The 72,089-nt window shown below is 35.1% G+C and overlaps 1 long non-coding RNA gene across 2 annotated transcripts; it reads right to left on the bottom strand.

The window, feature by feature from the left end:
• Window positions 1–34,311: 34,311 nt before the first annotated feature.
• On the bottom strand, window positions 34,312–36,293 carry LOC107877774. 2 transcript variants are annotated; one of them, XR_007042616.1, is made up of 5 exons: window positions 35,326–36,293; window positions 35,125–35,225; window positions 34,908–35,007; window positions 34,692–34,824; window positions 34,312–34,630 (listed from the first exon to the last, which is right to left on the bottom strand). It is a non-coding gene; the product is annotated as an uncharacterized LOC107877774 (long non-coding RNA). The 2 variants fall into 2 exon arrangements; XR_007042615.1 differs by having other exon boundaries at window positions 34,312–34,618.
• Window positions 36,294–72,089: the final 35,796 nt, after the last annotated feature.

Genomic DNA, 72,089 nt, shown 5'->3' with positions numbered 1-72,089 from the left:
TAATTTATTATTCAAACCCCTCAAGTCTCATCAATCAGAACCACATCATCTGCAAACAACATACACCAAGGAACCTTTTACTGGATACGCCGTGTTAGCACATACATCACCAAAGCAAAAAAAAATAGAATAAGAGTGGATCCCTGATGCAACCCTATCAAGACAGGGAAATGTTTTGAATCGCCTCCCGTCATCCTCACCTGGGTCTTAGCTCCATCATACATGTCCTTGATTGCTCTAATATAAGCCATCGGGACCCTACTCACCTCTAAGAATCTCTAAAGAACTTTCCTAGGGACTTTGTCGTATGCATTCTCCAAGTCGATAAACATTATGTGCAGGTCCTTCTTTCTTTCCCTGTACTATTCCACCAATCCTCGCACCAGGTGAATTGCCTTCTTCATCGAGCGCCCGGTCATAAATCCAAACTGGTTCTCCAAAATAGACACTATCCTTCTCAACCTCAACTCGACCACTCTCTCCCAAATCTTCATAGTGCGACTCAATAATTTAATACCCCTGTAGTTGTTGCAACTCTGAATGTCACCCTTATTTTTATAAGAGGGATCATAGTAATCCATCTCCAGGCCTCGGGCATTTTCACCGACTTAAAAATGTCGTTAAATAAATCAGTCAACCACCTTAAACCAGCCTCGCCAGAAAAGTTCCAAAAATCTATGAGAATCTCATCAGGCCCCGTTGCCCTACCCCTTCGTATCCTGCGAACGGCCTCTCTGACCTCCTCCACCTTAAAACATCTATTATAACTAAAATCATGACACTTCTCTGAGTGCTCCATCTCCCCTAACATAATAACTCTATCCCCTTATCATTTAAGAGCCTATGAAAATACGCCTGCCATCTTTTCTTAATGTGACTATCCTCTACCAATACTCTACTATCCTCTCCCTTAATGCGCTTCACCTAGTTGAGGTCACGCTCTTTTATCTCCCTAGCCTTAGCCAACCTAAACAACCTCTTCTCCCCTTTTTTTCTCTAGCCCTATATACAAGCTCTCAAATGTTGCCGTCTTAGCAGCTGTAACTGCTAGCATAGCCTCTTTCCTCACTAAGTTGTACTCCTCCCTATTTACCCACTTCTCTTCTTCATCCTTACTCTCAACCAACTTAGTATACGCCTCTTTATTAGTTTTCATTTTCTTCTTAACCTCCTTATTCCACCATTAATCTCTTCGATGGTGATTGGACCAACCCCTGGACATACCTAATACCTCACTTGCAGTCTCCTTGATGCACCTAGCTACCCTATCCCACATACCATCCACGTCTACCCGACACTTCCATACCTCTAAATCTGCCATCTCCCCATCTCTCGCGTACTCACTGACATTAAGCTGCCCTACTTGATTCTTGGTCTACCCTCCACACCCCTGTTCTTCTTATCCTTTATTATACCCAAGTCCATCACTAAGAGCCTATGCTGGGTCAAAAGATTCTCACTCGAAATGACCTTACAGTCCTTACATAACATATCCCCTTTCCTAAGCAGCAAAAAGTCAATTTGGGTCTTGGCTATCGCACTTTGGAAAGTGATCAGGTGATCGTTCTTCTTTGGAAAGCTTGAATTCACCACCACCAGCCTAAAGGACCTCGGAAAGTCCAACAGAGTAGCTCCCTCTTTATTTATCTCCCCAAAACCAAACCCACCATGCACATCACCAAATTCTCCCGATAACGCACCAATGTGCCCATTGAAATCCCCTGGTACAATAATCTTCTCAGAGCTAGGCACGCCTCTCACCACCTCATCCAAGTCCTCCCAAATACATAAATACATCAAACAATAATATATACTCTTGCTTAGGTAGATACATTCGTCCATTAGTTTCATCATGATATTGTCTTCTAAGAAAGTAAATGGTTTTTTTCCCACCAAAATCGACTTCATATACTGGGAACTGAATGCAACTGTTAGATATGAACACATCAATAGAATTGGTGATTTTCACTACATAGATATCAACGATATGAATACACCAACACTACATTAATTATTTCACTGCATTGAATATTAATGATACTAAACCAAATCATACCATTTATCATCCTGAGGTACCGTACGCCAAGCCTCGAACACTATTTAAGAATTTCTGAAGATATCTCCTAAAAGAGGAACAATTGCAACCTTTTCCACAACGTTCACGACAGTCGATAGTTGTTAATGTTTATCTTGAGCTATACACTTATCAAAGTTGCCCATATATTTATTTAATGGTGTAACTCTTCCATACGACATTAATTGTCGCTATCAATCGAGTGTAGATTTGATTTCTTGCCAAGTACTTATAGCATTATGAGTTGAAGTCAAGCTATTTGGGAACCATTTAATACAAGTTATGCTAGTTGAACACTCACCTTAAACTTAAAGTTTTCCTTGGCACCAACCTGCATTGGACATTCAACAGTTACAATAAGAAAATAAAGAAGAGCTTTACTGAGCATCTAAAATAGGACACAATGCAAGTGATAACCTACAAGGACTATCAAAATAGATGACCTATTTTGATAGCATAAGGACCATTAAATATCTGTTATGACTTTCATGAGTACCAGATGACTAAGCAAGGGAAAAAATTAAAAAGAGTTATTTTCACTAATAGAATAAGTACAACAATATTTAGAATTTCAGGATTCTAAAGAAATACTCGAAAGTATCTTACAAAAATAGATTATCTTCAGCCTAGAGAGAGACAAAGAATCGGGTTAGCTTCAAATCATATGTAGGAACTTCAAGTTACATCAAGTGACTGATATTCTATGCTTGTTAAATTTGTAAAATTTTAGTCATATATTACACAACAAAGTTTTGATCTTAAATTGCAGGACTTGTACATCCATATATTGTTAGCCACTCATTTTTGAAAGCTAAATTTATTGTTATAGGATTCGTGACCCATCTTTACACTTCTGTTGTACTACTAAACTCATTAACATCATAAAATAATGTAATATGCAAGAACTATGATCATTTTGGAACCTGATGATCAGACCTTAAAAACTAGACGAATTAAATACTTCAGATTTTACAGAACCTTAAGGAGTTGTAACAAAGCGAAGAACATCACAAAAAATTAGGGTATATACTTATCATGAACCTAGTTATCTATTTTCAAACATGCAAGTAAAATCTTATAACTAACAAGAAATAATCATAAATTAATAAACCTACAGGTACTACTTCTCATTATCAACAACAGGGAATGAAGAAATAATGAATTTTTTTTTTATCAAAACTAAAAATAAGCCACATATAATTTATAAATTGGAATCAAGATAGAGAAACAACAAATTAGAGAGAATGGGAGCGAGAAAAATAGCTCTATAACTTAATGTATTGCAATATCACAAAAGACCCATCTCTAAACTTTCAGGAAGTAGGTCAATTTTTGATCTTTTTTTGTCAGCAAATTAATAATTCATTCATGACATGAAGATAAATAAGTTTTTATTTTCATTACCATTGTTCCATAAAAGCCAAAAGTATTGCAAAATAGACTTCATTAACATGAAAATATTTTTACCAAAAGGTAAAATACAAGACCTGATTTCTGAGATTTTTCTTAGGACCTTCTCCTTTATTTTCTTGAATGCCTACAGCGGTGCAATAGAAGGTCTTTATAGTAGTATTAAACAATAAGTGTATAGTTTGTGTAAGAAGTATTAAAAAATTATTAGGATAGAATGGAGAATCAAGAAACATGATACCTCTTTGCAAAGTATCCCATTTAGTGAACCTTAAAATCAATTGAAAGAGACATCAATCAATTAAAAAAAACCCTAAAACTAAAACTCAGTGGAAACAAACTAACAAAAAAAATTGAAAGAAGATTATTCCTTATGAAATGAAAGCTTGGAGTTATACTGATTATGGAAGTGTTAATGTTTTGAAGTTTGAGTCTAATGTTTCAGTTCCAGAAATTAAGGAAGATCAAGTCTTGATTAAGGTTGTTGCTTCTTCTCCTAACCCTGTTGATTTTAAATGCCGTCTCAAAAAATTCAAGGTCACTGATTCTCCACTCCCTGTAAGCTTTGGCATTCTATTGAGTTTGGTTTGAATTGTAGATTTACATTTCTCATCACTTGTCTTATAATGTTAAAGTAATTTTTCTCCTTAGATTTCAGCACAGGTAAGGTTCAATTGTTTTTTGTGCACATTGCACTTCATGACTATAGTGTTCACTACTTGTGTTCAGATTTCCATGACAGTCCTAATATTCCACCTTTGAATTATTGTAGGTCAGAAAAAAGTTAGAGACTATCTGCACTATAGTGTGTTTAGCTATGTGACTTCTATCTAAAAGTTTTTTGAGAGAGCACACATTTATTTACTTATTTATTACCTCAAGACACCCCTTGTGTGCGGGTGAGTCAAATATATGGAATTTTTTTCTAATAATGAGTGGCGATGAGATTGAAAGTCGAGATATTTCTATGGTCTGATACCATGTTGTAGTTTGTGATTCCTCATCTAAAAGCTTAAGCTGCTAGAAAGAGCACACATTTATTTAATTAATTATATCTTAACGTCCTGCAACCGTTGAAGGTATAAATGATTAAATAAAAATTCTGGGTTTCCTAACATTTTGAGCTTTTGGATGAGATGGCCACAGAATTTAATATATGGTCAGAGCAAGCACAAATTATGGGTTTAAGTCTATCTGGGTCTATTATAAAGTTGAATTTTCATGTGTGCTGGACCCACAGAAAAGAATCAGACTTGTAAGAAAGAGGCCTTCTTGATGTTATAATTAAGTAAATAGAAGTGTACCCTCTATGACAGTTTAATCTTTTAACAAGAAATGATGGACAAAATCACTTAACTTATATATATATATATATATTTGTTCTGTGTAGACTGTGCCAGGTTATGATGTTGCCGGTGTGGTAGTGAAAGTTGGCAGTCAAGTACAGGAGTTAAAAAAAGGAGATGAAGTGTACGGAGATATACACGAGAAAGCATTAGATGGACCAAAGCAATAGTGTTATTGAAGCTAAACAAGCAAATGGCAATCATCCTATTCCAAACCTAGAGTTTCAATAAATAGTTATTTATAGAGCCAAGTTAGACCTGTAACAGAGACATGCTACCAATCCATTCAGAAGCTGTCAAATGTCTTGGATAAAAATGAGGTTTATGCTTAATTCATAGATACACTTGGAGACTGAATACTTACCAGAGATAGGCTAAAGTGTTTTAAAGGATACAAGCTCAGCAAGAGGTGAAATGAAGCTGTTGTCACAATCCAGAACATTGTATTCTCAAACCATCTCAAAGTGTTCGCATTTAAGTTTGCAATAAATCTTCATAAGGAGCCTGAAGAAATATATGCTAATTAACTGCAATGCTTCCCGAAGACGATAGACGACACACAGAGAGAGAAGAGGAGGGAGAAAGGAGAATCTTCAACTTTATTTCGAAGCAATTCAAATTATAGGGAGCTTCTTTTACCTCCAACACTTTGGAACTTAGCTCTATATTACTGTGTGAAATGTTGTCCAGTAATGGTATAACCACACCTGCCAAGTATGGTTCTACCTAGAAATTATGTCAAAGTGAAGATCTTCCTGGATACTCGTATTGTGAGCATAAGAGTGTTCATAGTGCTTAAGTCAATACTCATGGCAAATGATTGCTACAAGAAACCTGAAGTAGATTCTATACTACTTATAATTTCCTATGCCATTAAATAACTTACTCGGTTGGAGTAACATCTATTATTTATAAAAGCGCAAAGTGAATATTCCTCTTTTCCAATTAGTAAGCTGAACATTGATAGGGAAAATTAGTCGTACCTCACTCCATACCCAACTTTTGACATCTCTTGACTCTTAGTACCTTTGTTCATCAAACATTGGTTGAAAGATTTTCTTCCCATCAATCTCCAATTTCTCATCCTTTACAACATAGTGAAGATCTCAATTATTGTGAGTTCTATTTGATAATGTTTCAAAAAAACAAAGCAAGTAAACTCACTTTCTCTGTTGCAACCAAGCAAAAGTATCTGGAAGCAAAAGATGCTTCTCTTGATGTATCGTTAATGGCTATAGGATCTAGCAGAAAGTGCACAAAGAACTACTTCTTCTTAAAAAGAGACTGGAAAAATGAGCAGGAGAAACTAACTGTGGTTAAGGTAGAATGTTTTGATAGTCACTACTCATAAAAAAGACAATGTTTGTGAGGATATTCGATTTATTTGATACTCTTCTCAAATTTCCAACAATATTTATTTCACATATTGCACCAATAACTCTCTCATGCAAAGATAATTGCATGGATCTAACATAGGTGGGATCCAGCACATTATGCAGGTGATCAAATAGTAAGAAAATTGTTTGTATAGTAATTATTAAAACAGAAAGATCACAACTATTTTTTTTCTTCTAATTATTATCTGGATATATAGTTACACGGCTAGTAGAAATGAGCTATTCGGGTATATTCACAAATTAATTTCAGGGTTATAGAATGTTAAGTTGGAAATTACTAAGTCATTATCCTTAGCTTTTTCATTGATTCGATCATCACAAATAAAGATGAAAAAGTTTATATGTTGTACCTGTTGTAATAGTGCCAAGTATTTTGCTTTATACGAATGTAGTATCTTTTTCTCTGAATGGACTAAAGCCTGCAAGCATAACAAAGGTCTTTAGCTTTATCTTGGAAACAACCTCAAACTTTACCCAAAAAATGCAAAATCTGAGTACACTCTCAATTTTACTTGAAGAAAATGATAAGCTTAGTAAACGAAGAAACACCCAAAAAAATGAAAGAACAGGAAGCGAGAAAATGAAACAATGAAGTAAGTAGGTTCACCTGGTCAATAGGAAAACGAAGAAGTAGAAGCTCTGAGGAGGAATCACAAGTCAAAAATGTCACCGTTTTCTATCCAACTGACAATTTTTGTAAGCAGAATGACAATAAGAGATGCTAAAGGTGAAGGGAAACAATTGTATTTTACTTGTGCTAAGAGAGGGTTCAAATGTTGATGACTAAGGAATAGATAAGCTGACATACATTATGACTATCTCTCTATTCCACTGTCTTCAAAATTAAGCATCAAGAACTGTTATACCTTGAGTCCAACTAATCAAAATTGCCCATGGTGTAAATCTTCCATACAATATCAATTATCACTGTCAGTCGAGTCTAGATTTAATTTCCTAGCAAGTACTTATAGCATCATGTGTTTCAATTGAGCTATTTGGAATCCATTTAATCCAAGTTACGCTAGTTGAACACACAACTTAAACTTAATGTTTTCCTTGGTACCAACCTACTGTCAAGCCCCATTTCAAACTGGTCGAAACAGCACACAATGTAGGGTGGCATCATTCGTGACTTTTGGGTTAAAATTATTTTCTAGAGTCCCCACCTAACTTTTCAAGAAAATTAGGAAAAACTATTTTTTGTGTGTAAAAAATCTATTTTAGATTATCGAAAACATTTTGAAATTTTGAGTAAGGGTTTTGGTTACTCGAGGGGAAGGTGTTAGGAACCCCTCAGAGCCTATCCGAAGATATTCCATATACTTAGTTTAGGAAAATATTAGGAAAAACTTTTAATTCATTATTTGCTTCAGACGGTGATAAGAAAACTTTTATTATTCTTTTATTATTATTTAGAAGAAAATTTAAGGTACCATAAACATGACGCTACCATGTATGGGAAGGTAATGTAATTTGGGGTGTTCATGAGTCGGTTTGGATTGGTTAGTGGTTAAAACCATAACCAAAATCAATTTAGTCAATTTTTTAATTTATAAAACCAAACCAAACCATAAAAACAAAATAACCGTCGGTTTGGTTTGGTTTGGTTCGATTTTTTGGATTTTTTTGGTTATTGACTAGCCTACTCCAACCATCTCTAGAATAAACTCTTTCTTTTAACCCATTGAAAAGACTATCACATTGAACAATTTCTCATGAAATATTTGTACAGTGATGGACAAATGACACTATAAACTCTTAAAATTTTAGAACAAACACATTAAACACAACAAACATTGAGATGAAAAGCACTAGCTTTGTATTGTAGGCACTAAGATTATCCAACAACATATAAACACATACATGTACATTGTAAAACAGAGCTTTGTATTCTGTTGCAGTGTACTGCAAGAAGAGACAGAGTTGGGCAAATTTGAGTAATCTGTTTACTTTATAGACTAGTTAGGTGAGCTAATCATATAGGGAAAAGATTGAATAAACAAGGAGACATAAAACTACCATTTGAACCAGGGACCATGGTAACTCGTTTGAAAGATTCTTTATTTATGTAACCTAAGATGAAGCAGGATATGAATTACAGTTTCAGTCATCATTCATGCCATCTCTCTTGGATTATTCACAAACCATACAACAATAAAGAATCAGTAACATTTAATAAACCCCCTCTACACCATTGCCTGGCTAAAGATACATCCCATAAAACTTTGGGATTTTAATATAGAATAGAATCAGATTTAATCACCGAAAATATTCCACAAAAAGTAAAGAGAAGACTAAATTACGAAAGAGAGCGTAAAAGAGATATAGGGGGTTAAGAAACTAAACAAGAAAATATTGCAATATCAGAGCAAGCCGACACTCCTTTCAATGCGGCGCTGCCTTTCAATGAAGAATAAAAGAAGCAGCAATTGATGTGCTACTTATTGTGAAAGCTGTAGTAGAAAAAGTGAGGTAGAGACCTTAGGGCTAACTTATTAGTAATAGTATGTAGAGTTGGGCTTGGGTTTGGGGCTTTGAGCAATTGGGTTAAAGTATTGATTGGGCTAGACATTGATTAAATTTAGTTTAAAATTCAATTTAATAAAATATTTATATTTTATTTAAAAATTATATATAAATAATTATAATATATATATGTATATATATATAAAAAAAATTTATCGGTTCGGTTTGGTTATTTTCACAATTTTTTTTAAGTAAAACAATAACCAAACCAAATAGCATCGGTTTTTTAAAATTCAAAACCAAACTTAACTAAACCTACCAAACGTCGGTTTTTTAATCGGTTTGGTTCGGTTCACGGTTCGGTTTGGTTTTTAACCAATCCCATGAACACCCTTAAATGTAATTATTATGAAAAATATGCATGCCTATGATAATAATTTCTATATATTAAAGTCTTATAGTTCTATGAGAGAATTTGAATAGACATGTGAATTTAAATATTTAATTTTAATTATTTATAAAATAAATAAGATATCTTAAAGAATAGAACTTATTAACGAAATGTACTTTTTAAGAGTGCAAAAATATGTGTCGTATTATGAACATGTCGGAATTATGTAAAATAATGAGAATGACAACAATAGTGATAATGATAATAATAATAATAATCATTAAAATAATAATAATAATAATAATAATAATAATAATAATAATAAAGATGATAATAATAATAATAATAACAACTAATAATACTAAATCATAATAATAATAATCAAAATAGTAGTAATAAAATATTGCCGATGTTTCAAAGTAATGATAAGTATGATGTGAATAATAAAATAATAACATAACAATAATAATGCCGAAAATAGTTTTATAATAACATTGAAAATAGTGTACCTTGGACATGGTAGGGGATGAATACATATACCTCACATTTCTATTCCCTTGGAGGTTTGAAAACTGTGATAGCTTTTGTAAAATATTGCATACATGTTAGCATTATTCAATTAACAAGTTAAATCGATGGTTCAAATCTAAAATTGGAGACTTACCTTCTTACTAATCTAATTTTGAAAATTTATTTTTTATTCTAAAAATAAGGATAAGAATCACTACATCTATTATTTTCTAGTTTTTTAAAAGCGAGATGACTTGACTAAACAATTGACAAAATTTAAGGTTCACCGATCTTTATTTAAAAAATCACTTCTATAAATTAGTTAGGTGTTTAATTCCAACCATATGACAATAATATCTCATTTAAAAAGATCGGCACATAATAAAGAGATTGTAAAAAAATCAACCAATAAAATTATCTTAACAAAGCAATAATGAACATGAATTTAGCTGCAAAAAAAAATATATAATACGAATAATTTAACGAAGAACAAACTAAAGAGGGGGCACTAGACTCCGTTTTGGAGTTTGAGTTTCCAAGTAATGCGATCCCGAAACTCTGCGATCCTAATAGCGATTAGCCCGATTAGTTGGCTTAAAACGAGTTCCGTTGTGGAACTCCAATTCCCGAGTTTACATGAAAAAATAAAAATAAAAGTAAGAATTAGTAACTAACAGACCAACCAAAAATTTTAAGAATGGGAAAGCAAAAACATGCTAGTACAAGCATGATCCAAATAACCATAATCAAGAGCTCAAATTATTCGTCTGCATGTATAAACTTTGTCCTAAATGATACTTAGGCAAGGCTTAGACAAATGATAAAAAGTTAAGAAAAAGAATTTGCTAACTAACAATCTATTCATATATCGTGCAAGTTGGGATATATATTTTTTTCTCGCTATCATATGCTGATAACTAATTAACAAAAAACAATTAAATGATTGAGAATTAGGTAGTAAAGAGAAATGAGCCTTATTTTGATTAAAGTTCACCCATCATCCTATTGATCCTAGTGTAGAAAACATTTATATTTACATGCTTGAAAAAAAAAAAAGAGCTAACCAATCAGTAGAATGAGCTATTAATTTTTCAATGGATAAAATAGGCATATGAACCTTTAGGCGCATAGGCAAAAATGCAATCGCAACATTAACTTAATACTTTATATCACAATATAAAAAAAATAAAATGGGACCAAGGACAAGAATAAATTATCGAGTTGTGCAAACAGTCAACAATTGAAATAAATCGATGAAAGACCATATTTTATGTTGGATTCTAGGAGAGCAGACCACAATATTTCTACTTGTTCACGCCAAAAATCAGATTTATGTTGACAAACTTGTGGACAATTTTTTTTTTTCAGAATCAAATTCATTTTTACCCATGGGTCTAAAATCGAGATAAACTTAAATTCATGAAAAGGTCATTTATCTCATGCCTTAAGTACTTCGATATTAACAAAACTTCAACATTTGGGACCAAATCACATTAGTTACACATCAAAATAAGATAAATGAAAGGTAGATGGAGGTTAACAAGAGATAGTAAATTCACACTTAAAAACTTCACAATTTCAAACTTATTCGCATAAATGAATCCCAAAACTCAAAAGGGACGAATCCTCACTTTTTACTCAATTTCACAGAGAAGAAACATCTTGCATATACTGAACACTGGACATCAATACTTGAAAGAAAAGAAGATTAAGATGAAGCCAAGTATATGAATTCCATCAGCAAGTAATTAGCACAACATAATTGAAATATCAACATGCATTTTTTTATCCACAGAATCAAAGAAAAAAAATCAAAGAGGTGAACTTGAAATCGACAGAAAATCATATGCTCTCAAAAAAATTGAAACAAGTGAGGGAAAGGAAACATGAAAGCGAGACGGAGAATGGGTTCGCACCTTTTCTGGTGCAGCAAACCTGGGCTCGATGTCAAGGGTTCCCGACCACTAATTCGAACTTCAAAACCTCAAATTGGGGCCAAAATCAGAAAAGAAGGTTGCCAATTTTGAAATCCCTCTTTTTTTTTTTGGTTTGTTTTCTCACAGATTTTTTTCTTACAAGATCCAAAATTTCTATCATAATTTTATGCTTTTCTTTCCAATTTTTCACTCGTTTCCTTTTCCAGATCTTGAACCATATTTCTCTACTTTTTTTATTTTGCTTTGAAAATTCATCCTATTTTTGTCAATTTTCGACCTTCTATTTATAGGTGCGGATCGGGATTTTAAAATCCAGATTCAAAACCAATATCTCAATGAAAACCATCGTTGGATAAAGATGAAGAAATTAGATTCAAACCTTTGAAAGGGACGATTCATCTCTTCATTTGGGCGAATCACAGGTCTTTAAAACAGATTTGAAACTTATTTTTGCTGTTATATAGATTTGGGGACTGATTTTCCATTCTTGAAAAGATTTATGGGCTAGAGGGGCTGATTTGGGGGGATTCTCGTACAGGTGTAGTAGCTATACTGTGGTGTCTATGGCTGCTAAGCCATTCTCTTTTGGTGAGGGTGGAAAGGAGGAATAAGAAGAGAGATGGAGGTTTGGTTTGATTTTTGTGTTTTTGGGGTAAATGGAGATGGTGACTTCATGCCTTTTCTTCTAAAGAGATACTCACGCGGATGGTTTTATGAAACGAGGGAAAAAGCTGTATAAAAAAGTGTGCATTTATTGCATCGTTTGACTAATTTTGATCTGTTCAATCTCTTGATCGAACAGTTCTGAATAAAAAATAAATAAATAAAGAAATATATATATATATATATATATATATATATATATTAAGATAAATATAAGCCGTTTAAAAATTGATTATTTTTTATCCGTCTAGTCACTTAATCGGATGGTTTGAAATTTAATTTAAAGAGAAGAGAAAAAGAAAATAAATAAATAGATAATTAAATAAATAAAATAATTATATATGTGTACATATATATAAAAATGACGAAAAATTTTGGGATCCTTCAGTTTTAAATAAAATCAATGTATCTGATTAAATTATATCTGTTGAGGTAGAATGGCAAAGAAGACATAGGATTTATACTAAGTTTCGGGCTAGTTTTTGGGATCTTGACTGAAATTCATAAAATAAGAGTTAGGTTTGGGTGAATTAAAAAATGAAATCAGATTATTGTTAGCCCGAATGCTCTTTTTCTGCTGAATCTAAATTTATCGATGCTTCCTGATATCGAATTATTTTTAGTTTAACGTATATAAATTACAAATATAATTTTTTAAAACGTCCAATTTTAATATCTTTTGCGATTTAATATTAACAAAAATATATGCGTATACATGTGTGTGAAAAAATAAAAATATAATATATAAAAACAAGAATATGAGAAAGTATATGTACATCTTATAAAATATATATTTTATGTAACAAGAATATACATATACATAAGGTCATAATATCGGCCTAAAATAAAAGATTTGAAAGAATATGAATGTGATCGTCAAAAGATATTTTACTTTATGTGTGCGATTTTGATTTTAATATATTTAATTAAAATATTTTATAATATGATAGAAAAATGGATTCCCTTTTATTATTTAAAAATTTGTCAAAATAGAGGTAAAAATACGAATCTTATTTTCTATTTAATTTTCAAAAATTATTTAGGGCCAAGAAGGATCGGAAAATAAATTGAAGGAAAAAAGGGCGAGCCAAAATTGGGTGTCAACAGTTGCCCCTGAGTGATCGAATATTTGTGTGAAAATCTTTGGGCACTCACGTTGACGTAACCAATTTTGTCTCGGGCAAAACAGAATGTTTGAAAGATTATGGTCGAAATCCGATTTTCGAGCTGCTTACATATCTCGAACTTCATGAGAAATTGGGCCATTGATAGTTCAAATTGTAGCAAAGTTTGATGATCCTCGAAATTTGCCCTAGTATAGATTTATGGTGTCACTAGATCCCTTCGAGAAGGATAATAAAGATTTCAGCACAAATGAAAAAGAATATAGGTGCAAGTCCCGAAATTGATTGTTCTGAATAGTTGGGGATGAGGAGACATTGGATAAAATATCTGTTGAGGATTTTGACAGAGAAGGAGATTGCGGATTTTCAAAAATTATCCTGTGTCGGATTAAGACGGTGCTGGGTAATGGCACTAAAAAAATTTTTAAAAATAAAAACTTCGAGTCGAGTTGAGTTTCTTGGTCAGAATCCTTGACGTAGCTAGGGATGCTTGATAGTCCACTAGCTTGCCCAAGTTTGCTGCTAAGAGGGTGGTTCCATGTTGTACTGCATGTTCCTGCTAAATAGGTAAAAGGGGTGAAAAATACATGTTGTTCAAAAAATTATAAATTAAAATTGTAATATAAAGGGTAGAGTTTAGATATTCAAACTAGTATTGTCTCCATTTGTGAAGGCCTCCGACTGACGGGAAAATAACTTAAATGTAAATAGCCTCCGTCGGCTGAACAATTGAGAAGTAAGCGCCATCTGACTGGCGACCAATGTTTGAAAAGTAAAGCCTCTAACGGCGGGACATTTGCCCACAAATAAACTGCCTTGTATTGGCAAGACGACCATTATTCTGATCTAGATGATGGTATTGCTGCTGGAACTTGATATTGCCGTTATAGTGGTTTTCTTGCACGCTTTCTATGGTGTGGGCCTCTGATTGGCAGAATGTGCTCTGTTTGTTGAAATGCGATTCTCCAATATGGTAGAGTGTTGCTTTGATTATGCATATTCTTTGATTTGCGGCAGGGCGTCCCCCTTGCTGGTGCACAACTCCCGATATGGTGGAGAGTCATATTTATCATTCGTATCCTTCGATATGGTAGAGGATCGTGTTTCTTGCTTATGTTCAATCTTCAGAATTTGGAACTCAACTTTGTTTGCTTATATACAGTCCTTGAAATGAGGAAGCCCGACTTATTTGCTTATATACAGTCCTTGGCTTGAAGAATCTTGACTTTGTTAAAGTCAGACGACACTCTCCGATTTGCGGAGTTTATTGAGAGAAGTAAATATCCTAATCTTCCTGTGAGGATCCTCTTTCCTTAGTTTTTGACCCGGGTCTTTAGAATGTACCTGCGAAAGAATTTGAATAAAACTCTTAGAGCTTATGAGGATTAGTATAAATATATGTAAAGAGAATAAAGTAAAAGAAGAATATTCAGCTCATGTCGTGGAGGTAATCCGCATGATGCCCCTGATCCTATCCCAAAGCTTGACTTGATGTTGTCTTTCAATTCCTATTTTCCTGCGCCCAAAGAAAAATTCTTAGATGGGAGAGGGTGTTGATTTGTATCGACTTGGGGATCCTGGTTTTGTTTATGGAATTCTCCAACACTCTCTCAGTTGCTCGATCACTCCCAAATCTAGAGTCTCAATAGGTGGAAAAGTTGGAAAGTATAGTTAAATATATATATATATATATATGTTTTTGCAAATATTTTACGTATATATTAAGTATATATAGTAATCCTTTATCATTTTTAGATTATGACATGTTTCAAAATCCGGTAGCCTCAGCTCATCGTTGTGATTCTCGCAACTTTATCCTTCTAATAGAACTCCTCTGACTTTGTTGATGCTATGAAGACTATGGCGGTGAGATCGCTTATATTCTGGGGCTATACTTAGAGCGACGGGGGATTTTCCTAAAGGTAAGATTAAACCTTTCAGGTTGCCTACGTATCCTTAAAAAGAATCAGATCTATATGTAGTTTAGGGGGTACAGAGGGAAAAATGAAATACAGCGAGCAAGTCTGATTCAGAATGCCTACATATCCAAGTGGAATTAGGTCATGACGTTGTTTAATTACGATGGAAAAAGTGAAAATATGGAGTGCAGTGACCGAGCCTGACTAAGGCTACCTACATATTCTAAGAATATGAATTAGGTCATAACGTAGTTTGATACAAAAGACAGTAAAATAATGTAATGACCGGGCTTGACTCAGAATACCTACGTATCCAAGTGGAATCAGGTCAGGCCGTAGTTCAGTACAATGAAAAGGTAAACATATGAAAGGGACCGAATCTTATGTGGATTTCCTACGTAACGCACCTTGGGAAGTCAGGTTGAGTGTAGTTCTAAGTACATGAAAGGATGATATTTTGGGTTTTCTAAGGGAAACCAAACCCTATGTGGGCTTCCTACGTATCTCGCCGTGGGAATTCAGGCTAATACGTAGTTCTGTTATATTAGAGAAAAAGGTAAAAAGTACAAAGAAACAATTAGTCCTAATGTCTTCAAATATAGTAGTTGTTGATGGAGTCTGAATTGGTCGGCTTCGTGCTTACTGTGCCGTCCATTTCTGCAAGAATTACTACTCGTCCTAAGAGTACTCGGTGGACTATGTAAGGACCTTGCCGATTTGGCGCAAATTTCCCTTTGGATTCATCCTGGTAAGAGAATATCTTCTTTAATACTAATTGTCCCGGTTTGAATCAACGAGTCTTGACTGTTTTGTTGAATGCTTGATAATCGTATTTTGATAGAGTTGAGCATGACAGACTGCATCCAATCTCTTCTCATCAATGAGCATTAACTGCTCGATCCTGCTATGAATCCATTCAGCATCTTTTAGACTAATTTCCTGGAAGATTCTTAATGAAGATATTTCAACTTCTGCAGGTATCATTGTTTCCGACCCATAAACCAACATGTAGGGATTTTCCCCAGTAGAAGTTCTGATTGTGGCGCGATATCTAAGTAAAGCATATGGCAAATTTTCATGCCATTCCCTATTACCGTCCACTATCTTCCTTAAGATCTTCTTGATATTCTTTTTTGCAGCTTCAACTGCTCCATTCATTTATGGTCGATATTTCGTGAAATTTCTATGAGAGATTTTAAATCTTTCAGAAATCTCTCTCATTAGGTCACTATTAAGATTGGCCCGATTATCTGTTATGATTTGACTCTGGAATTCCAAACCGACAAACTAAGTTATTGTGGATGAAATTTTCTATGACTTTTTTGGTTACAGCCTTATGTGTTGAGGCTTCAACCCACTTCGTGAAGTAGTCGATAGCTACCAAGATAAACCGGTGTCCATTGGACACAGGAGGCTCTATGGTCCAAATAACATCCATGCCCCAGCGGCAAACGGCCAAGGAGAACCCATCACATTGAGTTCATTTGGCGGAACTCGTATAAAGTCTCTATGAAATTAACATTGGTGACACTTCTGTATGTATCGAGTGTTATCCCTCTCCATGGTCATCCAAAAGTATCCATCTCTCAAAATCTTCTTCGCAAGCATGAAACTGTTCATGTGGGGTCCACAAGTTCCTACATGTATATCTTTAAACAACCTTGTGGCTTCTAAGGCGTCGACGCATCATCGCAATCCCAAGTTTGGAATCCTCTTATATAGGATTTCTTTATTGAGAAAGAAGTGATTGGCCATCCTTCTTAAAGTTCTCTTGTGCTTGCCGGTAGCACTTTCTGGATATTCTTCTGCTTCGAGCAGCCTCTTGGTGTCGTAGTACCACAGTTTTCCATCTGGCTCTTCATCTACATAGAAACAATATACTTATTGGCCGTGTATCTCCACCTTGATGGGATCAATGTAATTCTTATCCGGATGCTGAATCATTGAGGATATTGTTGCCAAGGCATCGACAAACTCATTTTGAATTTGAGGGACATGCTTGAATTAAATCTCCGTAAACCTTTTACTCAGCTCCTTGACACATTGTACATAAAGAAGGATTTTGACATTCTTGGTGGTCTATTCTCCTTGCACCTGATGGATCAACAAATCTGAATCCCCTATTACCAATAGCTCTTTGATGTCCATGTCTACTACCATCCTAAGCCCGAGATTGGAAACCTCATATTCTGCTGTGTTGTTCGTGCAAGAAAACCTAATCTTCGCCAAGATCGGGTAATGTTGACCTATTTCTGAAACTAGAACTGCTTCAATTTTGACAACTTTAAAGTTCGTTGCTTCATCAAAGAACATTCTCCATCCATCATATTTATTTGAGATGTCTTCTCCTACAAACAATACTTCTTTATCAGGAAAGTAGGTATTGAGCAGCACGAAATCTTCATCCACAAGATTTTCTGTGAGGTGATCAGCTAAAACTTGTCCTTTAACGGCCTTTTGTGTCACATACACAATATCAAACTCGCACAACAAAATCTACCATTTTGCCAATTTTCCAGTAGGCATTGGCTTCTGAAAGATGTACTTTAGTGGATCCATCCTTGAAATCAAGTACGTGGTATACGCGGATAAGTAGTGCCTTAACTTTTGCATGACCAAAGTCAATGCGCAACAAGTCCGCTCCAACAATATATACCTTGCTCCATACGGTGTGAAATTCAAACTCAGGTAGTAAATGGCTCGCTCTTTCCTCTCTGTATCGTCGTGCTGCCCTATCACACATCTAAATGCATTATCCAGAACAGGTAGATATAGCAGCGAAGGCTTTCCCAGTTCTGGTGGAACCAGTACTTATGGGTTAGACAAATACTCCTTGATTTTGTCAAAAGTCTTCTGACATTCTTCAGTCCATTCGGTGGCGGCATCCTTTTTCAACAACTTGAATATTGGTTCAGCAATTATTAGGGACTGGGCTATGAACCGACTGATGTAATTGAGTCTTCCCAAGAAACTCATTATGTCCTTTTTGGTCTTAGGAGGTGGTAGGTCTTGAATTGCCTTTATCTTGGACGGATCCAACTGTATACCTCTCCTACTAACAATGAATCCTAATAACATTCCTGTGGGAACTCCAAAAGTGTATTTAGCTGGATTCAACTTTAGGTCGTACCTTCGCTTCGTAAGTTATCCAGGTGATCCGAACTCCTTTTGGAATTGATAACAACGTCATCCACATACACCTCAATCTCTTTGTGGATCATATCATGAAAAAGGGTGGTCATGGCCCTCATATAAGCCGGACCGACATTCTTGAGTCCAAACGGCAGTACCCTATAGCAGTACACTCCCCTCAGAGTGATGAAGGCTATTTTTTCTACATTATTCTCGTCTATCAAGATTTGATGATATCCCGTAAAACAATCAACAAATGATTGTAACTCATGTTTTGCGCAATTATCAATGAGAATGTGAATGTTCGATAGGGAAAAATCATCCTTTGGGCTAGCCTTGTTGAGATTTCGATAATCCAGACATATTCTTATCTTTCCATCCTTCTTCGGTACTGGAACGATGTTGGCCAACAAGGTGGGATAAGTTGCAACCCGCACGACGTTGAGTTCTATTTGTTTGGTCACTTCCTTCTTTATTCTCAAACTCAAGTCGGGTTTGAATTTCCTTATCATTCTTCTTCACAAGCGGACATGCGGGGTTAATCGGCAGTCTATACGAGACTATATTAGTGATCAAACCAGGCATGTCATCGTAAGACCAAGCAAATACATCGATGTATTACTTGAGCAGTCATATCAATTCCTGCTTCTTTTCAGCCTCTAAGTGTATGCTGACTCTGTTTCCTTTGTTGTTTTTTAATCGTCCAAATTAACGACTTCAATTTTATTTATATTAGGCTTCTTCTGACCCTCAAGTTGCTCGATCTCCTGCGGCAGGTTTTCAGGTATCATGCTTTCATTATACTCCTCGTAATCTTTCTTATTGCTTGCACTTTGCTCAATGGACTCATTACATGTCATAATCGTGGAAAGCTGATTTTTATTAATATTTGCGCTGAAAAGTATAACAAAATGAGTAAGGTAAATATATATTGAAAATAGGAAAAACAAGCTTTGAAAATAAGGACTTTTATTAATAACGCACTAGGCTTTGGTAAGAGGTGAGTAGCAAAAAGAGTTTCGGCATGATTCAAGCCTCAATTGATCATGCAAATAGAATAATTTTTAAAAACAACAACAATCCCACACTACCAAGACTCCTGTCAGAATAGGGATGGGCTAATGGTCCAGTTCTGCAAGACTTCTCTTGGTTTAGCATCACGGATGGTATGTCTTTTGAAATCTATCTCCGGTTCTCCTTCGATCATGGCCACAAATAGATTTCCTATTCCTTCTATGATATCTTCATCAATTGTTTGCCCTAGAACTAGGACTTAGGCTAGCACGAATACCATTACTCCAAATTCTTCACTATAGGCTCTTCCAAAAATGGGCTCATATCCAAGACCTGTAGTACCTCTCTGATTCTTAAGCTTGATTGGATCGACTATACCATCGGCTCTTGGTCCTATCCTTGTCTTGGGATGATACCTATATTTCAATATCTCTGATGCAACTATCTTTTCAATACTCGACATTTTCCCTTCAACTGGTTCTATCTTCTCATCGGTCCTGGTAGCTTGCATGATCTCCAGGATATGGAAAGTGGCTCCATCTAACTCCTCTGTGATTGGGACTAAATTGACAAAATAAATAGGATGGCTGAGCTCTCCATAGACAGTGAATTCTATTTGACTCCATTCAAATTTCATGAACTGATAGAGAGTGGAAGGAACAGCTCTCGCCATATGGACCCATAGCCTTCCTAGAGGCATGTTGTAGCTATACGACACATCCATGACCTAAAATAGGATAGGAAATTCCACTGGTCCTATCTGTAGTGTCAAGTAAATTTCACCGACGACACTCTTTTACGACCCATCAAAGGCTCTGACCTTCACCTGACTCTCCCTTATAACTTTTATATTCACACCTAAATCCCTTAGAGTGGAGAACAAAAAAATATTGCAGCCTGAACCACCATCGATCAAGACCCTGTTCACAATCTTGCCATGATATCTGACTACAATATGGAGCACTTTATTGTGTGCCGCCCCTTCTGACGGTAACTCATCATCATGGAAAAAGACCTTATCTGACTACAACCAAAGTCTCACTAGTGATCTCTTTTGGTATGCTGAACCTACATAACACTTCCATCAAAGTGTTCCTATGGGCTTCAGAACTCATTAGCAAAGACATGACGGATATTTGGGACGACGTCTTCTTGAGTTGATTTTTGACTGAATAGTCATTGGGCTGCATTTTTTTCTAAAATTCTATAGCTTCGGTATCTGTGATATTTCTCCTTGAGTTCTGATCTTTCTCGAGAGCTCCACAATTTGGTTCTTCTGGTGCTTAAAACCTTCCTGACCTAGTCATCACTTGGGTTGCAACTTCGTCTATTATTTTGCGCTTGGCTTCAGCTCGATAGTCCCACAGGACTGCTTTAGTGTCATAGTCGAACCTTCCAGTAGCTAATGTGGTCACGACGACTCTTGGTAGGTAAGTTTGAACAGTTATAGGCTCCCTCAATTGAGCTGTGCTAAATGGCTATGATGGGGGTACAGTGGCAATTTCTTCTGCATTCCATGTGCGTATAATAGTTTTTTCCAAATCATACTCCTCCTCTAGAGTAATCATATTGACTTCCTGATTTCTATGAATTGGGAGCTACGATGGTGCATTTGATTATACCTCTCCTTATCAGAGACTTAATTTGATTCTTCAAGTTATAGCAGTCTTTTGTGTCATGCCCCTGGACTCCGGAGTGATTGGCGAACTGTTTTCTACCATCAAAGTTTTGAGAGGTTAGATCAGGGGGCTTTCCCTTAATTGGATACAATAAACCTACAACCCTCAATCTTTCAAACAACTGGACCAAAGGTTCTGCAATTGGTGTGTAGGTGGGAGCATTTCTGGCTTCAAAGTTTGGATGTGGTCTAGACGCATAGGCTGGTCTATTTTGGTGAGTTGGAGCTTGGACAGGGGCGTATGGTCTTGGTGGATTTTGGAATGCTGGAGCTCGAGGTGGATTATAATGCGGTTAAGTATTGTACACTAGGACATGTGCAACAATTTAGGGGTTGTTAGGGTAACGGTAGGAAGAATTTCTAGGTTGGTAGTATGGTGTGGTGGCTGAGACATCTTCTCTCTTTTTCTTATTACCATTAATGAAACCAGTCTGTATAGCCTTACTTGCAGCTTACAGTGCAGCTATAGATTGGATCTTCCCTGATTTGATGCCTTCTTCTATGAAATCTCCTATTTTAACCAATTCTGCAAACTTTTGGCCTATCATCGATATCATCTTGTCAAAGTAAACACCCTCCTGTGCTTAGATAAAATATTTGGAGAGATTACTTTAATCCAGCAGAGGTTGGATCCTAGCAGCCTCGGTCCTCCAACGCCATGCGTACTATTGAAATGATTCTGAAGGATTATTTTGCATGTTAACCAATGAGAACCTGTTAGGGGCAATCTCAGTATTAAATCTAAAGTGCCTCATGAAGTCCTCAGCCATTTCCCTCCAGTCATGCCACTTACAGGGGTCTTGTCGGGTGTACCAAGTCAAAGCTTCTCCTGTCAAGCTCCGAATGAATAACTTCATCCTCAACTTCTCGTTCCTTCCCATACCGACAAACTTATCGCAGTAAGCCCTCAGATATGCATACGGGTCACCCTTTCCGTCAATATATCAAAATTTGGTAATTTGTATCCCACTGGCATGTCGACGTACGGATGAATGCATAAGTCGTCGTAGTCCAGGATTCAGTCCCTCTGGTGACTTGGATGTTTCTGAATGTCCTCTTTAAACTTTTGAGTTGGGCTACCATCGACCTTTTTTCACCTGACTACATATCCCATCCTAATCTTACATATTGCTCGACCTCATATGGAACCTTGATAGCTACGGATGTTGCGAAGGTAGGAACTTCGGTAGCATATATCGGTGGCATGGTACTTCACAAGTGACAAGCGTCTTAGGTATATGCTGTATTTCTGGATGGACCAAAACAGTAAAGTTGTGAGTAGGAAATGGATAACCAGGCACCGTCCCGGTAGTGGGTTGAAAAGTAGGCGGGGCTAGAGCATGTGGTAGATTCGTTGGGTTAGCTGGGGCGACAGGGGGTAATCCAACATCTGGACCCTAGAACTGAGTGGGAAAGCTGGCCACAATAAGCTTAGTTAAGTCTCGCATTTGATGCAAATCTTCCTTTAACACTTTGATTTCTTGCGCCATACTGCCCATTTGCTCGTTATTTTGAGTGTGTGATAGCTTCTGCGAGCTTTTGTGTTCATCTACGCTTATCATCGCGGCCTTGTCTTTGTTGGTCATTTTGTTTCTATATTGGAGGTTGTATTGAGATTCTACCAGTTTTCCGATTGTCACAAATTAAATTTCTTTCTTTTCTGGGATTTAATAAAATAAAGAAGAAAAAGAAAAAGGAAACTATGTTAGTTTGGGAGATAATGTAAATGTAACAAGTAAGTAACATATATACACCAAGTTGGCGAAATCCAAATGCGTCCTAATATAGAGCCTATTTTTGCTAGAGGTGGGCCAACGATGCAAGTATGATTAATTGATCTAAAGTTTCAAAATGTAATTAAATTCAAGACAAAGGTATTTTGATTAATGAAAAGGGCAAAGTACGAAGCCACGGGTTACAAAGTACGAGGTCATGCTAGACCCTTTAGGGAAAATAAAAATGAAGGACAAAAGTACAAATAGGTTATGCAAAATCCTCAGAAATCTATGATAACAAGATGGATCCTAAGGCCAGCTAGGGGATCATCATCATCGTCGTCGAGGTCATGGTAGGTCCCTGGGTGATACTCTGGGGACCCGTCTGATTGCTTCCCCTGGTGGTCTTCGACTGCTCCGCCACCAAAATCTATGGGTCCATACTCTTCTTCTTCAGGGTCTTCCTCTATCTCCTCTGTCAGTTCTCTCTTCTACTCTTCCATTGGGTCCTCCTCCGAATCTTCCTCTGGGTCCTCTTCAGGATCTTCTTCCATTTCCTCCTCAGGTCCACCGTCTACTGCCTGGATGAGGTGATCCACTGATCTCGAAATCACCTGCTCATACATGATAGTAGTCACGAGCCTAAGGTGCAGTAACTGATCCCTGATCTGATCATCTTTATGAATGTTTGCAAGTCCCTGAAGTTCCTCATAAATTGGTCTAGCTAGAATACCTCCCGATCGGTACTATGTGTAGTATTCGGGGGCACACATGCCTAAGTTGATGATCTATCCCCACCCATTGACTCGGTTACCAAGCCTCTCCATGGAGATTCTCCCTTTATAATCTACTTCCGATAACACCATGTTTGACCATAAAGGCACGTTCTGAATTATTCCAAATTATCATAGAATTCTTAGTGGAGCTTATGGATGGATTCCTTCCAACCCAATCAACTCAAGGAAATAAGTGTAATGCCTCCTTAGCATTACTCGACCGCTAACCCATGGTAGCCTCCAATGGAACGTGAGATGGGTTAGGAAGACACGCCACTACTCCTCCTTATTCGGCATCTCCCACATAGCCACCCTAAGTTTATGGCTGTGAATCTAGTTAGGACCTGCCTCGCTGACGCCGTTCCTGTGATAAAAATATTCTAATACCCAAACTTTAAGCATTGGGTTTCAACCTCTGAAAAAGTCATGTCCCCTGGAGTATGCAGATAGGGACCAAAATATCTCTGCTAAAATCATCAACACAATAGTGGTTCTGACCGATCCCCTACACATGAATATAACCGTGGGGAGTAGGTGGATGCTGATCCAGTTCTTTCTCATCAGGAACACCATAAATTCGAGGAAAGCCACCAAAAAGATAATGGCCCTATGCCTTTCCCAGTCGATCCTAGTAAAGAAGAACTCCTCCCAAAAACGGTTATAACTCTCCCTTTTACCGAACCTCTCAAAGAGACAACCCAGGTTTATCCAGCCTGTCTCCACCATTCTCAAGCCTACACTGACTCTTAGCCTGATCGAGCATAGAAAACCGCTCCCTGAAGTGTTTTATGGGGCTAAAGATACCCACCCCGCCAATGGCAAGTTATCCATTTGGCTGACCTCCTCCAAAGTAGGCGTGGTCTCAAAGTCTGTAAACCTGAAGGAAACTATAGTCGGGTCCCAGAACTTGACTAGAAATCGAATAAGTTGCTCATCTACCCTTATCTCCATCAAATCTATCAAAGATCCTAAATGTGTGAACATTTCCTCTCTATATGCTACTCAGATATTTCCCCACCAATGTCTTAAGACCCGGGGAATGTTAGTCAGCATATGGATGGTCCATCTGTTCAAAGAAAAAAAAAGGTAGGGTAAGTTCAACGTCCTGAATTTATTACATTCTTAACGTTTGGATCAATTAATCATTTCACACATATAGCATCGTTGGGTTCATAAAGAATACGTTGACATGAAGGGTGGTTTCCTAACCACGGGAACGATACCTTGGACCGTTCCGCCTAAGGTTTATGCATATGACCTATTTCTAGAGTAAGATTTTTTCTTAAAAATTTTTGAGAGTGGGACGAATATTTGTGAGAAGGTGCACTAACCTAACTGCACCAACTCTGAAACTAAGGAATCCAAAGAGGTTTCGGAGGAGTGCAATATAACCCTCGAGTGTTCAGTGTGTGAATTATGTACGACCATGACTCGGTAGGAATAATGCAATGATAAAGCAGTAACAAGTAGTGTTATACAAACAAATAAGGAACGCAAGTTTGGATTTGGCTTGCGTCCTTTCACAAAATGCATGATATAAAGACGAGCAAATAAGTAATGTAATAAAGTACGAAAATCCTGAACTAAACATATTAAGGTTAAAACCTAAGTTCAAGATCTCCAGCAGAGTCGCCATTCTATCAAGCCTCATTTCGAACCGGTCGAAACAAAACATGACGCACGGTGGCATCGTTCGTGACTCTTGGGTTAAAAATTATTTTCTAAAGTCGCCACCTAACTTTTTAGGAAAATTAGGAAAAATAATTTTTTTTTGTGTAAAAACTCTGTTTTAGTCTATCGAAATCATTTTGAGATTCTGAGTAAGGGTTTTGGTTACCTGAGGGAAAGGTGTTAGGCACCCCTCAGAGCATATCCGAAGATAGTCCTTATAATTAGTTTAGGAAAATATTAAAAAAAACTTCTAATTCATTATTTGCTTAAGACGGTGTTAAGAAAACTTTTATTATTCTTTTATTATTATTTAGAAGAAAATTTAAGGTACCATAAATATGACGCTACCACGTACGGGAAGGTAATGTAATTATTATGAAAAATATGCATGCCTATGATAATAATTTCTATATATTAAAGTCTTATAGTTCTATGAGAGAATTTGAATAGACACGTGAATTTAAATATTTAATTTTTATTATTTATAAAATAAATAAGATATCTTATAACATAGAACTTATTTACGAAATGTATTTTTAGGAGTACAAAAATACGTATTATGAACATGTCGGAATTATGTAAAATAATGACAATGACAACAACAACAACAACAATAATAATAACTAATAATAATGATAATAATCAAAATAGTAGTAATAAAATATTACCGATGTTTCAAAGCAATGATAATTATGATGTGAATAATAAAATAATAACATAACAATAATAATAACAAAAATAGTTTTATAATAACGTTGAAAATAGTGTACCTTGAACGCGACAGCAGATAATACATATACCTCACATTTCTATTCCCTTGGAGGTTTGAAAACTATGATAGCATTTGTAAAATATTTCATACATGTTAGCATTATTCAATTAACAAGTTAAATCGATGGTTCAAATCTAAAATTAGAGACTTACCTTCTTACTAATCTAATTCTGAAAATTCATTTTTTATTCTAAAAATAAGGATAAGAATCACTACGTCTATTATTTGCTAGCTTTTTAAAAGCAAGAGGACTTGACTAAACAATTGGCTAAATTTAAGGTTCACCAATCATTTTTTAAAATATCACTTCTATAAATTAGTTAGGCGTTTAATTCCAACCATATGACAATAATATCTCATTTAAAAAGATCGGAACATAATAAAAAGATTATAAAACAATCAATCAATAAAATTATCTTAACAAAGCAATAATGAACATGAAGTTATCTGCAAAAAAATATAATATAATACGAATAATTTAACGAAGAACAAACTAAAGAGAGGAACTAGACTCCGTTTCGGAGTTTGAGTTTCCAATTAATGTGATCCCGAAACTCTGCGATCCTAATAGCGATTTACTCGATTAGTTGGGTCAAAATAAGTTCCGTTGTGGAACTCCAATTCCCGAGTTTACATGAAAAAATAAAAATAAAAGTAAGAATTAGTAACTAACAGACCAACCAAAAATTTTAACAATGGGAAAGCAAAGACATGCTAGTACAGGTATGATCCAAATAACCATAATCAAGAGCTCAAATTATTCGTTTGCATGTATAAACTTTGTCCGGAATGATACTTAGGCAAGGCTTAGACAAATGATCAAAAGTTAAGAAAAAGAATTTGATAACTAAAATCTATTCATTTATCGTGTAAGTTGGGATATATTTTTTTGCTCGCTATCACATGCTGATAACTAATTAACAAAAAAAAATCCAAAATGATTGGGAATTAGACAGTAAAGAGAAATGAGCCTTCTTTTGATTCAAGTTCATCCATCATGCTATTGATCCTAGTGTAGAAAACATTTATATTTGCATGCTAGAAAAAGAAAAAGAGCTAACCAATCAGTAGAATGAGCTATTAATTTTTCAATGAATAAAATAAGTATATGACCCTTTAGGCGCATAGGCAAAAATGCAATCTCAACATTAACTTAATACTCTAATTCACAATATAAAAAAAAATTGGACCAAGGACAAGAATAAATTATCGAGTTGTGCAAACAGTCAACAATTGAAATAAATCGATGAAAGATCATATTTTGTGCTGGATTCTAAGAGAGCAGACCACAATATTTCTACCTGTTTACGCCAAAAATTAGATTTATTTGACAAACTTGTGCACAAAAATATATTTTTTTCAGAATTAAATTCATGTTTATCCATGGGTCCGAAATCGAGACAAACTTAAAGTCATGAAAAAGTCATATATCTCATGCATTAAGTACTTCGATATTAACAAAACTTCAACATTCGGGGCCAAATCACATTAGTTACACATCAATAAGATGAATGGAAGACGGATGGAGGTTAACAAGAGGCAGTGAATTCACACTCAAAACTTCACATTTTCAAACTTATTCGCACAAATGAATTCCGAAACTCAAAAGGGAAGAATCCTTACTTTTTACTCAATTTCATAGAGAAGAAACATCTTGCATATACCGAACACTAGACATCAATACTTTGAAAGAAAAGAGGATTAAGATAAAGCCAAGTATATGAATTCCATCAGCAAGTAATGAGCACAACATAATTGAAAAATCAACATACATTTTTTTATCCACAAAACCAAAGGGAAATAACAAAGAGGTGAACTTGAAATCGACAAAAAATTACATGCTCTAAAAAAATCAAAACAGGTGAGGAAAAGGAAAAACGAAAGCGAGATGGAGAACGGGTTCGCACCTTTTCTGGTGCAGCGAACATGGGCTCGATGTCAAGGGTTCCCAATAAGTAAACTCAAACTTCAAAACTTCAAATTTGGGCCAAAATCAGAAAATAAGGTTGTCGATTTTGAAATCCCTCTTTCTCCTTTTTTTTTGTTTACTTTCTCACAGATTTCTTTCTTACAAGATCTGAAATTTCTGTCACAATTTTTTGCTTTTCTCTCCAATTTTTCACTCATTTTTTTCCAGATCTTGAACCTTGTTTCTGTACTTGTTTTTGTTTTGCTTCGAAAATTCAGCCTGTTTTTCTCAATTTTCGACCTTCTATTTATAGGTGTGAATTCGGATTTTAAAATTTCGATTCAAAACCAATATCTGAATGGAAACCAACATTTGATAAAGATTAAGAAATTAGATTCAAACCTTTGAAAGGGATGATTCATCTCTCGATTTAGGTGAATCACAGGTCTTTAAAGCAGATTTGAAACTTTTTTTTGTTGTTATACGAATTTGAGACTGATTTTCTGTTCTTGAAAGGATTTATGGGCTGGAGGGGCTGATTTGGGGGGATTCTCATGCAGATGTAGCAGCCATGCTACGGTGCCTATAACTGCTAAGCCATTCTCGTTTTGTAAGGGTGGAAAGGAGGAAGAAGAAGAGAGATGGAGGTTTGGTTTGATTTTTGTGTGTTTTGGGGTAAATGGAGATGGTGACTACACGCCTTTTCTTGGAAAGAGATACTCACGCGGATGATTTTTTTGAAAAGAGGAAAAAGTTGTGTAAAAGGGTGTGCATTTATTGCATCGTTTAACTAATTTTGATCCGTCCGATCTCTTAATCGGGCGGTTCAAAATAAATAAATAATGAAATATATATATATATATACATATATATATATATATATATATATAAATATATATATATATATATATAAATATATATATATATATATATATATAAGATAAATATAAGCCGGTTAAAAATTGATTAATTTTTATCCGTCTGGTCACTTAAGCGGATGGTTCAAATTTTAATTTAAAGAGAAGAGGAAAAGAAAATAAATAAATAGATAATTAAATAAATAAAATAAATTATATATGTCTACATATATATTAAAATGACTGAAAATTTTGGGATCCTGCGGATTTAAAGCAAATCAACGGATCAGATTAAATTGTATCCGTTGAGGTGGAATGGCAAAGCGGAGATAGAAATTATACTGAATTTTGGACTAGTTTTCGAGCTCCTGGATGAAATTCATACATAAGAGTTGGGTTCGGGTGAAATAACAAATGAAATCAAATTATTGTTAGCCCGAATGCTCTTTTTCTGCTGAAATTAAATTTATCGATGCTTCCTGATATTCTAAAAATTATTTTTAGTTTAACGTATATAAATTACAAACAGAATTTTTTAAAACATCCAATTTTAATATCTTTTGCGATTTAATATAACAAAAATATATGCATATACATGTGTGTAAAAATAAAAATATAATATATAAAAACAAGAATTTGAGAAAGTATATGTACATCTTATAAAATTTATGTTTTATGTTACAAGAATATACATATACATATGGTCACAATATCACGCTAAAATAAAACATTAGAAAGAATATGAATGTGATCGTCAAAAGATATTTTACTTTGTGTGCGAATTTGATGTTTGATAGGGCAAAAATAGGGGGAAGGACAAAGGAAAGAGCGATACCGACATTAAATCAATTGATTTGTCATGGTAGAGAAGAAAAATGGCGCATGGACCATACTCGAGCTTTGGATAAATATCCCCAGAAGAAAATATTTAATAATATTTAATTAAAATATTTTATAATATGATAGAAAAATGGATTCCCTTTTATTATTTAAAAAAATTGTAGAAATAGAGATAAAAATACGAATCTTATTTTCTATTTAATTTTAAAAAATTACTTAGGGCCAAGAAGCATCAAAAAAGTAATTGAAGGAAAAAAGGACGAGCCAAAATTGGGTGTCAACACCTGCATTGGACATTCAATTGTTACAATAAGAAAATAAAGAAGAGCTTTACTGAGCATACAAAAGAGGCCGCAATAACCTACAAACTATCAAAATAGATGACTTATTTTGATAGCATAAGGACCATTAAATATCTGTTATGACTTTTATGAGTACCAGATGACTAAACAAGGGAAAAAATTAATAAGAGTTATCTTCACTAATAGAATAAGTACAAAAATATTCAGAATTTTAGGATTCTAAGGACATACTCGGAAGCATCTTATAAAAAAAAGATTATCTTCAGCCTAGAGAGAGACCAAGAATTATGTTAGCTTCAAATCATATGTACAAGTAATCACCGAAAAATAAAAAGATGATGCAGGAATTTCAAGTTACATAAGGTGACTAATATCCTATGCTTATTAAATTTGTAAAATTTGAGTCATATATTATACAACAAAGTTTTGATCTTAAATTGTAGGACTTGGGCATCTGTATCTTGTTAACCGCTCACTTTCGAAAGTTAAACTTATTGTCATAGGATTTGTGAGCCATCTTTACACTTTTGTTGTACTCCTGAACTTATTAACCTAATAATAGTAAGTTATACATCACAAAATAATGTAACATGCCGGAATTGTGATCAATTGGAACCTAAAGATCAGACCTTACAAAAATAGACAAATTAAATTACTTTAAATTCTACAGAACCTTCAATATTCTCGCTGCACCATCCTTCCTTTCACAGACTAATAGAAAAATTGATTGAAATTTGTATGGAATGGTAAAGCAATATTCCTCTTAAGGGAATATCAAAGCAATCCCTTTGTTGTCCGAACAGTGACCAAATTACACTACATAGCAATAGAAAACTATGAATAATTCAAATTGTAAAGCAAAGATTGGATATTCCAAAAAGCAGATTGCAAACTATTGCAACAAAAACCTTATACAACAAAGAACCATATGTTATGTGAGCAGGTTTCCTTCAATTGCTTCTCCAAATCATAACACCTCATACCTAGTGGGTTGTAGCTACAAACACCAAAAGATTACCAATATGTAGGAATAGAGAATTACACTCCTTACCTCTTAAGTATGACCACCCAAAGATGATTGCCGACTGTGTTCCACTCTTGGAGTCATTCATTGTTTCTTTCTATTGAACTCACAAAGAAAATCCAATGTGTAATTAGCAACCTTTCAATTGTTTGGTCCATCGATCTGGAACTCAAATTCCAATTTCAAAAATCAAAGTCAAAAAGTAACACTTGAAAAATAAAAAAGTAACCACAAATGACCTAGAACAGATAAAATGTTGATATGAATGGAGAAAATAATAAAACAATATTTAATTCATAACCAAATTCTATCATAATCAAATAACATCTTGGGGTAAATGGAAGCAATACAGAGAAGAGAGTAATGAAAGAGACAAACACCTTGGGTAAACGGGAGAAGAGAGACTAATGAAAGAGCAGAATCAAAAGTTGCTTTTAGACCATGAGTTGGAAGAGGAGAAGCAGAAAGATCTGGAAGAGGTATGTGTGTCTGCAATTTGAACCGTAGGCAACATGTGTTAAAGTGGAAAAACATTTTAACAGCATATAATTACAAAAATATTCTTTTAGTGGACGATTAAAAGCTTCACTTATTAATAAGTGAAATACTATATATATACTATATAGTGATGGTCCATGCTAGCACAGGCCCAACGTTGAAATATTTTTGCCAGTGTAATGCATATATTATTTATATATAGATATTTTATGATTGACAAACGTTCGTTTACAATTGTATTATTTACATTGCATATTTATATGCCATACTATTTACATAATGGAAAAATATTTTATCTTCTTTGTAGTGTGGCATTATCAGCAGCTGACAAAGAGAAATATTCAAAGTGTAAACCTGTAATGAAAGAGCATGGAGGATCAGTTAGATAGTAAACATAAGCAATGAAGAATTTTTAAATACAAACTCATAAATTTCTAGCACTTCTTAGTCAGTATCGGAGTTAAAAATTGTCTTTTATTTATTTTCCTTGTACCCTTATTTTCGATATGAAGCTTAGATATGGGAAAATTCAATTAGATAGTAAGGGACTACTGCTATAATAATATAATACAATTTATATTTAGTGTTCAATTTATAGGATCCTGTAGCCAGAAACTGATTGTTTGAAAAACGAAGCTAATGAGCACTAATGTCCAGTCTCTACAAATACTGAAAACAACAAAACATGAAAATTAAATACGGAAGCAAAGTAAAAATGAGTATATAGTAGGGGCAAGTCTGCCTACACTCTACCTTCTTCAAAGCCTACTTGTGGAGTTACACTGGGCATGCTATCATTTCAAGAATTTAGCTTTACAAAGATGAGAAATTCTTAGGGAAATGTGCACTGAAATAATAAAGCACCCAAAGTCCTATATTTTGTCCCTAAATGAATCAAACTCCAATCCAACAATCAAAGAGAAATCTTTATAACTGGCATGGGTTACTAGCCTTACCTTCTGTCCACTTTTCAAAAATAGCTAAATAAAAGAAAGAATGCTTGAAGCTATGGCCATTTTTGTCATTGGGTTGTGTCTAAATTATATCAAAGTAAATTATTTGACGTCTTTCCTTTTCTACCTGGTATGAGACTCAAGTCAAGTTCAACAGGACTTCATAAAAAACAATACAAATTTCTAAAATTAATACGGGGAATACTTACTACTTTACTATAAGTGGGTATGGGATGCTCGTTTAACCTCTGTATTCATCTTGTTCCTTATTTACCTGGGTGCACTGCATTTTCAAAAGTTTTCTGTCAAACCGGCTCCTATTTTAATCCGTGCTAGACCGATCGATATACCAATAATCAAGTCTTCAGTCAACTGGTGGAATACATTGAATCAACCTGGGAGCATTAGCCGATCTGGTACATCAATACATGTTCCTATGCCCATTCCAATCTTGTCTAACTTTGCTAACTCCCCCTTCTCAACCCGTATCTTGTTCGTTCATGAAACACGTCTTCCTATTCCATCTTTTCTGGAATCTCCTTTAACGGAAGAAATAGAAGCTCGAGAAGGAATACCAAAACCTATTTCACTCGCTAAGTCTTTTTGCATCCATGGCTGAATGGTTAAACTGTTTGTTGATCTTCTAAAGCTGTCTTTTCAAGTTGGTCAAGCCAATATTATAAAATTAATAGTAGATCTATATATTTAATTATTTTATTTATGCAGAAATTAGTATAACATAGCCAACATGATCCACATGATGATTTTGAGGAGGGTGGACGTAGCAATCCTGTTATTAGTAACAAAAAAGTTAATCCAGAGAAGTTGACTTTATTTTGAGGTATCTTCTACCCTGCTACTTTGGCTTGAATGCTTGTTCCTCAGAAAATTCATCATATTATAGTAAATAATACAACAATTCATCAAATCAGGAAAAATGTTCAGAGACTTCTCAAGTTAAGAGTCATGTTTATGCTAAAAGGAGTAATCTACAATCTGGAAAAACTGAGTGCATATGTAATGAAATGAAAAACTATTATTTAGTATTTTCTTGTAATTTCTATTGTTTAACTATTTTTTTAGAAAAAAGAAAGCTTACTTTATACTTTACGACTATACAAGGGAGGTCTCCAACTTTGGTAGTCCTCACATAATTTTTTTTTATCCTTAAATGAAGGTTTAATGACTTTGCAAATTCTCAATCATTTTGGTAATTTGGTTAATTATGTGGGCTTTTATGTGATGAGTTATAAAAAAAAAGGTGATAGTTGGCCTATCCCAATCCATCAGATAAAAGTTGTCCTATCTCTCCACCAAACGATCCCTTAACACTATAGCATGATAATACTATTAATGTTATTAACACAATATATTATGAATACTATTATGATAAAACAGTGTGTATAAAATACCACTTACAGTGAACTTCTGTTTCTTCTTACGCCATATAACCATTGGTTCCCAGCTTAAACCGCTTGTATGCTCAAGCACATTTTATAAAATCATCGGTTCACCCTAGGCCCAGTGTCTATGGAAGTGTAGAAGTGCATCATCCTCCATAACGTCTTTTGTAGTAGTAGAATATAATCAGTTATCATCGGAACCAACTCTTGAAGCCGCCCTGTGTTACTGTTGAGGGTTATCTGTTCTACAAATCTGCTGGAAAGTCACCTGGGAAAAATTGCATTGAATCAAAATCCTTTCTAAGTTTGCTTTCAAGTTTGATATCCAGTTTCTTGGTAGCAGATGCTTGAGCTCTAAAATGTATTTTCCATATCCACCCATTTCGATAGGAGCACAAATGATATAACCATCATAATTAGCAACCCAAGAAATTGGTTTGTTCTGGTCCTGTGGAATTTCCATATTATGAAAACTTTTAGGAAGTGGCTCTCCACTATGCATGTAATAACAACCTCGATCTAAATATTTGTAAATTGCTTTACAAATCTTTTCTGGAAACATGCCTCTCCGAAGCTCTTGGCATCAGCTTAGACATAGCTCATATGAGCAATCTGGGCAGCTCCGATGAAGATGGACAATTGAAGTTGAGCAGTTGTTGCTGCTCCAAGGCCAAGAAATCAATAAGCATAAAACCTCCAAAAATAAGGTCTGCAATCATAACATTTCATAATAGCTGGAAGAAAAAAAGAGAACAAGAGAGAAGATACATTACCAGTAAACTCGCTCATCATTATGACAAAGTGATCGTCTAATTTCAAATGAAGATGAAGATACCCCTGTGATAAAAACTATTTATCAATGTAAAATTCATCAGATTCAGTGTCTTGTTTTTAAAACTTAGATGCATACCACGAATACAAGACTCCAGTTCTATCTCTTAAAATTGTTCGTGATGGATTTCTTTTAGAAAGGGAAGAAGCGTGATAATCAAATAGTGCAAATGCTCAATCTTTTCACGATCAGTGATATCCCTTCTTGATGTCTTCAAGGAAATAAGTATTTTAGAAGTAATTGGAAAACAAAAGCAACAAGCTCATTTCGTTTGATTAAAAAGAAAAGACAAACCTCTAGAATGCCAATTGAGTGTAAGCACAAGTTGCAGTTACATTTTCTATGACAATATGGACAAAGCTCTGAGACTTCCTCTTCTTCCAATTCAGGATACCTGCTTGCCAAAAATAAATAGCAGGAGGCTTAAATAGTGTCAAAATTCCATTCGACACTAAAAGAGAATGTCTAAGCATTTGGACAGAAAGATGAGAAATACACATTAGAGGTTTACCATTCCATGATGCACTTGATACAGTAAAATTTCTCTTTACACTTCGTACAAGGAACAACAGTTCTTCTACATTGATTTTAATTTACTGCCAGACAATTTACCTGCATAGGATTACATAAATAAGTGTCATCATCTGAAGGAATTAAATAAAAAAGAGAGGAAATGCCATTTAAAGTGAAATATGAACAAAAAGAGCTTGACCTTCATGTTCTTAGATCCATCTATTCCATTTCTTGAAATTGTGGAACCGGAGGACGATGAGGTGGAAGGCAATGAACTACAAGCAGATAACTTCCCTGAATTATTTATTGAATCTTTTGGACTATCTTTTAGTTTTGACTCATGTGAAACTTCACTTCTCTGGCTTCTTGTTTTACTTGGTGTATGATGTCCATCGCTAATTGGCAAAACCTCATACTACTCAGAATCATCTTTCCACTCACCAACAAAGTAATTATGATTGTATCTCTTGAGTGATGCAGCAGCATGTCTTACAGATGTCCTTTTATTCTCTGTATCTTTTTCATAAATTCTCTGCTTCTTTTTTCCATCATTGGACAAACTTGATTTTTCATTGCACACATTCCACTCATCTTCACTGTTATCCACTTTATCCATTGTACTATTTGCTCGAGGACTCTTTTTCTTGCTTGGAATTCCTAGACACTGTTCTCCATTTAATTTAGCAGGCGCCCAGGAAGGTAATGAACTACAAGCAGATAACTTTCCTAAAATTTTTATTACATCTTTTGGAATATTTTTGGGTTTCGACTCAGGTGAAACATCAGCTCCCCGGCTTTTTGTATTACTGGGTATATGATGTCCATAACATAGTGGGAAAACCGCATAATCATCAGTATCATCTTCCCACTCATCAACATTGTAATCTCCGTATCTCTTGAATGAACCAGTAGCACGTCGTACAGATGTCCTATTCTCTGCATCCTTGGACAAACTTGGCTTTTTCTTGCACATACTCCACTCGTCTTCACTTTCATCCACCTTATCCATTGTACTCTCTCCTTGAAGAATCTTCTTCTAGCTAGACATTCCTAGACATTTTTCATTTAATATAGCAAGCACCCGCATTTTATTCTCTGAGCCTCAAATTTCACGAGTCCCTGGCATTTTCTTTCCAACCTTAGATAAACTTTTTTTTTCTTACAAACATCCCGGTTTTCTTCACTTTGAAGTTCCACCTTGTTGATTGTATTATCTTTTTTATGAATCATCTTCTTGCTTGAAGTTCCTAGGCGTTGTTGTAGATTTACTTTACAGGCATCCTTTAGTCTGCAAATTTCCACTCTAAAGAATGTTTTTTGGGGAATGCTTGTCTTTCTCTTCGTCATTCCCTGTAGTTCTCATATGTCCATTTCTAAGAACTTTTCCCTTGGTAGAAGTTCTCAAACTATTCAACGCTTCCTTCATTGGCATCTGAAATTTTGTTAAGGGTCCTAGAAAATACTCTTCATCCTCTTCCTCTTCACTCTCCTCTTCTTCATCATTACTCACTATTTCATCCCAAATTTTAGAAGTTAATTTCTTCTCTGCTGAACAATGATGCCCCTTTAATGTGATTCTTCTATGTGAGCCTTCAGATTACTTTACAGTCATTGTCAGGTTAGCTACTGTCTTTTTTCTCAGATATGATTTAATCATGTTCCTCTTTGGCTTTTCTGCTGTTTTAATTTTCTCTGCCGATCCGCCCGATAAAAATGCTTCCACCTTCCTGATTGCAATATTCACGTGCTCAGACACAGTTTTTTTTTTTACGGGGGACACCAAATTCAGAACAAAGTTCTTGTTTTTTATTAGGTAACTCCGTAACATCGGGCAGGGATGCTGCATTGTGCTTTTCAAGTTTTTCTTCATCACGATTTAGTACAAAGTTTCTCTTCCTAAAAACTTTAGAATAATTTCTCATTCTTGGTCTGTGTTGATTCTGACTGCTCAATGGCCCTTGTTTTGCAACTAACGTTGCCATTTTTTTCTACTCCAACACAACTGAAAAAATTGAACTTTAATAAGCAAAAGTATATTGAATTTTATAATTACACCACCTTTAAATCTGGATCATCTTCAGGATAAACGACAGCGCAAAAATGTTATAAACAAATAATGACTCCATATTGAAGGATAATAAGGATAGCGTTTCCAACATCCAATTGGCTAACACATCCGTACATCACAGACAGGTCATAAACAACTGCCTCACCGACAGCAACCAGGATACCCAACAACTTTTGAGCACTATTACTGGATGGGATAAATTTGTTAAAAAAGCAAATCAAATAGCTTTACTAGGAAGAACAACTAATAGAAACATCATAAAAATTTACTTAATAGAAGGAACAAAATTTTGTTGGTAACTGAGTAAAAACTACAAAAAAGATACATCTCATTCTTTGTGGATATAGCTGAGGGGAGTAGTTGCACAGAGGGAGAATTCAAAACATGAACTTTGTCTAAACAAATTAAAATAGTGTTATTCCACAATATATTCGGGTATGCAGAATCTGTATAGTAGAACAACAACTTCATCTAGTTCAAGTTTATAAACAAAAACACAGTGAAGAATATCAATACCCTCAACACAAAATCAAAATAATTTTTCCAAGAGGTATATTTATTTTTCCAAAAATAATAGATGAAGTAGAAATGAATAAGGCCAAGTCGTCCGAATTCACGGGGTTTCCTTAAGGAAACAATTCCCCTCACTGTACCCGAGGTTGTGAAATTTTTCCTCCCAGGATACAATGGCCTTCAATCTGACTATAGTGGTACCTCAAATAGGCGGATTCTATGAACGCACTGAAAGATTTAATGATCACATAGAATAGTTTTTTTTAAGAGAAGAAGAAGAGTTTATAATCTGAAATTTCTTTGATTTCTCTACAAAACCTGTGGGTGAAAACTAGGTTATTTATATCCACAAGATGCCTCTTTAGAAAGGAGGCAATGGTTTACTCTAAACGTTGCACCTTTGCTACAAGTTTATGCCTGTTCATCAAAGATTGTATCCTTTCCCGAACAGTCATATCTTTCCATGAATCAGTGTGTCTTTTGGTAAATGGTTGAATCTGTTTGTTCAACCTGTGCATCAGTTCTGAAGCAATACAACATTTTTAAAGCAGTACAACTATTTTGCGTAACTGTTCATGTAAAACAGTAGCATCAGTTCCTACATCATTATTACTGCATACTTATATACACACGTAAATAGAGGATTAAACACAGAAAATATTTACTGCGTTTTCTCTTGGCATTGTTTGGAATTCAAATAAAGTTTGTCCAAAAATATAGATCTCATCGATCGATCATTTGATAAATCTAAGTCCAAATCCAAATCCAAAGTCAAGGCCGAGGCCGAGTGAGCGACGACGACGGTACGAGGCATCTCTATTTTATTGCCTCACTTGTCCATGTGGAAGTGTGTTTCACAATATAAATACTTTAAAGTTCTCTTCTTCCACCAATGTGGGAGAAAGAGTAAACTTTCCAATTTTTGAGTACACTTTTCATTTTGGTGTAAACTCAATTTTTCTCTTACACTTGATTTCTCCATTTTCCATTCAACACACATACAGAACCCAACAATCCCCCACATAAATGGGAATGGCTATTTTTCATAAAATTTTTCCAGACAAGTATGTGATTATCAAGAAATAACTGATTGCATCTGGATAAGTGGGTATCACTTTGAACTTTTCGTAGTGAACATGCATCGGATGCACTCGGTCAATTGGTAGATTTGATATCTTTGAACCGTCGAACTTTAATGTACACCTAGACAACATATGTCAAACAACCAGCCTTTTACCATTTATGGTTCTTATAGTTTTTTTTTCTTTTCAGCCATGAGGATGTCCCGGTTTTCATGAGAGCTTAGAGAATAGGCCTTTACTAATATTCTATTTGAAGCGGATTCCACTTCGCCTTTGCATAGGTGATTTTTAAATGTTCAATCCTGGAGATTAAACTGTTTGGTCAAATCTGCCAAATTTAGATAAACATTAAAAGACTTTACACCTTGAGTCTTATCCTAGTTTACTATATATTGTCTACATCATGAGAATGGGTTGGGTAATTGACAATGTTGAACCTGTCAGACACAACTTTGTTTGATCACCTTGAACCTAGTTCTTAGGATCTCAAGTCTGCTAGGTAGAGTTACCGCCATGCTAACTTGTCCTAGGCCTTAAACCCATTTCATTGGATGTCCTTTCTACTCCTTCTCTAGATAGGCTTTTTGTAAGTGGATCCGACACATTATCCTTTGACTTTACATAGTCTATAGAGATAATTCCACTAAAGAGAAGTTCTCTAATGGTATTATGTCTTCATCTTTATGACGAGATTTATCATTGTACATCATGCTCTCTACCCTACCTATTGTGGCTTGGCTATCACAGTGTATACATACTGGTGCCACTGGCTTAGGCCAATACAGAATATCTTGCAAGAAATTCCAGAGCTATTCTGCTTCTTCACTAGCTTTATCTAATGTAATAAATTCATATTCCATTATAGAGCGAGCAGTACATATCTGTTTGGATGATTTCAAAGAGACTACTCCTCCACCGATAGTAAATACATATCTACTTGTGGATTTTACTTCATTTTATCCAGTGATCAAATTTGCATCACTATATCCTTCAATTACCATAGGATATTTATTATAATGCAAAGCATAATTTTAAGTGTATTTAAGATAACCCAAAACTCGTTTCATTGCCATCCAATGAGTTTTGTTGGGATTACTCGTGTACCGACTCAATTTAATGATAGCGCATACTATGTCTGGTCGTGTACAGTTCATTATATATATTAAACATCCCAATACTCTTGCGTACTCCAATTGTGAGTCACTTTTACCTTTATTCTTTCAAAGTGCAAAGCTCGCATCCAATAGAGTCTTGGAAATACCGAATTCCATATGCTTAAACTTGTCAAGTACCTTTTCGATATAATGAGACTTTCACAATGCCAACCCTTGTGGAGTTCGATGGATTTTTATACCTAAGATCACATCTCCAAGTCCAAGGTCCTTCATATCAAACTTGCTCTCGAGTATTTGTTTTGTTGCATTTATGTCAGAAATGTCTGTACTGATGATTGACAAATAATCCACATATAAAGATACAATGATTTCATGATTTGGAGTGTCTTTAATATAAACACATTTATTACATTCATTTATTTTGAATCCGTTTGCGAACATGATTTGGTCAAACTTCACATGCCATTGTTTTGGTTCTTGCTTTAGTCCATATAACGACTTGATAAGTTTACACCCCTTGTTTTCCTTTCCTATAACCACAAAACCTTCAGGTTGTTCCATATATATTTCTTCCTCCAAATCTCCATTTAGGAATACGGTTTTCACAACCATTTGATGGATTTGAAGATCATATACCGCCGTCAAGGCAATAAACATTTGAATTGAGATTATCCTTGTTATTGACAAGAATGTATCAAAGTAATCAAGGCCTTTCTACTGTTTGAAGCCTTTTACTACAAGTCTTGCTTTGTATTTGTCAATAGTACCATCTGCCATCATTTTTCTGTTAAAGATCCATTTAGAACCTAAAGGTTTATTTCCGGGAGGAAGGTCAACCAATTCCGATGTATGGTTGCTTAAGATTGAATCTATCTCACTATTGACTGCCTCTTTCCAAAAGAATGAGTCTGAGGACGACATTTCTTCTTTAAATGTTTGAGGCTCATTTTTAAAAGAAATATTACCAAAACTGATCCAAACGAAGTTGACGTTCTTTGACGTACTACGTCTTGGATTTTCTTCATTATGTACATTCTCACTTAGTTTATTTTGTGGTCGTTTAGATCCTATACTAGACTATTCATGTCTAAGTTTATATCCGGATGTTCAGATTTTTGAATCAAAAATTGACATGTTTTACTACTTTTAGCATATCCTATGAACATGCAGTCCACCGTTTGACTTTCAGTTGTCATTTTTTCTACCACCACAAGACAAAAAAATTTAGTATTTTTCAGAATACTATTTATAAAGTTAAATCACTTGAAACTCTTCTTCTTGTTTCTAGTTAGCGATGATGTTTTTATTACTTTGAATCCTCAACCGAGTGAACCTTAACTTGTGATGAAGATTTTATGTCTTCTAATCACTATTTAAATTCAAGTAGAGTATAAAGCTTAAGATTTAATCTTCAAAAACAAGTAATACAAATTCTGTAAACATTATTTCCATAAGATTGTTATTTCCACAATATATTCAGGTATAAAGGATCTGTATAGCAGAACAACAACTTCATCTTGTTCAAGTTTATAAACAAGAACATAATGAAGAATATCAATACCCTCAACACAAGATCCAAATGATCTTTCCAAGAGGTGTATTTATTTTTCCAAAAATAATAGATGAAGTAGAAATGAATAAGGCCAAGTCGTCCGAATTCATGGAGTTTCCTTAAGGAAATAATTTCCCTCACTGTACCCGAGGCCGAGGGAGTGATGACGACGGCGCGAGGCATCTCTATTTTCTTGCCTCACTTTTCCATGTGGAAGTGTGTTTCATAATATAAACACTTTAAAGTTCTCTTCTTCCACCAATGTGGGAGAAAGAGTAAACTTTCTAATTTTTGAGTACACTTTTCATTTTGGTGTAAACTCAATTTTTCTCTTCCACTTGATTTCTCCATTTTCCATTCAACACACATATTGAACCCAACAATCCCCCCACATGAATGGGAATGGCTATTTTTTGTAAAAATTTTATGGACAAGTATGTGATCATCAAGTAAAGATTGATTTCATCTGTATAACGTTTCCCTTTGAACTTTTCATAGTAAACACGCATCGGATGCACTCGATCAATCGGTAGATTCAATATCTTTGAACCGTCAAACATTAATGTAAACCTAGACAACACATGTGACACAACCATCCGTTTATCGTTAATGGTTCTTATGGTTTTGTTCTTTTCAGCCATGAACATGTCCCGATTTTCATGAGTTCTTAGAGAATAAGCCTTTACTAACATTCTCTTTGAAGAGGCTTCCATTTCTCCCTCTCATAGGTTCTTTCTAAACATTCAATCCTGTAGATTAAACTATTTGATCAAATCTGCCAAATTTGGATGATCATTAAAAGACTTTTCACCTTAAGTCTTATCCTAGTTTACAATACATTGTCTATATCATGAGAATGGGTTGGGTAATTGACAATGTTGAAACTATCAGACACAACTTTGTTTGATCTCCTTGAACCTAGCTCTTGGAATCTCTAGTCTTATAGGTAGAGTTAATGCCATGCTGACTTGTCCTATGCCTTATAACCATACCCTTTGATGTCCTTTCTACTCTTTCTCTAGATAGGCCTTTTGTAAGTGGATCCAACACATTATCCTTTGACTTTACATAGTCTACAGTGATAATTCCACTAGAGAGAAGTTCTCTAATGGTATTATGTCTTTGTCTTATATGACGAGATTTACCATTGTACATCATGCTACCTGCCCTACCTATTACTGCTTGGCTATCACAGTGTATATATACTAGTCCCACTGGCTTTGGCCAATATGAAATATCTTCCAAGAAATTCCAGAGCTATTCTTCTTCTTCACTGGCTTTATCTAATGTGATAAATTCATATTCCATTATAGAGCGAGCAATACATGTCTGTTTGGATGATTTCAAAGAGACTACTCCTCCATTGATAGTAAATACATATCCACTTGTGGATTTTACTTCATTTTATCCGGTGATCAAATTTGCATCACTATATCCTTCAATTACCATAGGATATTTATTATAATGCAAAGCTTAATTTTAAGTGTATTTAAGATAACCCAAACCTCGTTTCATTGCCATCCAATGAGTTTTGTTGGGATTACTCGTGTACCGACTCAATTTAATGATAGCGCATGCTATGTATGGTCGTGTACAGTTCATTATATATATTAAATATCCTAATACTCTTACGTACTCCAATTGTGAGTCACTTTTACCTTTATTCTTTTGAAGTGCAAAGCTCGCATCCAATAGAGTCTTGGAAATACCGAATTCTATATGCTTGAACTTGTCAAGTACCCTTTCAATATAACGAGACTATGAAAATTCCAACCCTTGTAGAGTTCGATGGATTCTTATACCTAATATCACCTCTGGAACTCCAAGGTCCTTCATATCAAACTTGCTCTGGAATATTTATTTTGTTGCATTTATGTCAAAAATGTCTCTACTGATGATCAACATATCATCCAAATATAAATATACAATGACTTGGTGATTTGGAGTGTCTTTAATATAAACACGTTTATCACATTCATTTATTTTGAATTCGTTTGGGAACATAGTTTGGTCAAACTTCGCATGCCACTGTTTTGGTGCTTCCTTTAGTCCATATAACGACTTAATAAGTTTACACATCTTGTTTTTCTTTCCTGGAATAACAAAACCCTCAGGTTTTTTCATGTATATTTCTTTCTCCAAATCTCCATTTAGGAATGCGGTTTTCACATCTATTTGATGTATTTGAAGATCATATACCGCAGCCAAGGCAATTAACATTCGAATCGAGGTTATCCTACTGGCGAGTATGTATCAAAGTAATCAAGGCCTTTCTTCTGTTTGAAGCCTTTTACTACAAGTCTTGCCTTGTACTTATCAATAGTACCATCCCCCTTCGTTTTCCTTTTAAAGATCCATTTAGAACCTAACAGTTTATTTTCGGGAGGAAGGTCAACCAATTCCCATGTATGGTTGCTTAAGATTGAATCTATCTCACTATTGACTGCCTCTTTCCAAAAGAATGAGTCTGATGACGACATTGATTCTTTAAATGTTTGAGGAATATTTTCTAAGAGAAATGTTACAAAATCTGATCCAAATGAAGTTGACGTTCTTTGACATGTACTACGTCTTGGATTTTCTTCATTATGTACATTCTCACTTGGTTTATCTTGAGGTCATTTAGATCCTCCACTAGACTGTTCATGTCTAAGTTTATATCTGGATGTTCGGATTTATGAACAAAAAATAGACATGCTTTACTACTTTTAGCATATCCTATGAATATGCAGTCTACCATTTTAGGTCCTATATTAACCCTTTTAGGTATATGAACTTGAACCTTTGCTAGACACTCCCACACTTTGAAATATTTCAAGTTAGTTTTCCTTTCTTTCTATTTTTTATAAGGAATTGATTTTGTCTTTTTATGGGGAACTCTGTTTAGTATATGATTGGCCATAAGGATAGTCTCCCGCCATAAGTTTGCTGTAAACAAAAACTTATAAGTAAGGCATTCATCATTTCCTTCAAAGTTTGGTTTTTTCTTTCCGCAATTCCATTAGATTTAGGTGAATATGGGGCCGTAGTTTGATGGATTATTCCGTTCTCTACACATATTTGTGCAAAGGGAGATTCATATTCTCTACTCCTATCACTTCTTATTATTTTAATCTTTTTGTCTAACTGCTTTTCAACTTCAGTTTTATATTGTCTAAATGCATCTATTGCTTCATCCTTAATATTAACAAGTAGACATAACAATATCTAGTGCAATCATGAATAAAATTTATGAAATACTTGTTTCCACCACGTGATGGTATTGACTTCATATCACAAATGTCAGTGTGTATTAAGTCTAAGGGATTGGAATTCCTTTCAACGGACTTATAAGGATATTTTCCATACTTTGATTCCACACATGTTAGACACTTAGATTTATTGCACTCAAAGTTTGGCAAAACTTCTAAATTAATCAGTTTTCTTAACGTTTTATAATTAACATGGCCTAAACGTTCATTCCATAAATCATAAGACTCAAGCAAATAAGACGAATTCTAACTTTTATTTATCTCAGCAGTCATGACATTCATCTTATAAAAGGTTTCGGTCAGATAGCCTTTTCCTACATACGTTTCTCCTTTGCTAATTACAATTTTCCTTGAAATGGTTACACATTTGAATCCGTTCTTATCTAGGAGTATAACAGAAATTAAATTCCTACATAACTCCGAAACATATATACCACATTGTTCAGTGTCAAGACCTTTCTGGAAGTCATCTCTAAGCAAAGTTTTCCATTTCCCTCTACCTTAGCTGTAGCAGAGTTGGCCATGTAGAGCATTTCTTTCTCTTGAGCCAGAGAAAATAATGAAAAAAACTCTTTGTTGGTGCAAACATGGCGTGTGGCACCCGAATCCATCCACCATTTGCGTGGATTCCTCACCAAGTTGCATTCCATGAACATAGCACACAGACCATCATATTTTTTATTGGACTCAATCATATTCTCTTGGTCCTTTTTCTTGCCTTTCTTTGGGGCTCGATAATCCATGGACTTGTGGCCAATCTTTCCACAGTTGAAGCATTTTCCCTTAAATTTCTTCTTGGGTTGATTGTTTCCTTGTTCAACTTTCTTTTTCTTCTTAGAATTGTTTTGATCATCTTCAACAATATGTGCTCCATTAATTGTAGATTTTCCCTTTGACCTTCTTTCAGTAGCTTTATTTTCCTCTTACATACAGAGTTAAGATCTTCAATGGTCATCTCCTTGCGTTTATGATTTAAGTAGTTTTTGAAGTCTTTCCACAACGGTGGTAGCTTTTCAACTATCGCTGCTACTTGGAAAGAAATATTCACAATTAAATCTTCTTCTAGGAGATCAAGTATGACGACTTGCAACTCCTGTACTTGATAGACAACTGATTTGGTATATATCATTTTGAAATCTAGGAACTGTGCAATAAGGAATTTCTTAATTCCCGCATCCTCCATTTTATATTTTCGTTCAAGTGCCCCTACAGTTCCTTTGATTTCTTGGTTCCACTATAGACATTGTAGAGGTCGTCTTGGAGACCACTCAGAATATAGTTCCTGGAAAGGAAGTTTGAATGTTTCAAAGCTTCTACCATAATGAAGCAGTCTTTGTCCGAGGTTCCCTCGGGCACCTTAGGAGCGTCTTCACTAGTGAACCGTTGTAGACATAAAGTGGTGAGGTAAAAGAACATCTTTTGCTGCCACTGCTTTAAGTCAACGCCCGAAAATTTTTCGGGCTTCTCCGTCGGTGCCATTGTTGGCGGAGCATTTTTTCTACTTGATGAAGAAATATTGTTTGCCCCCACAGTCATAACCATGTCATGCATTTGACTTTCAATTGTCATTTTTCCTGTCACCACAAGACAGAAAAATTTAGTATTTTTCAGAATACTATTTATAAAGTTAAATTACTTGGAACTCTTCTTCTTTTTTCTAGTTAGCGATAAAGTTTTTATTACTTAGAATCGTCAACCGAGTGAACTTTAACTTGTGATGAAGATTTTATATCTTCTAATCACTAGTTAAATGCAAGCGGAGTAGAAAGCTTAAGCTTTAATCTCGAAAAACAAGTAATACAGATTCTATAAACATTATTTCCTTAAGATTGTTATTTCCACAATATATTGGGGTATACAAAATCTGTATAGCAGAACAACAACTTCATATAGTTCAAGTTTATAAACAAGAACACAATGAAGAATATCAATACCCTCAACATAAGATCAAATTGATCTTTCCAAGAGGTGTATTTATTTTTCCAGAAATAATAGATGAAGTAGAAATGAATAAGGCCAAGTCATCTGAATTCACAGAGTTTCCTTAAGGAAATAATTACCTCACTGTACCCGAGGATGTTGAATTTTTCCTCACAGGATAATTGCCCTTCAATCCGACTATAGTGGTACCTCAAATAGGCGGATTCTACGAATGCCCTGAACAATTTATTGATCTCACAGAATAGTTATTTTTTCAAGAGTGGAAAAAGAGTTTATAATCTGAAATTTCTGTAATTTCTCTATAAAACCTGTGGGTGAAAATCAGGTTATTTATTGCCACAAGATGCCTCTTTAAAAAGAAGGCAATGGTTTACTCCAAAGGTTGCACCTTTTCTGTAAGTTCATGTCTGTTCATCAAAGATTGCATCCTTTCTTGAGCAGTCATATCTTTCCATAAATTAGTGTTTTTTTTGCTGAATGGTTGCATCTGTTTGTTCAACTAGTGCATCAGTTCTGAAGCAATACAACATTTTCAAAGCAGTGCAACTGTTCTGCATAACTGTTCACGTAAAACAGTAGCATCAGTACCTGCATCACTATTACTGCATGCATATATACATACGTGAATGGAGGATTAAACACAGAAAATAAATACTGCATTTTCTCTTTGCATTATTCGGAATTCAAATAAAGTTTATCGAAAAAATAGATCTCAACAATTGATCATTTGACAAATCCAAATCCAAATCCGAAGTCGAGGCCGAGCAAGCAACGACGATGGCATGAGGCATCTCTAATTTCTTGCATCACTTATCCATATGGAAGTGTGTTTCACAATATAAACAATTTAAAATTCTCTTCTTCAACCAATGTGGGAGAAAGAGTAAACTTTCTAATTTTTTAGTACACTTTCCATTTTGTGTAAACTCAATTTTGCTCTTCCACTTGATTTCTCCATTTTCCATTCAACACACATATAGAACCCAAAAATCCCCCACATGAATGGGAATGACTATATTTCATAACACTTTTACTGACAAGCATGTGATCATCAAGGAAAAACTGATTGCACCTGGATAAGTGGGTTTACCTTTGAACTTTATGTAGTGAACATGCATCGGATGTACTCGGTCAATTGGTAGATTTGATATCTTTGAACCACCAAACTTTAATGTACACCTAGGCAACATATGTCACACAACCAATCTTTTATCGTTTATGGTTCTTATGGTGTTGTTCTTTTCAGCCATGAACACGTCCCAGTTTTCATCAGAGCTTAGAGTATAGACCTTTACTAACATTCGCTTTGAAGCGGCTTCCACTTTGCCTTCGCATAGGTGATTTCTAAATGTTCAATCCTTTAGATCAAACTATTTGGTCAAATCTGCCAAATTTAGATAATCATTAAAAGACTTTTCACCTTAAGTCTTATCCAAGTTTATTATACATTGTCTACATCATGAGAATGGGTTGGGTAATTGACAATGTTGATCCTGTCAGACACAACTTTTTTGGATCTTCTTGAACCTAACTCTTGGGATATCTAGTCGTCTAGGTAGAGTTACTGCCATGCTGACTTGTCCTAGGCCTTTAACCCATTCCATTGGATGTCCTTTCTACTCCCACTCTAGATAGGCCTTTTGTAAGTGGATCTGACACATTATCCTTTGACTTTACATAGTCTACAGTGATAATTCCACTAGAGAGAATTTCTCTAACGGTATTATGTATTCGTGTTATATGGCGAGATTTATCGTTGTACATTATGTTTCCTGCCTTACCTATTGCCGCTGGGCTATCACAGTGTATACATACTGGTGCCACTGGCTTGGGCCAATACGGAATATCTTCCAAGAAATTTTGGAGCCATTCTGCTTCTTCACCGACTTTATCTAATACAATAAATTCAGATTCTATTATAAAGCGAGCAATACACATCTATTCGGATGATTTCAAAGAGACTGCTACTCCATTGATAGGAAATACATATCCACTTGTGGCTTTTACTTTGTTTGATCAGATGATCCAATTTGCATCACTATATCCTTCAAGTACAACAGGATATTTATTATAATGCAAAGCATAATTTTGAGTGTATTTAAGATACCCCAAAACTCTTTTCATTGCCATCCAATGAGTTTTGTTGGGATTACTCGTGTACCGACTCAATTTATTGATAGCGCATGCTATTTATGGTCATGTACAATTTATTATATATATTAAACATCCCAATACTCTTGTGTACTCCAATTGCGGGTCACTTTCACCTTCATTCTTTCAAAGTTCAAAGATCACATCAAATAGAGTCTTGGCAATACCGAATTCCATATACTTGAACATGTGAAGTACCTTTTCAATATAATGAGACTGTGCAATGCCAACCCTTATAGAGTTCGATGGATTCTTATACCTAAGATCACATCTGCAACTCCAAGGTCCTTCATATCAAACTTGCTCTCGATCATTTATTTTATTGCATTTATGTCAGTAATGTCTCTACTGATGATCAACATATCATCCACATGTTAAATACAATGACTTGGTGATTTGGAGTGTCTTTAATATAAACAAATTTATCACATTAATTTATTTTGAATCAGTTTGCCAACATGGTTTGGTCAAACTTCGCATGCCATTATTTTGTTGCTTGCTTTAATCCATATAACGAGATGATAAGTTTACACACCTTGTTTTCCTTTGCTGGAACCACAAAACCCTCAGGTTGTTCCATGTATATTTCTTCCTATAAATCTCTATTTATGAATGCAGTTTTCACATCCATTTGATGGATCTAAAGATCATATACCGTTGCCAAGGCAATTAATATTCGAATCGAGGTTATCCTTGTTACTGGTGAGTATGTATCAAAGTAATCAAGGCCCTTCTTTTGTTTGAAGCCTTTTACTGCAAGTCTTGCCTTGTATTTGTCAATATTTCCATCCGCCTTTATTTTCCTTTTAAAGATTCATTTAGAACCTAAAGGTTTATTTTCGGGAGGAAGGTCAACCATTTCCTATGTATGGTTGCTTAAGATTGAATCTATCTTACTATTGACTGCCTCTTTCTAAAAGGATTAGTCTGACAACGACATTACTTCTTTAAATATTTGAGGCTCATTTTCTAATAGAAATGTTACAAAATCCGATCCAAATAAAGTTGACGTTCTTTAATGTGTACTACGTCTTAGATTTTCTTCATTATGTACATTCTCACTTGGTTTATCTCAAGGTCGTTTAGATCCTCCACTAGATTGTTCATGTCTAAGTTTATATGGGTAAATGTTTTCAAAGAATTCAGCATTTTCTGATTCAGTTACCATATTTTTACTAATATCCGGATGTTTGGATTTATGAACTAAAAATCAACATGCTTTACCACTTTTAGCATATCCTATGCAACATGCAGTCTACCATTTTAGGTCCTTTGAAATATTTAAAGTTAGGTTTCCTTCCTTTCCATCTTTTGTAAGGAATTGATTGTGTCTTACTATGGGGAACTCTGTTGAGTATACGACTGACCATAAGGATAGCCTCCCCCCATAAGTTTTGTGGTAAACCAGAACTTATAAGTAAGGCATTCATTGTTTTCTTCAAAGTTCGATTTTTCCTTTACGCAATTCCATTAGATTGAGGTGAATATGGGGCCGTAGTTTGATGGATTATTTCATTCTCTACACATATTTGCGCAAAGGGAGATTCATATTCTCCACCCCTATCACTTCTTATCATTTTGATCTTTTTGTCTAACTGATTTTCAAGTACAGTTTTATATTGCCTAAACGTATCTATTGCTTCATCCTTACAATTTAGCAAGTAGACATAACAGTATCTAGTGCATTCATCAATAAAAGTTATGAAATACTTTTTTCCACCACGTAATGGTGTTGACTTCATATCACAAATGTTAGTGTCTATTAAGTATAAGGGATTGATATTCCTTTCAACAGACTTCTAAGGATGCTTTGCATACTTTGATTCCACACACGTTTGACATATAGAGTTATTGCACTCAAAGTTTGGCAAAACTTCTAAGTTAATCAGTTTTCATAACGTTTTGTAATTAACATGGCCTAAATGTTTATGCAATAAATCATAAGACTCAAGCAAATAAGACGAATTCGAACTTTTATTTATTTCAACAGTCAATATATTCATCTTATAAAGGTCTTCGGTCAGATAGCCTTTTCCTATATATATTTATGCTTTGCTAATTACAATTTTCCCAGAAACGGTTACACATTTGAATCCGTTCTTATCTAGGAGTGCAACAGAAATTAAATTCTATGTAACCCCAGAACATATAACACATTGTTCAGTGTCAAGACCTTGCCAGAAGTCATCTTTAAGCAAATTTTTTCTGTTCCCTCCACCTTAGCAGTAGTGGAGTTGGCCATGTAGAGCATTTCTTCTGCTTGAGCCGGAACAAATGACGAGAAAAACTCTTTGTTTGTGCAAACATAGCGTGTGGCACCCAAATCCATCCACCATTCACGTGAATCCCCACCAAGTTGCATTCCATGAACATATCACATAGATCATCATATTCTTTATTGGACTCAATCATATTCGCTTGGTCCTTTTTCTTGCCTTTCTTCGGTGCTTGTCAATTCATGGAATTATGGCCAATTTTCCAATAATTGAAGCATTTTCCATTGAATTTCTTCTTGGGTTGATTGCTTCCTTGTTCAGCTTTCTTTCTCTTCTTAGAATTATTTCAATCATCTTCGACATTATGTGCTCCATTAATTGGAGAATTTCCGTATGACCATATTTCGGTAGCTTGATTGTCCTCTTCAATACGGAGTCAGACGATAAGATTTTCAATGGTCATCTCCTTGCATTTATGCTTTAACTAGTTTTTGAAGTCTTTCCACAACGGCGATTGCTTCTCAAGTATTGCTGCTACTTGGAAAGCCTCATTAACAATTAAACCTTCTGCTAGGAGATCATGTATGATGACTTACAACTCCTGTACTTGAGAGACAACAAATTTCCTATCTATCATTTTGAAATCCAGGAACCGTACAACAAGGAATTTCTCAATTCCCGCATCCTCCATTTTATATTTCCGTTCAAGTGCTCCCCAGAGTTCTTTTGATGTCTTGGTTCCACTTTAGACCTTGTAGAGGTCGTCTTAGAGACCACTTAGAATATAGTTCCTGCAAAGGAAGTCCGAATGTTTCCAAGCTTCTACAATAATGAAGTGGTCCTTGTTCGAGGTTCCCTCGGGCACCTCAGTGAACCGTTGTAGACATAAAGTGGTGAGGTAAAAGAACATATTTTGCTGCCACCACTTGAAGTCAATGCCCAAAATTTTTTTGGGCTTCTCCACCGATGCCATTGTTGGCGTAGCATTTGTGCTGCTTGATGAAGCAATATTGTTTGCCCCCACAGTCATAACTATGTCATGCATTTGACTTTCAGTTGTCATTTTTCCTGTCACCACAAGATAGAAAAATTAAGTATTTTTCAGAATACTATTTATAAAGTTAAATCACTTGAAACTCTTCTTCTTCTTTCTAGTTAGCGATGAAGTTTTTATTACTTCGAATTGTCAACCGAGTGAACCTTAACTTATGATAAAGATTTTATATCTTCTAATCACTAGTTAAATGCAAGCGGAGTAGAAAGCTTAAGCTTTAATCTCCAAAAACAAGTAATACAGATTCTATAAACATTATTTCCTTAAAATTGTTATTTCCACAATATATTTGGGTATGCAGAATCTGTATAGCAGAACAACAATTTCATATATTTCAAGTTTATAAACAATAACATAATGAAGAATATCAATACCCTCAACACAAGATCAAAATGATCTTTCCAAGAGGTGTATATATTTTTCCAGAAATAATAGATGAAGTAGAAATGAATAAAGCCAAGTCATCTGAATTCATGGAGTTTCCTTAAGGAAATAATTACCCTTACTGTACCCGAGGTTGTTGATTTTTTCCTCCCAGGATAAAATGGCCTTCAATCCGACTATAGTGGTACCTCAAATAGGTGGATTCTACGAACGCACTGAACGATTTGTTGATCTCACAGAATAGCTATTTGTTCAAGAGTGGAAAAAGAGTTTATAATCTGAAATTTCTATAATTTCTCTATAAAACCCGTGGGTGAAAATCAGGTTATTTATTGCCACAAGATGCCTCTTTGAAAAGACGGCAATGGTTCACTCCAAAGGTTGCACCTTTGCTGTAAGTTCATGTCTGTTCATAAAAGATTGCATCCTTTCTTGAATAGTCATATCTTTCCATCAATTAGTGTTTTTTTGCTGAATGGCTAGATCTGTTTGTTCAACTAGTGCATCAATTCTGAAGCAATGCTATATTTTTGAAGCAGTGCAACTGTTCTGTATAAATGTTCACGTAAAACAGTAGCATCAGTACCTGCATCACTGTCACTACATGCAAATATACATACGTTAATGGAGGATTAAACATAGAAAATAACTACTCTATTTTCCCTTTGCATTGTTCGGAATTCAAATAAAGTTTGTCCAAAAATATAGATCTCATCGATTGATAATTTGACAAATCCAAATCCAAATCCGAAGTCGAGGCCGAGCGAGCGAAGACAATGGCGTGAGGCATCTCTAATTTCTTGCCTCACTTATCCATATGGAAGTGTGTTTAAAAATATAAGCACTTTAAAGTTCTATTCTTCAACCAATGTGGGAGAAAGAGTAAACTTTCTAATTTTTTAGTAAACTTTTCATTTTGGTGTAAACTCAATTTTCCTCTTCCACTTGATTTCTCCATTTTCCATTCAACACACATATAGAACCCAAAAATCCCCCACATGAATGGGAATGGCTATTTTTCATAACACTTTTACGGAAAAGTATGTGATCATCAAGCAAAAACTGATTGCGCCTGGATAAGTGGTTTACCTTTGAACTTTCCATAGTGAACATGCATCGGATGCACTCGGTCAATCGGTAGATTTGATATCTTTGAACCATCAAAATTTAATGTACACCTACATAACACATGTCACACAACCAGCCTTTTACCATTTATGGTTCTTATGGTGTTGTTCTTTTCAGCCATAAACACGTCCCAGTTTTCATGAGAGCTTAGAGAATAGGCCTTTACTAACATTCTCTTTGAAACAGCTTCCACTTCTCCCTCGCATAGGTGATTTCTAAACGTTTAATCTTGTAGATTAAACTATTTGGTCAAATCTACCAAATTTAGATAATCATTAAAAGACTTTTCACCTTAATTCTTATCCTATTTTATTATACATTGTCTACATAATGAGAATGGGTTGGGTAATTGACAATGTTGAACCTGTCAGACAAAACTTTGTTTGATCTCCTTGAACCTAATTCTTGGGATCTCCAGTCTGCTAGGTAGAGATACCGCCATGCTAACTTGTCCTAGGCCTAAACCCATTCCCTTGGATATCCTTTCTACTCCTTCTCTAGATAGGACTTTTGTGAGTGGATACGACATATTATCCTTTGACTTTACATAGTCTATAGTGATAATTCCACTAGAGAGAAGTTCTCTAACGGTATTATGTATTCGTGTTATATGACGAGATTTACCATTGTACATTATGCGCCCTGCTTACCTATTACCGCTTGGCTATCACAGTGTATACATACTGGTGCCACTGGCTTGGGCCAATACGGAATATCTTCCAAGAAATTTTAGAGCTATTCTGCTTCTTCACCGACTTTATCTAATTCGATAAATTCAGATTCTATTATAGAACGAGAAATACACATCTGTTCGGATGATTTCTAAGAGACTGCTCCTTCACTGATATTAAATACATAACACTTGTGGCTTTTACTTCGTTTGATCCGATAATCCAATTTGCATCACTATATCCTTCAAGTACCGCAGGATATTTATTATAATGCAAAGCATAATTTTGAGTGTATTTAAGAAACCCCAAAACTCTTTTCATTGCCATCCAATGAGTTTTATTGGGATTACTCGTGTACCGGCTCAATTTATTGACAGCGTATGCTATGTCTGGTCGTGTACAATTTATAATATACATTAAACATCCCAATACTCTTGTGTACTCCGATTGCGAGTCACCTTCACCTTCATTCTTTCAAAGTGCAAAGCTCACATCCAATGGAGTCTTGGCAATACCGAATTCCATATACTTGAACTTGTGAAGTACCTTTTCGATATAATGAGACTGTGACAATTCCAACCCTTGTAGATTTCGATGGATTCTTATACCTAAGATCACATATGCAACTCCAAGGTCCTTCATATCAAACTTACTCTCGATCATTTATTTTATTGCATTTATGTAAGAAATGTCTCTACTGATGATCAACATATCATCCACATATAAAAATACAATGACTTGGTGATTTGGAGTGTCTTTAATATAAACACATTTATCACATTCATTTATTTTAAATCAGTTTACCAACATGGTCTGGTCAAACTTTGCATGTCATTGTTTTGGTGCTTGCTTTAGTCCATATAACGAGATGATAAGTTTACACACCTTGTTTTCCTTTCCTAGAACCACAAAACCCTCAAGTTGTTTCATGTATATTTCTTCCTCCAAATCTCTATTTAGGAATGCAGTTTTCACATCCATTTGATGGATTTAAAGATCATATACCGCCGCCAAGGCAATTAACATTCGAATCGAGGTTATCCTTGTTACTGGCGAATATGTATCTAAGTAATCAAGGCCCTCCTTCTGTTTGAAGACTTTTACTGCAAGTCTTGCCTTGTATTTGTCAATATATCCATCCGCCTTCATTTTTCTTTTAAAAATTCATTTAGAACCTAAAGGTTTATTTATGGGAGGAAGGTCAACCATTTCCTATGTATGGTTGCTTAAGATTGAATCTTTCTTACTATTGATTGCCACTTTCCAAAAGGATGAGTCTGACAACAACATTTCTTCTTTAAACATTTGAGTCTCATTTTCTAAGAAAAGTGTTACAAAATCCGATCCAAATGAAGTTGACGTTCTTTAACGTGTACTACGTCTTAGATTTTCTTCATTATGTACAATCTCACTTGGTTCATCTCAAGGTCGTTTAGATCCTCCACTAGACTATTCATGTCTAAGTTTATACGGGTAAATATTTTCAAAGAATTTAACTTTGTCTGATTCAGTTACCATATTTTCACTAATATCCGGATGTTTGGATTTATGAACCAAAAATCGATATGCTTTACTACTTTTAGCATATCCTATGAATATACAGTCTACCATTTTAGGTCCTGTCTTAATCCTTTTAGGTATAGGAACTTGAACCTTCGCTAGACACCCGCACACTTTGAAATATTTAAAGTTAGGTTTCCTTCCTTTCCATTTTTCGTAAGGAATTGATTGTGTCTTATTATGGGGAACTCTGTTGAGTATACGATTGACCGTAAGGATAGCCTCCCCCCATAAGTTTTGCGGTAAACCAGAACTTATAAGTAAGGCATTCATCATTTCCTTCAAAGTTTGATTTTTCCTTTCCACAATTCCATTAGATTGAGGTGAATATGGGGCCATAGTATGATAGATTATTTCATTCTCTACACATATTTACGTAAAGGGAGATTCATATTCTCCGCCCCTATCACTTCTTATCATTTTGATCTTTTTGTCTAACTAATTTTCAAGTACAGTTTATAATTGCCTAAACGTATCTATTGCTTCATCCTTACAATTTAGCAAGTAGACATAACAGTATCTAGGGCCATCATCAATAAAAGTTATGAAATACTTTTTTCCACCACGTGATGGTGTTGACTTCATATCACAAATGTCAGTGTGTATTAAGTCTAAGGTATTGGTATTCCTTTCAACGGACTTCTAAGGATGCTTTGCATACTTTGATTCCACACACGTTTGACACATAGATTTATTGCACTCAAGGTTTGGCAAAACTTCTAAGTTAATCAGTTTTCGTAACGTTTTATAATTAACATGGGTTGATTGCTTCCTTGTTCAACCTTCTTTCTCTTCTTAGAATTGTTTTGATCATCTTCTACAATATGTGCTCCATTAATTGTAGAATTTCCGATTGACCTTCTATCGGTAGCTTGATTGTCCTCTTTAATATGGAGTCAGACGATAAGATCTTCAACGATCATCTCCTTGAGTTTATGCTTTAAGTAGTTTTTAAAGTCTTTCCACAATGGTGGTAGCTTCTCAACTATAGCTGCTACTTGGAAAGCATCATTCTTAATTAAACCTTCTTCTAGGAGATCATGTATGATGACTTGCAAATCCTGTACTTGAGAGACAACAGATTTCCTATCTATCATTTTTAAATCCAGGAACCGTGAAACAAGGAATTTCTTAATTCCCACATGCTCTATTTTATATTTCCTTTCAAGTGCCCCCACAATTCTTTTGATGTCTTGGTTCCACTATAGACCTTGTAGAGGTCGTCTTAGAGACCACTAAGAATATAGTTCCTGCAAAGGAAGTCCGAATGTTTCCAAGCTTCTACAATAATGAAGCAGTCCTTGTTCGAGGTTCCCTCGGGCACCTTAGGAGCATCTTCGCTAGTGAACTGTTGTTGACATAAAGTGGTGAGGTGAAAGAACATCTTTTGCTGCCACCGCTTAAAGTTAATGCCCAAAAATTTTTTGGCCTTCTCTGCCAGTGCCATTGTTAGCGGAGCATTTGTGTTGCTTGATGAAGCAATATTGTTTGCCCCCACAGTCGTAACCATGTCATGCATTTGACTTTCAGTTGTCATTTTTCCTATCACCACAAGACAGAAAAATTTAGTACTTTTCAGAATACTATTTATAAAGTTAAATCACTTGAAACTCTTCTTCTTGTTTCTAGTTAGCGATGAAGTTTTTATTAGTTCGAATCGTCAACCGAGGGAACCTTAACTTTTGATGAAGATTTTATATCTTCTAATCACTAGTTAAATGCAAGCGGAGTAGAAAGCTTAAGCTTTAATCTCCAAAAACAAGTAATACAGATTCTATAAACATTATTTCCTAAAGATTGTTATTTCCACAATATATTGGGGTATACAAAATCTGTATAGCAGAATAACAAGTTCATATAGTTCAAGTTTATAAACAAGAACACAATGAAGAATATCAATACCCTCAACACAAGATCAAAATGATCTTTCCAAGAGGTGTATTTGTTTTTCCAGAAATAATAGATGAAGTAGAAATGAATAAGGCCAAGTTATCCGAATTCACGGAGTTTCCTTAAGGAAATAATTACCCTCACTGTACCCGAGGTTGTTGAATTTTTCCTCCCAGGATAAAACGGCCTTCAATCCGACTATAGTGGTACCTCAAATAGGTGGATTCTATGAATGCACTGAACAATTTATTGATCTCACAGAATAGTTTTTTTTTTCATGAGCGGAAAAAGAGTTTATAATATGAAATTTCTATAATTTCTCTATAAAACCTATGGGTGAAAATCAGGTTATTTATAGACACAAGATGCCTCTTTAGAAAGAAGGCAATGGTTCACTCCAAAGGTTGCACCTTTGCTGTAAGTTCATGTTTGTTCATCAAAGATTGCAACCTTTCTTGAACAGTCATATCTTTCTATAATTTAGTGTTTTTTTTTGCTGAATGGTTCCATCTGTTTGTTCAACTAGTGCATCAGTTCTGAAGCAATGCAACATTTTCAAAGTAGTGCAACTATTCTGCATAACTGTTAAGGTAAAACAGTAGCATCAGTTCCGGCATCACTGTCACTGCATCCATATATACATACGTAAATGAGGATTAAACACAGAAAATATTTACTACATTTTCTCTTGGCATTGTTCAAAATTCAAATAAAGTTTTTCCAAAAAGATAATCTTATCGATCGATCATTTGAAACATCCAAATCCAAATCCAAATCTGAAGCCGAGGCCGAGCGAGCGACGATGACGGTGCGAGGCATCTCTATTTTCTTTCCTTACTTATCCATGTAGAATTGTGTTTCACAATATAAATACTTTAAAGTTCTCTTCTTCCACCAATGTGGGAGAAAGAGTAAACTTTCCAATTTTTGAGTACACTTTTCATTTTAGTGTAAACACAATTTTTCTCTTCCACTTGATTTCTCCATTCTCCATTCAACACACATATAGAACCCAACAGTCCCCCATATGAATGGGAATGGCTATATTTCATAACACTTTTACTGACAAGCATGTGATCATCAAGCAAAAACTGATTTCACCTGGATAAGTGGGTTTACCTTTGAACTTTATGTAGTGAACATGCATCGGATGCACTCGGTCAATTGGTAGATTTGATATATTTGAACCACCAAACTTTAATGTACACCTAGGCAACATATGTCACACAACCAATCTTTTATCATTTATGGTTCTTACGGTGTTGTTCTTTTCAGCCATAAACACGTCCTGGTTTTCTTGAGAGCTTATAGAATAAGCCTTTACTAAAATTCTCTTTGAAGCGACTTCCACTTTGTCCTCGCATAGATGATTTCTAAACGTTCAATCCTGTAGATTTAACTATTTGGTCAAATCTACCAAATTTAGATAATCATTAAATGACTTTTCACCTTAAGTCTTATCTTATTTTATTATACATTGTCTACATAATGAGAATGGGTTGGGTAATTGACAATGTTGAACCTGTCAGACAAAACTTTGTTTGATCTCCTTGAACCTAACTCTTGGGATCTCCAATCTGCTAGGTAGAGATACCACCATGCTGACTTGTCCTAGGCCTTAAACCCATTCCCTTGGATATCCTTTCTACTCCTTCTCTAGATAGGCCTTTTGTATGTGGATCCGACACATTATCCTTTGACTTTACATAGGTGATAATTCCATTAGAGAGAAGTTCTCTAACGGTATTATATCTTCGTGTTATATGATGAGATTTACCATTGTACATTATGCTCCCTACCTTACCTATTGCCGATTGGCTATCACAGTGTACACATACTGGTGCCACTGGCTTGGGCCAATATCAAATATTTTCCAAGAAATTTCAGAGCCACTTTTCTTCTTCACCGGCTTTATCTAATACGATAAATTTAGATTCTATTGTAGAGCGAGCAATACACGTCTGTTCGGATGATTTCCAAGAGACTGGTCCTCTAGTGATAGTAAATATATATCCACTTGTGGATTTTACTTCATTTGATCCGGTGATCCAATTTGCATCTCTATATCCTTCAAGTACCACAGGATATTTATTATAATGCAAAACATAATTGAGTTTATTTAAGATACCCCAAAATTCTTTTCATTGCTATCAGATGAGTTTTGTTGGGATTACTCCTGTACCAAATCAATTTACTAATAGCGCATGCTATGTCTGGTCATGTACAGTTTATTATATATATATTAAACATCCCAATACTCTTGCGTACTCCAATTGCGAGTCACTTTCACCTTCATTCTTTTGAAGTGCAAAGCTCACATCTAATGGAGTCTTGGAAATACCGAATTCCATATACCTTAACTTGTCAAGTACCTTTTTGATATAATGATACTTTCACAATGCCAACCCTTGTGGAGTTTGATGGATTCTTATACCTAAGATCACATCTCCAACTCCAAGGTCCATCATATCAAACTTGCTCTCGAGCATTTATTTTGTTGCATTTATGTCAGAAATGTCTCTACTTATGATCAACATATAATCCACATATAAACATACAATGACTTGGTGATTTGGACTGTCTTTAATATAAACACATTTATCACATTCATTTATTTTGAATCCATTTTCCAACATGGTTTAGTCAAACTTTGCATGCCATTATTTTGGTTCTTGCTTTAGTCCATATAACTACTTGATAAGTTTAGACTCCTTATTTTCCTTTCCTGGAACCACAAAACTCTCAGGTTGTTCCATGTATATCTGTTCCTCCAAATCTCCATTTAGGAATGTGGTTTTCACATCCATTTGATGGATTTGAAGATCATATACCGCCGCTAAGGCAATAAACACTTGAATTGAGGTTATCCTTGTTACTGACGAGTATATATCAAAGTAATCAAGGCCTTTCTTCTGTTTGAAGACTTTTACTACAAGTCTTGCCTTGTATTTGTCAATAGTACCATCCGCCTTCATTTTCCTTTTAAAGATTCATTTAGAACCTAAAGGTTTATTTTCAAAAGGAAGGTCAACCAATTCCCATGTATGGTTACTTAACATCGAATCTATCTCGCTATTAATTGCCTCTTTCCAAAAGGATGAGTCTGACGATGACATTGCTTCTTTAAACGTTTGAGGCTCATTTTCTAAGAGAAATGTTACAAAATCCGATCCAAACAAAGTTGACGTTCTTTGATGTATACTACTTCTTGGAGTTTTTTCATTATTTACATTCTCACTTGGTTCATCTCGAGGTCATTTTGATCCTCCACTAGACTGTTCAAATCTAAGTTTATACGGGTAAAATTTTTTCAAAGAATTGAGCATTGTCTAATTCAATTACTGTATTTTCACTAATATCTTGATGTTTGGATTTATGAAACAAAAATCGACATACTTTACAACTTTTAAAATATCCTATGAACATGCAGTCCATTATTTTAGGTCCTATCTTTACCCTTTTAGGTATAGGAATTTGAACCTTTGCTAGACACCTCCACAATTTGAAATATTTTAAGTTAGGTTTCCTTTTTTCCATTTTTCGTAAGGAATTGATTGTGTCTTACTATGGGGAACTCTATTGAGTATGCGATTGACCGTAAGGATAGCCTCCCCCCATAAGTTTTGCGGTAAATCAGAACTTATAAGTAAGGCATTCATCATTTCCTTCAAAGTTCGGTTTTTTCTTTCCACAATTCCATTAGACTGAGGTGAATATGGGACTATATTTTGATGGATTATTTCATTCTCTACACATAATTGCGCAAAGGGAGATTCATATTCTCCACCCCTATCACTTCTTATCATTTTGATTTTTTGTCTAACTGATTTTCAAGTACAGTTTTATATTGCCTAAATGTATCTATTGCTTCATCCTTACAATTTAGCAAGTAGACATAACAGTATCTAGTGCAATCATCAATAAATGTTATGAAATACTTTTTTCCACCACGTGATGGTGTTGACTTCATATCACAAATGTCAGTGTGTATTAAGTCTAAGGGATTGGTATTCCTTTCAACGGACTTCTAAGGATGCTTTGCATACTTTGATTCCACACACGTTTGACACATAGATTTATTGCACTCAAAGTTTGGCAAAACTTCTAAGTTAATCAATTTTTGTAACATTTTATAATTAACATGGCCTAAACGTTCATGCCATAAATCATAAGACTCAAGCAAATAAGACGAATTCAAACTTTTATTTATTTCAACGGTCATTACATTCATCTTATAAAGGCCTTCGGTCAGATAGCCTTTTCCTACATACATTTTTCCTTTGCTAATAATAATTTTTCCAGAAATGGTTACATATTTGAATCTGTTCTTATCTAGGAGTGAAATAGAAATTAAATTCCTACGTAACTCCGAAACATATAAACATTGTTCAGTGTCAAGACCTTGCTGGAAGTCATCTTTAAGCAAATTTTTTCAGTTGCCTCCACCTTAGCAGTAGCGGAGTTGGCCATGTAGAGCATTTCTTCTGCTTGAGCCGGAGCAAATAATGAGAACAACTCTTTGTTTGTGCAAACATGGCATGTGGCACCCGAATCCATCCACCATTCACGTGGATTCCCCACCAAGTTGCATTCCATGAACGTAGCACACAGATCATCATATTCGCTTGGTCCTTTTTCTTACCTTTCTTCGGGGCTCGACAATCCGTGGACTTTTGGCCAATCTTGCCATAGTTGAAGAATTTTCCCTTGAATTTCTTCTTGGGTTGATTTCTTCCTTGTTCAGCTTTGTTTCTCTTCATAGAATTTTTTCAATTATCTTCTACAATATGTGCTCCATTAATTGTAGAATTTTCCTTTGACCTTCTTTCGGCAGCTCGATGGTCCTCTTCAATACGGAGTCGGACGATAAGATCTTCAACGGTCATCTCCTTGCGTTTATGCTTTAAGTAGTTTTTGAAGTCTTTCCTCAACAGTGCTAGCTTCTTAACTATCGTTGTTACTTGGAAAGCACCATTCACAATTAAACCTTCTGCTAGAAGATAATGTATGATGACTTACAACTCCTATACTTGAGGACAACAGATTTCCTATCTACCATTTTGATATCCAGGAACCATGCAACAAGGAATTTCTTAATTCCCTCGTCCTCTATTTTATATTTCTATTCAAGTGCCCCCCACAGTTCTTTTGATGTCTTGGTTCCACAATAGACATTGTAGAGTTCGTCTTGGAGACCACTCAGAATATAGTTCCTGCAGAGGAAGTCCGAATGTTTCTAAGCTTCTATAATAACGAAGCAGTCCTTGTCCGAGGTTCCCTCGGGCACCTCAGGAGTGTCTTCGCTAGTGAACCATTGTAGACAAAAAGTGGTGAGGTAAAAGAACATCGTTTGCTGCCACCGCTTGAAGTCAATGCCCAAAAATTTTTCGGGCTTCTCTGCCGGTGCCATTGTTGGCGGAGCATTTATGCGGCTTGATGAAGCAATATTGTTTGCCCCAACAGTCGTAACCACATAATGTATTTGACTTTTAGTTTTCATTTTTCCTATCTCCACAAGACAGAGAAATTTAGTATTTTTCAGAATACTATTTATAAAGTTAAATCACTTGAAACATTTCTTCTTATTTCCAGTTAGCGATGAAGTTTTTATTACTTCGAATCGTCAACCGAGTGAACCTTAACTTGTTATAAGATTTTATGTCTTCTAATCACTAGTTAAATTCAAGCGAAGTAGAAAGCTTAAGCTTTAATCTCCAAAAATAAGTAATACAGATTCTGTAAACATTATTTCCTTAAGATTGTTATTTCTACAATATATTTAGGAATGCAGAATCTGCATAGCAGAACAACAAATTCATCTAGTTCGAGTTTATAAACAAGAACACAATGAAGAATATCAATACCCTCAACACAAGATCAAAATGATCTTTCCAAGATAAAATGTCCTTCAATCTGACTATAGCGGTACCTCAAATAAGTGGATTCTACGAATGCACTGAACGATTTAATGATCACACAGAATAGTTTTTTTTACGAGAAGACGGTGAGTTTATAATCTAAAATTTTTGTAATTTCTCTATAAAATATGTGGGTGAAAACTAGTTTATTTATATCCACAAGATGCCTCTTTAGAAAGGAGGCAATGGTTCACTCCAAAGGTTGCACCTTTGTTGTAAGTTCATGTCTGTTCATCAAAGATTGCATTCTTTCCTGAACAGTCATATCTTTCCATGAATCAGTGTGTCTTTTGCTGAATGGTTGCATCTGTTTGTTCAACCAGTGCATTAGTTCTGAAGCAATGCAATATTTTTGAAGCAGTACAACTGTTCACGTAAAACAGTAGCATCAGTTCCTGTGTCACTGTCACTGTATGCATATATACATATGTAAATAGAGGATTAAACACAGAAAATATTAACTACATTTTCTCTTGGCATTGTTCGGCATTCAAATAAAGTTTGTCCAAAAATAGAAATCTCATCGATTGATCATTTTATAAATCTAAATCCAAATCCAAAGCCGAGGCCGAGTGAGCGATGACTAAGGCACGAGGCATCTCTATATTCTTGCCTCACTTATCCATGTGGAAGTGTGTTTTATAATATAAACACTTTAAAGTTCTCTTCTTTCACCAATGTAGGAAAAAGAGTAAACTTTCCAATTTTTGAGTACACTTTCTATTTTGGTGTATGCTTAATTTTCCTTTTCCACTTGATTTCTCCATTTTCCATTCAACACACATATAGAACCCAAAAATCCCCCTCATGAATGGGACTGGCTATTTTTTGTAAAACTTGTACGGACAAGTATGTGATCATCAAGAAAAGACTGTTTGCATCATGATAAACGGGTTTTCCTTTGAACTTTCCGTAGTGAACATGCATCGGATGAACTCGGTCAATCAATAGATTTGATATCTTTCAACCTTTGAACTTTAATGTACACCTAGACAACACATGTCACACAAATAGCCTTTTACCATTCATGGTTCAAGCGGTGGCAGCAAAGGATGTTCTTTTACCTCACTACTTTATGTCTGCAACGGTTCACTAGCGAAGATGCTCCCGCGGTGCCCGAAGGAACCTCGGACAAAGACCTCTTCATTATTGTAGAAGCTTGGAAAATTTCGGACTTCCTTCATAGGAATTATATTCTGAGTGATTTCCAAGACGACCTCTACAATATTTATAGTGGAAACAAGACATCAAATAAATAATGGGGGGCACTTGAATAAAAATATAAGATGGAGGATACGGGAATTAAGAAATTCCTTATTGCACGGTTCTTGCAATATGATTGTCCCTTAAGTACAGGATTTGCAAGTCATCCATACAATGTCGTGCACCATAGAAAGGCCAGAAAAAGAATCAAGCAAATATGATTGAATCCAACAAAGAATGCGATGACCTGTGTGCTATGTTCTCAGAATGCAACTTGATGGGGAATCCTCACAAATGGTGGATGGATTCTAGTGCCACCCGCCATCTATGTGCCAACAAGGAGTTGTTTTATTCATTCTCTCCATCTCAACTAGAAGAAATAATCTACATGGCTAACTCTGCTACGGCTAAGGTAGAAGGAATAGGAAAAATTTGCTTAAAGATAACTTCCGAAAAGGTCTTGACAATTAACAATATCCTGTATGTTCCAGAGTTACGTAGGAATTTAATTTCTATTTCACTTCTAGAAAAGAACGGATGCAAATGTGTAACCGTTTCTAGAAAAATTATAATTAGCAAAGGAGAAATGTATGTAGGAAAAGGCTATCTGATCGAAGGCCTTTATAAGATGAATGTAATGATTGTTGAAATAAATAGAAGTTTGAATTCTTCTTAGTTGCTTGAGTCTTAAGATTTATGGCATGAACGCTTAGGCCATGTTAATTACAAAACATTACGAAAACTGATTAACTTAGAAGTTTTGCCAAACTTTGAGTGTAATAAATCAAAGTGTCAAATATGTGTGGAATCGAAGTATGGAAAGCATCCTTATAAGTCCGTTGAAAGGAATTTCAATCCCTTAGACTTTACACATACTGTTGTGATATGAAGTCAACACCATCACGTGGTGGGAAAAAGTATTTTATAACTTTTATTGACGATTGCACTAGATATTGTTATGTCTACTTGCTAAATTGTAAGGATGAAGCAATAGATGCGTTTAGGAAATAGAAAAATAAAGTTGAAAATTAGTTAGACAAAAAGATCAAAATGATAAGAAGTTATAGGGGCGAAGAATATGAAACTACCTTTGCGCAAAAATATCTAGGGAATCGAATAATCCATCTAACTATGGCCCTATATTCACCTCAATCTAATGAGATTGTGGAAAGAAAAAACCAAACTTTGAAGGAAATGGTGGATACCTTACTAATAAGTTCTGGTTTACCACAAAACTTGTGGGGGGAGGCTATCCTTACTGCCAACCGTATACTCAATAGAGTTCCTCATAGTAAGACATAATCAATTTCTAATGAAAAGTGGAAAGGAAGAAAACCCAACTTGAAATATTTCAAAGTGTGGGGGTATCTAGCAAAGGTCCAAGTTCTTGTGCCTAAAAGGGTTAAGATAAGACCTTAAACAGTGGACTGTGTGTTCATAAGATATGCTAAAAGTAGTAAAGCATGTCAATTTTTGGTTCATAAATCCAAACATCTGGATATTAATGAAAATATGGTAATTGAATTAGATAATGCTGAATTCTTTAAAAATATTTACCCGTATTAACTTAGACATGAACAGTCTAGTGGAGGATCTAAACGACCTCCCGAGGAACCAATTGAGAATGAACATAATGAATAAAATCCAAGATGTAGTACACATCAAAGAACGTCTACTTTGTTTGGATCAGATTTTGTGACATTTCTTTTGAAAAATGAACCTCAAACATTTAAGGAAGTGATGGTATCTTTGGATTTATCCTTTTGGAAAGAGGCAGTCAGTAGTGAGATAGATTCAATCATAAGAAATCCTACATGGGAATTGGTTGACCTTCCTCCTAAAAATAAACCTTTAGGTTCTAAATAGATCTTTAAAAAGAAGATGAAAACGGATGGTACTATTGACAAATACAAGGTAAGACTTATAGTAAAAGGTTTCAAAAAAAAAAAAGGACTTGATTACTTCGATACATACTCGCCAGTAACAAGGATAACATTGATGCGAATGTTAATTTCCTTGGTTACGGTATATGGTCTTGAAATCCATCAAATGGATGTGAAAATCGCTTTCCTAAATTGAAGATTAGAGGAAGAAATTACATGTAACAACCTGAGGATTTTTTGGTTCCAAGGAAGGAAAATAAGGTGTGTAGACTTATTAAGTCATTGTATGGACTAAAGTAAGCACCTAAACAATGGCATGCGAAGTTTGACCAAACCATGTTGGCAAACGGATTCAAAATAGATGAATGTGATAAATATGTTTATATTAAAGACACTCCAAATCACCAAGTCATTGTATATTTATATGTGCATTATATGTTGATCATCAGTAGAGACATTTCTGACATAAATGCAACAAAACGAATGCTGAGAGAAAGTTTGATATGAAAGACTTTGGAGTTACAGATGTGATCTTAGGTATAAAATCCATCGAACTCTATAAAGGTTGGCATTGTCACAGTCTCATTATATCGAAAAGGTACTTAACAAGTTCAAGTATATGGAATTTGGTATTGCCAAGACTCCATTGGATGTAAGCTTTTCACTTCAAAAGAATGAAGGTGAAAGTGACTCACAATTGGAGTACGTAAGAGTATTGGGTTGTTTAATGTATATAATGAACTATACACGACTAGGTATAGCATGGGCTATAAGTAAATTTAGTCAGTACATGAGTAATCCAAACAAAACTCATTGGATGGCAATGAAAAGAGTTTTGGGGTATCTTAAAAACACTCAAAACTATACATTGCATTATAATAAATATCCTGCAGTACTTGAAGGATATAATGATGCAAACTAGATCACCGGATCGAACAAAGTAAAATCCACAAGTGGATATGTATTTACTATTAGTGGAGGAGCAGTTTCTTGGAAATCATCCAAACAGACTTGTATCACTCGCTCTACAATGGAATCTGAATTTATCGCATTAGATAAAGCTGCTGAAGAAGCAGAAAGGCTTCGAAATTTCTTGAAGGATATTTTGTAGTGGCCCAAACCAGTGGCACCAGTATGCATACACTGTGATAGTCAAGCGGCAATAGGTAGGGCAGGGAGCATGATGTGTAAAGGTAAATCTCGCATGTAAGACGAAGACATAATACTGTTAGAGAACTTGTCTCTAGTGGAATTATCACTATAGACTATGTAAAGTCAAAGTGTAATGTATCGGATCCACTTACAAAAAGGCCTATCTAGAGAAGGAGTAGAAAAGACATCCAAGGGAATGGGTTTAAGGCCTAGGATAAGTCAGCATGGCGGTAACTCTACCTAGCAGACTGGAGATCCCAAGATCTAGGTTTAAGGAGATCAAAAAAAGTTTTGTCTGACAGTTTCAACATTGTCAAATACCCAACCCATTCTCATAATGTAGACAATGTTTAGTAAACAAGGATAATATTTCAGGTGAAAAGTCTTTTAATGATTATCTAAATTTGGTAGATTTGACCAAATAGTTTAATCTACAGGACTGAACATTTAGAAATCACCTATGTGAGGACGAAGTGGAAGACACTTCAAGGAGAATATTAGTAAAGGCCTATTCTCTAAGCTCTCATGAAAATTGGGACGTGTTCATGGCTGGAAAGAACTAAATCGTAAGAACCATAAATGTTAAAAGGCTGGTTGTGTGACATGTGTTTTCGAGGTGTACATTAAAGCTCGATGGTTTAAAGATATCAAATCTACCGATTGACTGAGTGCATCCGATGCATTGTTACTATGGAAAGTTCAAAGAAAAACCCACTTATCCAGATGCAATCAGTATTTGCTTAATGATCACATACTTGTTCGTAAATTTTTTTTGAAAAATAGTCATTCCCCATTTATGTGGGGGGATTATTGGGTTCATAGAAGTGTGAATGGAAAATGGAGAAAAAATGGTGGAGAAGAGGAGACACCAATTTAGAAAGTGTACTCCAAAAATTGGAAAGTTCACTAATTCTCCCACATTGGTGGGAGAAGGGAACTTTGGAGTGTTTATAATGATGAATACTTACTCCACATGATAAGTGCGGTAAGAAATAAGAGATGCCTTGTGCCATCGTCGTCGTCACTCACTCGGCTTCATCTTCGGCTTTGGATTTGGATTTGGATTTGTCAAATGATCAATCGATGAGATCTATCTTTTTGGACAAACTTTATTTGACGAAATTTGATCCATACTCCATTTATATGTATGCAGTAACAATAACAGATACGCTGTTTCTAAACTGATGCACTATTTCTTTTCGACTAAACTGATGCATGCACTAAACTGATATACTATTTCTGTTTCGACTGAATAAATACAATTCTTCAATGAAGTGATGCACTATTTTGAACCGGTGCACTGTTTGGTGAAATGGTATACTACTTCAGCAAAAATGCTGCAGACATGCATTTTCAGAAACATCACACCATTTAAGGGAACCAATTCCACCTTTTCGAAGAGGCATCTGCTAGGATATATAAACCTGTTTTCCTTCACAGGTTTTGAGATGAAATTTTTCAGAATAAAAACTCTCTTCTTTTCTTTACAAATATTCTTTGTGACCAATCAAAAGGTTCTGTGCGTTCTAAGAATCCTCCTATGTGAGGTACTACTATAGTTGGATTGAAGGCCATTTTATCTAGGGAGAAAGATTCCATAACCTCATGTAATACCCCGTATATTTCTAAGCTAGAAAATGAACCGTTGTTCCTACACATGAACCCTCTTATTCTATGATTCATATTTGATTACACGAATTAGGATGAGTATTCTAGTGATAATAGATCTTATGATGTGTTAAGCATGTTCATAAGAGTCACTTAGAGTAAGCCAAGCTAAGAACTTTTGAATCCACCAAGTTTTCGTGTGTGATTTCACATAGCTCATTTTTGAATGAGAATAACTTGGTTTATAGGTGGTATCTTGGCAGATTTATACCCACCAAATTGTATAGAATTGAATAAGCTTTCCGTCGATGCCAAATTTGCCTAAAACGGACACCCAGTGAAGAAGTTATGGCGATTTAAAGATTCAGCAGCGTCATTTCAGTCAGTGGAGCATCGTGCCATTAGCAAAAATGGTGTTCGTTAATTTTCAGTGTCTCTCCGTGATTCCATCATGTCACGGTGAGTTTCCAGGTCACAAATAGGTGGAAACGCGATGTCTCCGCGTCGCGCCAGGGGCCCAAATCGGGTAATTTTCACAAAAATTAAATGATGTATCTATAGGGGTATTTGGGTCATCTTTCCCCCTATATAAGTCCCAAACAAGGGATTGAGGCCCCAAATCAACTCTTTACATTACTTTTTATCAAAATTCTCTCAAGAACAACCAAGAACAAGTCTAGGTTTCAATTGGGGGTTTCAAATTCCAAGCTTATTTCACTACTATCTTCACGGATCATTAATCTAAGGTATGCGTAGTGTTCATCTGTGGATCCAATCCATTCATAGACCTCAAGAACCATGTTTTAAATACTATTTTATGAACCTTTTGTGGTGATATGAGCATGTACAGGTTGATGATTGTTGTTTAAGTTTTAAGATGATATCTAATGGTGTTTTCATGGAATATATATGGTTGTTAGTTGAAAACTATGAACTTTAGGTGGTGTAATATGGTGCAATTTATGAAATACACCTATGCCTTAAAGAATGCATTCTAGGTGTTTAGTAAAATGCTTGGTATGTAATGAATTTATGTTTACATGGTTCCATGATATCTAAATGACAAGTCTATGTTAGCTATATACTTAAATATGAATTCCATGCTATTGATGTGTTGCTATTGTTGTGGTATGAAGTATGTACGATAATGGATATGTATAATATGTACATGAAATATATCCCTGCAATCCCTACAATGTTTAAGATGTTGAATAACTACATGAAGTATAAGATCCCCTACTTATGATATTATGAATTGTGAACTCCAATCTTGTGATCAAGTTATGTCATGTGTGTCACTTTTCTTCTATCGAGTTCGAGGGTATTTGTACCCGACAAATATAGTTGTGTGCCTAGAGTTATGTCATTTTGTCACGATAATCTTAGTCGAGCTATAATCTATAGAACTCATTCAGTCATGTGACTCAAGAAACCTCATAAATATCATGATTTCAGTTAATTCTCAGATAGTAGTACTATTTCGTCAGTCAACAGAAGTTAGTTAATCAGTCCATGTATAGTTAGTTGAATGATGTTCAGTCTCTTCAGATGGGAGTATAAGTTAGTACCGAGTGAACCCAAGGATGGGAACTCACCTACCAGTTTAGGGTGTGATTCTTAGCAGTCATCCTTACATTCCAGAACTATGTAGCCAGCATAGGTTGAGACATCTTAACCTGTCAGATTAGGGTTGATGAGGTGGCTTAACCTGTCAGTTCAGGGTTCCCACCGCTCTTATTTTGAATACTTTCCAGGTAAGGGTCACTCACAACTTTCCTTACCAGTGGCGCTGTGTTGACACCCCTCCAGTCGGGGCAGAGATTGGACCCCAGCTTAGTCATAATGGCATACATGGGGCATGTCAGTTAAACAACTACCTCCCATAGTTTAAGACTCAGTCTCAGTAAAAGAATTCAGACAGTTCTTCAGATGTTAGTATACCAAGACTGTTAGATATAGTCAAATTAAGCTATAGCACGGGACTGAGAAAGTTTCATCAGATTCAAGACTGTCAGACATAGTCGCCCATGCTATCAGAACTACAGTTTCAGCCATGTCAGTTATCACTAAACCATGTATTAGCATACAGATTTAGCTATCACGTACTCACGATCTCAGTTACTATGTATGTATGTTTGTACTCTTACATTCATATTAGTCAGCCAGTTAGCATTATTCATGCATGTAAACCCTTTGCGTTAGCCTACCTTACTCGTACACTCAGTACTCCAGTTGTACTGACGCATTTGCGCTATGGTGCTTTCTTTCATGTTACACCATAGGTTCAGAGACATGACTTTTAGACCAGCAGTAGCAGCTGCATTCCAGTATACAGAGTTGTAGTGAGTCCTCTTCATTCGAGGATGATACGATATTATTTTATTTCATTTATTATTTCATCTCAGTTTTGCTAGACGTTGTTAGTTGGAGACATGTTCTTTCAACTCCTTATTCAGACAGTATTTAGAGGCTTTCAGATTTAGTTTAGATTTGATTCACTTTTCAGTTGTTTTGGGTATCTTTCACCCACAAGGATGTTACTATTTTACAGATTCTTTATTCAGTTGAACCTTATGACCTACATGTTCATATTTTCCGCATTATTACATTATATATTGCAGTA

The sequence above is a fragment of the Capsicum annuum genome, chromosome 7, assembly GCF_002878395.1.
Source record: "Capsicum annuum cultivar UCD-10X-F1 chromosome 7, UCD10Xv1.1, whole genome shotgun sequence".
Lineage (NCBI taxonomy): Eukaryota > Viridiplantae > Streptophyta > Magnoliopsida > Solanales > Solanaceae > Capsicum > Capsicum annuum.
The sequence above is the reverse complement of the archived record's forward strand: the minus strand, read 5'-3'. Positions and strand labels throughout refer to the sequence as shown.